The following is a 72,089-nucleotide window of genomic DNA, read 5'->3' as shown; positions in this document are numbered from 1 at the left end:
AACCCCTCTACCTCAACCTGGGAATCTGCCAGAAACGTAACCAGCACCCTGGCCCCTGCCAGCACCCTGAACCCTGCCAGACGCAACCACCTACCTACCACAAGATCAGACTTCTCCCAACAGATCCCAGGACCATCCAGCCGCAACCGCCGACAGAGGAAGCGAGGGAACTGCAGCGGTCTGCAGGTGAGACTGAAGCAATGTGGTTTCAAGACCCCTCTCCCCGGCATACCCCTGGCAAATGTCCATGCGAACAAAAACAAGCTGGATGAACTTAACGCTAAACTTACCTCTCAGAGGGAAGTAAGAGACTGCTGTGTGCTCTGTTTCACAGAGACATGGCTCACCCCTGCCTCACCGGACTGTGCCACACAACCTGAAGTTTTCTCAATTCATTGGGCAGACCGCACCGCGTCATCAGGCAAAGCAAAGGGTGGAGGGGTTTGCCTCCTCATCAACTTCTCCTGGTGCTTGGATGCAGCGACCCTGGCGACCTACTGCTCCCTGGACCTGGAATGCCATGAAGTATTCTGACCGTGAAGTGTCGCTCATACTATCTTCCATGTGAGTTCACTTCAGCCATTATCACAGCGGTCTACATCCCACCACAAGCAGAAGTGAGGAAGGCGCTGGCCGAACTGTTATAAACAACTACGAAACAGAACATCCAGAGGCCTTGTTCATCGTATCCGGAGACTTCAACAAGGCCAACCTCAAGAGAGTACTGCCACAATTCCACCAGCACATCTCCTGTCCCAACAGGGGCGACAACACTCTTGACCACTGCTACTCAAAAACCAAGGGTGCCTACCATTCCATCCCCCGACCGCACTTTGGGTAATCAGATCATAAGATGGTGCTCCTTCTCCCGGCATACAAGCAGAAACTCAAGCGGGAGAATCCAGCTAAGAAGATTGTGCACTGCTGGTCCGAGGAAACAGAAGAGCACCTATGTGACTACTTAGAGACAGTGGATTGGTCCATATTTAAGAACACAGCGACCAACTTAAATGAGTATGCCACCTCTGTCACAGACTTCATCAGCAAATGTGTGGACGACTGCATGCCGAACAAAGCAGTACGTACGTTCCCCAACCGGAAACCATGGGCGGGATTCTCTCAGCCTGGGGCCGGGCCGTAGAATCCCCGTGACCGGCACGAATCGCGCCACTCCGCCCCGACGGCGGAACGCGATTCTCAGCAGAGCATCGGCACCATTGTTACCAGCCCGTTTTTTACGGCGAACAGCGATTCTCCCCAGGCCGATGGGCCGAGTTCCCAGGCCTTTACGGCCGTTTTTACGGCAGCAAACACACCTGCTTGCTGCCGTTGTAAAAACGGCCGCAATTGGCACGGCAGTACCACGGCCGTGCCAAGGGGGGCATGGGCCCGCGATCGGTGGGCACCGATCGCGGGCAGTGCGTCCATAACGGACGCACACTTTCTCCCTCCGCCGCCCCGCAGGATCAGTCCGCGGGGCGGCCGAGGGAGATGACGGCCCCGCGCATGCGCGTGTTGGAGCCATCCAATCCGCGCATGCGCGGCTGACATCATCGTGCGTGTCAGCCGGCGTGACGCTTGGCGCGCGGACTTAGCGACAGTCGCTAAGGCCGCGATGCCGTGCTTCACGGGGCCCCGCTGCTAGCCCCGCCCGGGGGGGGGAGAATCGGGTCCCGGGAGGGGGCGCGGAGGCTGCCGTGAAACACGGCCAGTTTCACGGCAGCCTTTACGACTCGCCGCATTTGCGCAGGATCATAGAAGCGCACTCCATGGCTCAATCGCGAGATTGACTCCCTACTGAAGGACAGGTCTGAGGCGTTCAAGTCAGATGACTCTGACCTATACAAGAAATCCAGGTACGACCTCCGCAGAGCCATCAGAGATACCAAGAGAGAATATCAAACCAAGCTAAAGTCACAGACAGACTCTTGGCGGTTGTGGCAAGGATTAAACAACATAACGGGCTACAAAGCGAAGCCGAGCAGCATCTCCGGCAGCAGCGCACTTGTCCCCGATGAACTCAATGCATTCTATGCTCGGTTCAAGCAGGAAACCAATAATTCGCTGTCGAGTGCCCCAGCCGTCCATAACTCACCCATACACACCATCACAGCTTCCAAAGTCAGATCGGCCTTCCTGAAAGTGAACCCTCGGAAGGCCACAGGCCCGGATGGGATCCCTGGTCGTGCACTCAGAGTCCGTGCGGACCAGCTGGCAGAGGTGTTTGCGGACATCTTGAACCTGTTCCTACCCCACTCCGAGGTCCCCACCTGCTTCAAGAAGACCACCATCATACCGGATCCAAAGAAGAACCAGGCAACGTGCCTCAATGTTGACGTCTGGTGGCCCTGATTTCAATCGTAATGAAGCGCTTCGAGAGGTTGGCCATGAACCGCATCACCTCCATATTCCCAGAACGGCTTGATCCACTGCAATTTGCATACCGCCGCAACCGGTCCACAGCAGGCCCCATTTCCCTGGCCCTACACTCATCCCTAGAGCATCTCGACAACAAAGACTCTTACATCAGACTCCTATTTATTGACTACAGCTCTGCCTTCAACACCATAATCCCAGCCAAGCTCATATCAAAACTCCAAAAGCTAGGACTTGCAACTGGATCCTCGACTTTCTGACCTACAGACCTCAATCAGCAAGAATAAACAACAACACCTCCTGCGCAATAGTCCTCAATACCGCGGCCCCGCAAGGCAGCATACTTAGCCCTATACTCAGTCCCTGTACACACAACTGCGTGGCAAAATTTGGTTCCAACTCCATCTACAAGTTTGCTGACGATACGACCATAGTGGGCTAGATCTCGAATCGCGACGAGTCAGAATGCAGGAGAGAGATAGAGAACCTAGTGGAGCGATGCAGTGACAACAATCTCTCCCTCAATGCCAGCAAAACTAAAGAGCTGGTCATTGACTTCAGGAAGCAAAGTACTCTACACACCTCTGTCAGCATCAACGGGGCTGAGGTGGAGATGGTTAGCAGTTTCAAATTCCTAGGGGTGCACATCTCCAAAAATCTCTCCTGGTCCATCCACGCCGATGCTACCACCAAGAAAGCACAACAGCACCTATGCTTCTTCAGGAAACTGAGGAAATTCAGCATGTCCACATTCACTCATACCAGCTTTTACAGATGCACATAGAAAGCATCCTATCTGGCTGCATTACAGCTTGGTATGGCAACTGCCCGACCCAGGACCGCAAGAAACATCAGAGAGTCGTGAACACAGCCCAATCCATCACATGAATCTGCCTCCCTCCATTGACTCCATCTACACTTGCAACTGGGATTGCCTAGGGAAAGCGGGCAGCATATTCAAAGACCCCTCCCACCCGGCTTACTCACTCTCCCAACTTCTTCCATTGGGCAGGAGATACAGAAGTCTGAGAACACGCACAAACAGACTCAAAAACAGCTTCTTCCCCACTGTTACCAGACTCCTAAACAACCCTCTTATGGACTGACCTCATTAACACTACACCCCTGTATGCTTCACCCGATGTCGGTGTTTATGTAGTTACATTGTGTACCTTGAGATGCCCTATTATGTATTTTCTTTTATTTCCTTTTCTTTTCATGCACTTAATGATCTGTTGAGCTGCTCGCAGAACAATACTTTTCACTTTACCTCAGTACACGTGACAATAAGCAAAATCCAATCCAATCTTTTAGTTGGACAAGGCATTTATCGGCTTGCCTGCATTTGTTGTACTCATCTGGGAAGAGAGCTTTGCATATAAATGATAGCTAGAATTCCAGATATTACAATGAAAAAGACGGTTTCGCAAATAAACATTTTATGATATTGTTTTATTAGTTGAATAGTAATTTAGTTTGGCTATTCCGTACATGCCTCATGTGACGTCTATGTCTCAAAATTTGTCTCTGCAATTTAATGATGCATTAGTGAGGTTAAAGTTAAAAAGATGACTGCCAGGCACAGTCCCAACAACTGCCTTTTGCCGGGTTTGTTGTCATCTCACCACTCTGAATATTAACAAGCCTATAAATAAATGTTCTTAGTTCAACATGCAGGCTTATCATTAATTGGCAGTAACAGAGAAACACTTCCCCATTTCAGTTCATCTCTTAAGCAACAATCTTGTGACCTATTCATATGGCATGCTGCATTCAGAGCATTAACTGACGCAGACCTGAGATCTGTGTGAAGCAACAAATCTGTTACAGTCCAAACAACTTAATAAATTGTACAAAAGAGAGACAATGGAATAGGTTTTATCTATACTATTGTAAAATTGAAGGAATATTTCTTTGGGATTCTTTCAGCTGACTGAAACATGATGTGGCGTTAATAACCGTGAACAGCTATCTCCCATGAAATAATCCCCACAAAAGCCCAAAGCAGTTTTGTCTAAAAGTATTGAGGTGCATATAATAAGTAGAGACATGAAACCATTGTTCAGTGAAATATCATCCAGTCACATTACCAACAAACAGCAATCTGATTTCAGTATTTAATTCTTCATTCACAAGAGTTTGAAGCAGTGCTTTATATATCTCTCTAATGCGCAGCTGTAGTCTAAATTGTTGAGATGTGAAAATCGGTGCAGGATCCTTCACTTCCCCGAAATAAACTGTGAATGATTATTGAGTGTAAGCTGGGGGTCCCATGTTTTTGAAAATGAATTAATTAAAAAGAAACTTGAATGTTACAAACGTTCCTATAGTTCCAGATTCATTTTGTAAATCATGGAAGTATTTTTAAGTCATAAGAGACCTGACATAACTTGGCTCAACAACTGACAAGTCAGCAAATGGAGAATTTAGTCTTTGAAAGAGCTGGGCAAAGAGCTTTGAAAGACTCAAACAGCCAATCACTATTCTTTGATACTACGGACTGAATTTTGATGGCCTATTGATGATGAGCAGGAAACTGGGTGAGCTGGCAAAATGGTGGGAGGAGGCATCAAGAGGGGAGTCCCATGCATTCCAACCCTGTCTGGAAAATTGACAACTGGGCCGCCAACTGCGATACTTAAGTGGCCCATTCAAGGCCATTTTCCATTTTACTGGGCATTTTGTCTCAGTTGGGAGTACCGGTTGCCAGCAGGGAATGTAGTCTAAAAGATTAATAACTATTATGCTTATTGTTAACATACACCATCAGTGATGGCAGATCAAGTGTGACCAACGCTCAGGGAAATGGTTCTGGAAGGAGCCTTATGCTTCTCTACCCCCGTACACAGTTATAAATCATTGATAAATGTTTGAAAATTCCAAGTGGTCTTGTTTCCAGCAAGTTAACACATTCATAGATTGTTGCATAGAATTTACAGTGCAGAAGGAGGCCATTTGGCCCATCGAGTCCGCACCAGCCCTTGGAAAGAGCACCCCACTTAAGTTCACACCTCCACCGTATCCCCGTAACCCTGGAACTCACTAACCCTGCCCAACCGTTTTAGGCACTGAGGGCAATTTATCATGGCCAATCCACCTAACCTTCATATCTTTGGACTGTGGGAGGAAACCGGAGCACCCGGAGGAAGTCCACGCAGACACAGGGAGAATGTGCAGACTCTGCAGAGACAGTGACCCAAGCCGGGAATTGAAGCTGGGACCCTGGAGTGGTGAAGCAACTGTGCTAGCCACTGTGCTACCGTGCTGCCAATGTCCCTACATGCTGGAAATGTTAATGATGATAATTCAGGGGAGACTCCGAGTGAAACCTGACATCCTCCCACGCGGTTCTGGTCGGGGGAGCCCTCTTTTATGGACACTCCATGGCCCATGAAGACCCCTGGCAGGAATAGCTGTCATCACAGCAACAGCACCATTGGTGCTCCACAGTACTGCCAGGCCCCAGCTTTCCCTACCTTACTCACCATTATGGTCCCCTCTCCTTGGAGCTGCAGCCTCAGCCCTGGCCACCGCTGGTAGTGGCTCTGACGTTACTGGACTGTTAGCACTTATTTGAATGGCCTCCATGGTGCTGGCCTCTTAAATTAGCCACCGCCAACAATGTCTCACCCCAGATCCCACCACCTTTCGAAATGAGGTTGCCGTCTGCATTTGCCTCTGCTGAGAAGACTCGTGGCAGAATTCAACTCTATGACTCCTTGTATTTCTCTTGAATTGTAAAAAAAAGTGAAGGGTCTCCTGAGACGTGAGTGTGAACTGCGGTTTTACACCTGCAAGAGCAACTTGTTGCTCTTATAGACTAGGAATCAGAAAACTCTTAGACCTACCTCTTCAGTGGAAATGGAGTAAATTGCGGTCAGTTGTGCCTTTTGCTCCTCAACCTGCCAAAGTAGGTATTGTGCAAGGGAATGGACAGGTGTCTACACCAGACTGGAGTAGGTACCTCACAAATTGGTGAGAAGTAACTCGGCAGGTGGCTGCATAAAAAACTGAGCAGCTGATGGGCAAGGAATTGTTCTGCAATGTGCCCAGCATAGTTTCCTGCAGCAATATGTTCTAGTTGCAGCAAGGGACAGGCAATAGTAGATTTAGTTATGAGTAATGAGCAAAATTTAATTAACAGCCTAACTGTGTGTGAACATTTACTAAATAGTGATCACAACACAAGGCAGCACAGTAGCGCAGTGGTTAGCACTGGTGCCTCACATTGTGGCGGCATGTGGCACAGTGGTTAGTACTGGGACTGTGGCTCTGAAGACCAACGTTTGAATCCCGGCCCTGGGTCACTGTCCATGTGGAGTTTGCACATTCTCCCTGTGTCTGTGTGGGTTTCACTCTCGTAACCCAATGATGTGCAGGGGTTAGGTGGATTGGCCACGCTAAATTGTCACTTAATCGGAAAAAAAAATAATTGGGTACTCTAAATTTTAAAAAAAAGCACTGCTGCCTCACAGCACAGAGGTCCCAGGTTTGATCCCAGCTCTGGGTCACTGTCCATATGGAGTTTGCACATTCTCCCCGTCTTTGTGTGGGTTTCTCCCCACAACCCAAAGATATACAGGGTAGGTGGATTGGCCACACTAAATTGCCCCTTAATTAGAAAAAAATAATTGGGTGCTCTAAAATGTATTAAAAAAATTAAAACAAAATAATGATCACAACATGATTGAATTCAGGGTAGCGTTTGAAAGTGAAATGCACGATTCAGAATGTTAGCCTTGGATAAGGCTGGCTTTAATGGAATGAGACAGAGACTGTCCACGATAAACTGGGAAGATCTGTTAATGGGTCAAACGACTGAAGACCAGTGGAGGATATTTAAAGAAACATTTAACAAGATACAGAGCCTCCTGTCCCCCGAGAGGAAATGTTTCCATTTCACAAAAAAAACAGCCATGACAACTAAAGAGGTTAGGGACGGCATAAAACTAAAAGAAAGGGCTTCCAAAAATACAAGGCAAAGCACAGATCCAGACGAATGGGATAGATACGAAGATGAGAAAATGTTCACAAAGCAGCTTATAAAAGCTACTAAAAGAGATTATGAACGGAAACTTGAAAGGGACATCACAATCAATGAGAAGAAATTTTATACTTATACAAATGGAAAACAGGTGGTCAACAGCAATTTTAGGCCACTAAAATCTGTAAATGGAGATATTGTCAGTAATAATGGGGAAATGGCAGACATGTTGAACAATTACTTTTCCTCAGTATTTACAGTTGAAAAGGAGTATAACTTGCCAGACGTCCCAAAAACATTAACAGTCAATAAAGGACAGGGACTTCATACAATTAACATAAGAACAGCATCACTAAGAAAGAATGAGTGGAACTAAAGAGTGCAAACCCCAGGACCTGATGCTTTCCACCAAGGGTGTTAAAGGAAGTAGGGGAGCACATTGTAGATGCCCTAACTCGAATCTTTCAGAGTTCCCTCGATTCGGCTGTTGTCCCTCTGGATTGGAAAATTACACGTGTCACTCCACTTTTTAAGAAGGGTGAAAGGGGGAAACTCGGGAACTACAGACCAGTGACTCTAACATCTGAGGTGGAAAATTGCTGGAGTCTATAATCAGCGATGGGGTAGCTGAACACCTCAAAAAATCTTGGTCGATCGAGGAGAGCCAGCATGGATTCGTGAAGGGAAGGTCATGCCTGACTAACCTTATTGAATTTTTTGAAGAGGTGACCTGGGATCAGAGGCCCAGGCATAGCCTTGAGTATCAGAAAGAAGATAATGGTAATACAATTGCACCTAATCAAAATGCAACCCTTCATTTACTTCATCAAAACTTCAATCTACATTCTCAAAGCTGACAACCACAAATGGCGAGCTTCCATCTGCCATCCTAACTCATGACCTCTTTCTTTTCGATCCTTATTAGCAGCCAAAAGGTTGCACTGGAAGATATCTCAGAGGAGGTCAATGAAGAAGTTTTAACAAGGCAGGTCACCACCACCTTCTCAAGGGCATTTAGGGATAGGCAGTAAATACTGGCCTTGACAGCTATACCCATATCCCATGAACAAGTTTTGAAAAAATGTTCTGAAGGGTGCATTGCCACATGCTCCATCTCTCCCAGATGCCAGTTCAGACATTGTTATTCTGTATGGGTTAGATAGTAAGCCAGAAGGGTTTTCCCTGGTGGAGCACCCATCGCCAGTGAGCATCTGCAAATACTGCTGGCAGAGATAACCCAGGAGACTGATTACCAGTGGGCATGGTCCTCTCCTAGCTCTGCTGGGAAGGGCGGAAATGACATTGTCAGGTCACAAAAAGGAAATTGCAATTCTTTCACTAGCATGCCATGAGGTATTGAAAGGCCTGCCAAAGGATTTCAAAATTCTGGTTCAAAGTGTGAAGGAGTTCGCCCCTAACCTGTGTGCTGTCCACTTATATGATGTCAGCACTTTACGTTCTGAAGAATGTGTTCATCTCTAACAATGCAACAGCTAGACTCTCCCAAAGAGAATCAGTATCACCAGCCTTTTTTGCAGCATTGGCCAAAGTTCATGCTGCAACCTAGCAGATTCGGTATTAACACCTGTCCTTCATCTTGGATGGCTGTCCAACCAGAGACTTTCAAGGAGTCACTCTTCTTCTGCAGTCTGCTCTCCCATAGATTAATGAAAGTGATGTATCCCAGGCCTGCAGGCATGGCCGAGCTGTATTGGGAGTGGTGTGTGCAGACCTCAATCAGGATTGCAGAATAGTGTTCCTGCACATCAACAGCATACACATATAGCGTGACCAAGGTACATATGTTCAGCGTTATTTCCCTGCTTTTGTAATGCTCATTCCAGATCCAAGTTTACAATGTGATTCCACAGTATAGTTTCCACAGCGTGGATTTAGCATTATGGAAGAGTTTTATGGGCTTACTTGTTTGGGTACACTAGATATCTCACCTTGAAATCTCCAATTCATTAAATTTATCAGTTTACAACAACATGATAAACCATACTTTGTTCTTTTATATACTGGTTTATGCTGAAACTCAAAGGTGACAAAGGTGTCTGTCCAAAGGAGTTTCATCGCATACATCAGTAAATTCTGGAGTTGGTCCTTTAGTGACCATTATAAGAAAAAAGAGAATTCACTTTGGAAACATTAAGTACAATTATTAAGGATAACGGTGAAAAAAGTGCACAAAATTTGTAGAAACAGGACAATACAATTTAACAGTATAATAGCTTATTATACTACAGCTAAAATATAAACCAGGCGTGTAAGCTGGCCTAGGTTTTTGAGTTTATTTTACGATGATTTAGTGTGTGCGCTTAACTTGGTCATTTTTATTAACATGTGAACAGAAAATAAGCCATGTTGATGCTATTAACATTTAAAAAAATAAATGTAAAGTACCCAATTCTTTTTTTTCCCCAATTAAGGGGCAATTTAGCGTGGCCATTCCACCTACCCTGCACATCTTTGGGTTGTGGGGGTGAGACCCACGCAGACACGGGAAGAATGTGCAGATTCCACATGGACAGTGACCTGGGGCTGGGATCGAACCCGGGTCCTTGGCGCCTGAGGCAGCAGTGCTAACCATTGCACCACCGTACCACCTGCTGTTAACCTTTTACAACAAAATAACCCCAAATCACATTTAAGACTATGTACACAATTAGCTAGAGCCCATGGCGTTTACCTTCATGGTGTTATTGACAAATTATTGACGAATTAGCCATTTTCAACAATTTGGCCAAGATGGGTTTACAACATCTTTCGAGTTATGGTTAAAATGGTTACGGGAACCAGTTTAATGTCCATCAAGTGTGGAAGAAGTGACTTGGATCTTCAGGGATAATTGAGTGCTCCCCTGCCAGTGTGAAGGACGTTTCCAACAAATGTCAGGGGCACTGAGTGTTGGGTGCGGTTAGTTCTTAGACTGGTTTGCTGAAGGCTTCCCTGCCCATCAAAATCTCAGGAGGGTGTAGAGCTTCTTGGAGGCAGTGATGGTTTCTCTGTTGGCATGAGGATTTGAAGTTTAGGTTCCACTTGTCTTGGATTGATCACCTATTGAAAGCATGGTGTTGGTACAGTTTCATTGCTAAATAATCTTTTCCTACAATCCTCCTCTATTAGTTAGTTGATTCGCTTTCGTTCATTATTTAGCCAGCAGTTGATAAGTTTTACATTGATGTTTAATATTTACTTATAATCAATGAACTTCAATACTATTTACTAATTTGGTGTATTAGTCTTTATCTGATGGTTGTATCTCTATCAAACTCAAATCGTTTAAAAGGGCAATTTGGGCTCCAGAATTAGGCCTTGCTAAACTTAAACAAGTCTGATTCATCAAAGCACCCTTATTAAAACTAACAAGAGGCTATACTAAAGTATATACAAACCAGATATGTGTACAGAAAATGTAAGTATATCATTGGCTTCTAATATCTTGTACTTGAGTTTTTGTTGGATGTTGTAGTATTGAAGCCACTTCTCCCAAAGAACAAAGGCTCTTCCTATTATCATGCTAACCAGATCTGTGAAAATGAGGAAGCTCTGTGGCTGTAAGACAAATAGAAATATTTTGTTTGATGTTGGACAATATTACATAATATTTCCATAACAATTAGATGTGAATTGTCATAACAGGAACTCCAGGCGACCATCAGGGGACAACAACAACAGACAGTTTATTTAGAGGCAAAAAACTTTGTGTTGGGAGCACTGGTTGGGCTTCTCCCCTGGGAGTTCACAGAGTCCCTACAATGCAGAAGGAGGCCATTCAGGCCGTTGAGTCTGCACCTACCCTTCGAAAGGTCACCCTACCGAGGCCCAATCTCCCTGTCCTATTCCTGCAACCCCTCCATAAGGGGCAATTTAGCATGTCCAATCCACCTGTGCGTCTTTGGACTGTGGGAGAAAACTGGAGCACCCGGAGGAAACCCACAGGGACACAGGCAGAATGTACAAACCCCACGCAGGCAGTCACCTGAGGTCGGAATCGAACCCAGGTCCATGGCACTGTGAAGCAGCAGTGCTAACCACTGTGCCACTGTGTCGTCCCTAGTTGTCTTGCTTGGGCTGGTGTCTTCAATTTCCTCTCTGGGTACTGGTAGCTCTTTGGCTCTGCTCCTTCTTGCCCAGTGACCAAAGATACTTGACTCATGATGGCTTTTTCAGCCACTTTGAGCCCCTGATCGGTACTAACCATGGGTAGGTTGGATATTGAAGAGGCTACCACCTCTAATGAAGGCTCTCTTCTTCTTAAATGAACCAAATGCTTCCACAGAATCTTATCTTGGGCAGCGCCGGCCCTAGGGTTGCTGGCGCCCCGGGCAAGCTGAACTTCGGCGCCCTTGGGGGGGCGGGGCCGAGGGGGAGGCGGGGGGGCGGACCCGAGAGGGGGGGGCGGGGTGGGGGTGGACCCGAGGGGGGGGCGGGCCGGGGCGGACTCCTGGGTCCGTACCTTATATGATACTGGGCCTGCCTTGGCTCCAACAAATCCCGAGACCCAGCTAGGTCCATTTCTAAAGTTCCTTCTGAAAACTGGGTCATTTATTGTAAATGCTCTCCTTGCCCTCGATGAATCATGGTTCCTTTTTTGGAGATGCTGTCGGGATTCCACTTTTCCCACCAAATCAGTCTCAGTCGTTTCCGCAAACGACGGCGCATCAGCAGCTCCACTGGGGCAACTTCCATCATGGAAGCCAGCGAAGGTTTCCTCATTCCGGCTTTGAAGGTTTGCACAGCGCATTCCGCCAACCGGTTTGACTATGAGTGGTACGGTGTCGCTTTTATGTGCCTGATCCCATTGACAGTCCTAAACCGCTGGAATTCCATACTGGTAAACGTGGTGCCATTGTCCAAAATTAGGATCTCGGGTATACCATAGACATAAAAACACTGGCGCAACTGTGTAGTGGCCGTGAAAGATGTAGTGAACTTCATTAGGTACGCACCCATCCATTTTGAGTGGATGTCTACCAACAAAAGGAACATGGGCCCCATGAAGGGCCCCACAAGAGTTGACATGCACCTTCACCCAAAGCCTACCAAGCCATTCCCAGGGGTGCAGAGATATGGCAGCGGGAAGGTTCCACTGTTCTTTACACTAGTCGCAATGCTCAACGATGCTAGTAATGTCCATGTTGATGCCGGGCCATGAGCCATAGCTCCGTGCCACCATCTTCATTTTAACCATGCCCGGGTGGTCTTTATGCAACTCCTCCAATAACAGCTGTCTACCAGTACCTGGAAAGACGATACGTGAACCACAGGAGCACATCGTCCTCCTAACTCAACCCAGTCTCCTTATCAAATAAAGCTTTAACATTTCTGAAACAGGACAAGGGAAACCATTGTTCAAAATCATATGCTGGATATTTGACAGGATAGGGTCTTTTTTGTGCCCACAATCTGATTTGTCTTGTGGTCACCGGTAATTTCTCCAGGAAGCTTAATAAGTTAGCACAACTTACTCAGGCACCAATGGGGATGTGGAGCTTATGGGTAAGGGAAGATTGGTCAAGGTACCGGCGTGACATATCTGCACCCCGGCCGATGCTCTGAGATATATTCATAGGCTGACAGTAGCAAAACCCAGTGTTGTATTCGGGCAGAGGCAATAGGGCGAATTGTCTTATCCTCCTTGAATAATCCTAACAAGGGTTTGTATCCATCACCAATGTGAAATGCCATCCATTGATGTATTGGTGGAATTTCTTAATGCTGAACATGCCTTCTAATATCCTTTTTCTGCCTTAGAGAGGGTTCAGGATACTTAAGCGATGGGCCTGTCTGTTCCATTGGGCAATCGATGAGAAAGAGTGGTTACTATCCCATATGGAGATGTGTCGCAGGCAAGGACAAGTTCTATTTGAAGGTCAAAATGGACTGGAAACGCTGCTTCATTTAATTGAAGGCCTCCTCCTGATCTGCTTTCCAAAACCATTTGAAATGAATGAAATGAAATGAAATTGCTTACTGTCATAAGTAGGCTTCAAATGAAGTTACTGTGAAAAGCCCCTAGTCGCCATATTCTGCCGCCTGTTCGGGGAGGCTGGTATGGGAATTGAACCATGCTGCTGGCCTGCCCTGGTCTGCTTTAAAAGCCAACTCTTTATCCCAGTGTGCTAAATCAGCCCCATTTCTGGTTCTTCTTCAATGGTGCTAACATGGTGGCCAGATTCTGAAGGAATCTACCGTAATAGTTAATCATCCCCAAGAAGGACTTAAACTCCGCAGTGTTTTTTGGGGTGGGCACTTCACTGATGTCTTTTATCTTCTCCTCCACTGGATGCAACCCTTTTGCGTCGATCCTGTAGCCCAAATAGATCAGCCCGTTCACATGGAACGTACACTTTTCTCTTTTCAAGTACACACCAGTGTTCGAGAATCCTTTTAGCACTTCTTCCAAGTTGGTTAAGTATTCCTCTTCTGTGGAACTGGTGACCAGGACATTAGATAGATAAATAGCAACTCTGAGTAATCCCTGCAACAAATTTTCCATGGTGCACTGGAAAATTGTGCACGCTGACCATGTCGAATGGTAACCGAGTATACTCATACAATCCTTTGTGCGTGTTGATGGTAATGTACTCTCGAGATGCCTCATCTAACTCCAGTTGTGAGTAAGCATGGCTCATACACAGCTTGGTGAATGTTAAACCCCCAGCGGGTTTAGCATAGATCCTCAATCTTAGGTATGGGAACTGAGGCAATTTGGTTGCTAGATTGACTGTAATTTTAAAGTCCCCGCAAATTCAGACCATCTTATCTGGTACGATGTGTGCAGCCCACTCCGCAAACTGTACCATTCTAAGATTGGCTGGGTCTCTAAGGCGCTGATGCTCTGCTTCCACTTTTTCTAACATGGAATAAGGGACTGGTCTGACCCTATAAAATCTTGGTGTTGTCTAGGGTCTGCATATATTTTGGCTTGGAATTCCTTTATCTTCCCCAGTTCATCCCGGAAAACTCCAAAATACCTTCAGATAACTTTGTACAGGTCCCCCTCACCCTGTTTGAATATTTCTACCCAATTCAATTTTATGTGTTAGAGACAGTTGCACCCCATTAAGATTGAACCCTGTCACTTACGATGAAAATTGGGAGCCAGGCTGACTGCTGCCTGTACGCTACTGAAGCCACCACTGTCCTCTTGATTTTTAGTGCCACTCATGTATAAGTGGTTACCTGGGCCACAGTGTTCTTCAACCTCAGTGGCTGTACTCCATTTGCAAGTAATGATAAACATGTTTCCCTGTAACAGTCACTTACTGTGAACAGCTGCCAGTCTCCCTTCTTGGGCCGGGCAAGCTCTACTTGTCTCTGCATCTATGCCTCACATTACCTCTTTTACTGTACTAGAAACACTTGACCTCTCGGACCCTGTGTCCGTCTGCGGCGTGGCTTTCCCTGCAACGAAAACACTCGTTGAAACTTGCCGTCTATTCAAGGCGGGGCTCCTACCCCAGTCCCCACCGTGGTGAATCTTCGCCAATCTGTGCCATTAGCTTCATTCCTGGTTCTCCACCTTGCTCCACCTGGTGCCATTCCTGGGTGCCTTTCTCAGTCCACTCAATGGATAAAACTAATTCCATCGGCTTTTTTAAGTCTAGCTCCGGTTCTGGCAACAATTTCTTCTGAATAGTCATGTTATTCACCCCACACATGTCGCGTAACATATCCTTCTGGGAGGCCCCAAATTTACAATATTCCGCCAACTTCCTCAAGCCAGCCATTAAAACTGCAACAGATTCACCTGGGGCCCTCCCCATTGAATTAAACTTATACTGGTGAAGGATGATAGAGGGTGATAATAACCTCCAACTAATTTCACAAGGTACTTAAATAATTTAGAATCAGGGACATGTTTCTTAACACTGTAGGTCTGGTTGCCACACAGGCCATGAGCAAAATAATTTTTTGCCTTCCGTCCCCTTCTATGCCGTTTGCTCTGTAAAAGTGATGCATGCGTTCCACATATTGCATCCAATCTTCCTCATCCGCATTGAAAAGCTCAAGCTTGCTAAAAAGCGGCATGATGGTGCTCCTTCCACTGGGCACTGAAAACACTCGGTACCGGGCCTAGAAAAACTACTGTGCTCATCCCACAATTAGGTCCTTCTACCTCGTCCCCATTGTAATAACAGGAACTCCAGGTGACCATCAGCCGATAACAGCAACGGGCAGTTTATTTACGGTCAAAAACTATTTGCAGGGACTTCCGGTTGCGGCAATGAGTGAGTGAGCCGCACATTCGGGGGCTCTCACTCCGGTGGGACTTAAGGACCTGGTTCCCCAGTATAGCAGGTCAATGGAGCGGTGAAAGGATGGCCACGGAGGTGCGGAGGAGTGGGCACCACTGTATGGAACCGCGGGAGAGTAGGAAGCAATGGAATCGGGAGAGGAAGGGACAAAGGCAAAGGTGCAGGGGAAGCTGACCCGGGAGCCAAGATGGAGGACTTACAGACCTCGGACCCAGCAATCCAGCAAGCGCTGGAAAACATGCTGCAGGTTATTAAAAGCAGCTTTGAGTCATTGAAGCGGGATAACTTGGACCCACTTCAGAAGGCAGTGGATCAGCTGAACCAGAGACTGGATGCCCAGGACGAAAAAGTTAAGGAGATGGGAGAGGCGGTGGAGGAGCAGGTGGATGCGCAGACGATTGCGGCGCTAGAAGTCGACGGGTTGAAGGGGAGGCAGAGAAGACTGCTGGACAGAGTAGAGGAGTTGGAAAGTAGAGCCCGCAGACAAAATCTGAGGATCATTGAGGGGACTGAGGGAGCTGATGCCATAGCGTTTGTGGCGGACCTGTTGATGCAGCTGATGGGGGCTGAAGCCTTTCCGCGATCGCCGGAGCTGGAGGGGGCATAAAGAGTGCAGGCGAGACAGGTGCGTCCGAGGTGTCCTCCCCGTCCGATGGTGATTAGGTTCCGCAGGTTTGTGGAAAAGGACCTAAGCCAGGAGTTGGCGAGGCGGCGAGCAGCCTTTAAACAAACTAAGGAGGTGTTATTCAAAAAGCACATGAAGTTTGGTCTGCTCTTCCCGGCCCGTCTTTGTGTTACGCATAAGGGTCAACACCACTACTTCTCCGAGCCCGAAGAAGCTAGGGTCCGAGAACTGCCATTTGAAGGGATGCCGATTGTGCCTGGACTGTTGGTCGACTGTTTACTGTTTTTCGTGTGAGCAGTTTTTGCCTGGGGGGGGGAGGTGTGGGTCTCGTATGGTCTTTTTTCTGTTTTTGTTACTTTTATTTTCTTTTTCTGGGTCTTTCTGCTGTGGTGGGTACCTTTTGTTGGGCTCGCTGAGTGCACTGGAGCCGGTATTGCAACAAAGGGGTGGCCGGTCCGCAATGGGGATTAAAGATGTGGGTTGGGGGCTTTCGTTATATTTATGCTTATAGTTTGCTAGGTTTGCTTCGGGTGGGTGTTGTATGGGTACTGAGGTATTGTGGGGTTATTTTATTAATGCTGGGAAAGGGACGTGGGTTAATGTGGTGATAACCACTGAAGATATGCATACTTGCAGTAGGGGGATGTATGGCTGTATCTGTAATACAGGTTCCTCCGTTAAGCCCCTGCCGGCTAGCTCCACCCACAGGGAGCTTGTGTATAAATATGCGTGTGAGTCACTCAGACTCTAGTCTTCAGTTGAAGCCGGAGGAATAGCATCACACAGCAATAAAGCCTCGATTGAACTTGTCTCTCGTCTTTGACTGCAATTGTTAGCGCCACAATTTATTGCTGTGTGATTTTCCGTACACCATGGACATCAGAATCAAGCCTGACCATCTGCAGCTGGATCCGCAGTCGCCTCACGCCAGGAAAGACGTTGTTCACTGGCTTGCTGTTTTCGAGGCCTACATCTCTTCAGCGGACCCTCCCCCGATGGAGGCTCAGAAAAAGCAATTCCTGTACTCGAGACTTAGCTCCAGTGTCTTTCTGCTAATTCGAGATGCGACTGACTACACCCGAGCTATGGAGCTGCTCAAGGAGAACTATGTACAGTCAACGAACACCCTGTTTGCGAGGCATCAACTCTCTACTCGCGTCCAGCAGCCGGGTGAGTCGATTGAGGACTTCAGGAGGGCCCTTATACCTCTGGTACGAGACTGCGATTGCTGAGCCCTCACAGCCTCGGAACACTCTGACTTACTCATGCGCGATACCTTTGTCACAGGCATTGCATCGGACCCCATCCGGCAACGACTGCTGGAAGGGGCCGCCCTCGACCTCGCGGCCACAAAGACTCTGGCGCTTTCCATGAAGGCCGCCTCCCGTAGTGCGCGAACTTACTCCGCTTGCCACTCGGCCCACCCGTCCTATCCTTCGTGGACCCCGCAAACAGCCCCCCAGGCCCATCCGTCCTACCCCTTGTGGACCCTGCAACCGCCCCCCCCCCCCAGCAGCTGCCCCGCGCACTACGCCTGCGCTGCTCGCCGCACCGCACTCCCTGGGAGTCCCCACTGTTACTTCTGCGGTTAGCAGAAGCACCCCCGCCAATGCTGCCCGGCCCGCTCCGCGACCTGCAAAGCTTGTGGCAAGAAAGGCCACTTTGCAGCGGTGTGTCAGTCCCGGACGGTTGCCGCTATCGCACCCCCGTTCCTCTCGCCTCATCTGATCGTACAATGGGCCCTGCCGTCCGCTGCCCCCGAACCCACGTGCGATCAGTGGGTGCCGCCATCTTTCGCCGCCCCCGCCACGTCCGCTCCATGGGCGCCGCCATCTTCATCCCCCACCGCCATGTGCGTTCCATGGGTACCGCCATTTTTTCCCGACACCACAACGTACGCTCCATGGGAGCCACCATTTTGTCCGCCGCCATCTTCTCCCACACAGGTACTCCAGACGTCGCCATTTTGTCCTAACCCCGGGACGGGGTCATGGGACACAGGTCGCTACCACTCCTCGTCGGACTCATCTGACTCGACTGCTGATCACCCGCTACTCGCCTCCGTTACGCTCGACCAGTCGCGTCCTCGCAACCTGGCACCCTCTTCCACATCGGTGCTGCTCAACGGCCACGTGACCTCCTGCCTCATCGACTCCGGGAGCACTGAGAGCTTCGTCCACCCGGACACGGTAAGGCGCTATTCCCTTGCGGTCCATCCCGCCAACCGACAGATCTCTCTCGCCTCCGGTTCCCATTCTGTCCCGATCTGGTGTTTCTGCCTGGTTAAACTTACTGTACAGGGTGTGGAATTTGACTGTTTCCATCTGTACATTCTCCCCAACCTCTGCGCGTCACTCTTACTAGGCCTGGTTTTCCAGTGCAATCTCCAGAGCCTCACCCTCAAATTCTGCGTACAACTACCTCCCCTCACCGTTGGCGGCCTCACGACCCTCAAGGTTGAGCCTCCCTCACTCTTTGCCAATCTGACTGCAGATTGCAAGCCCATCGCCTGCAGGAGCAGATGGTACAGCACCCAGGGCAAGGCCTTCATCAAGTCCGAAGTCCAGCGGATGCTTCGGGAGGGTATCATCGAGGCCAGCAACAGCCCTTGGAGAGCCCAGGTGGTAGTGGTTAAGACCGGGGAGAAGCACAGGATGGCCGTGGACTACAGTCAGCCAATCAACCGGTACACGCAGCTCGACGCGTACCCCCTTCCCCGCATTTCTGATGTGGTCAATTAGATTGCACAGTACCGGGTCTTCTCTACTATTGACCTGCAATCCGCCTACCACCAGCTCCCCATCCGTAAATCGGACCGTCCCTACACTGCCTTCGAGGCAGACGGTTGTCTGTACCAATTTCTTAGGGTTCCCTTCGGCGTCACGAATGGAGTCTCTGTATTTCAACGAGAAATGGACCGAATGGTTGACTGGTACGGACTGCAGGCCACCTTCCCGTACCTCGACAATGTCACCATCTGCGGCCATGACCAGCAGGGCCATGACGCTAACCTTTCTAAATTCTTCCACACCGCATCTCTCCTTAATCTCACGTACAACAAGGAGAAGTACGTGTTCCGCACAGACCGCTTAGCCATCCTCGGCTACGTAGTCCAAAACGGACTACTGGGGCCAGACCCCGACCGCATGCGCCCCCTCATGGAGCTTCCACTCCCCCACTGCCCCAAGGCCCTCAAACGCTGCCTTGGTTTCTTTTCTTATTACGCCCAGTGGGTCCCACAATACGCGGACAAGGCCTGCCCACTTATCCAGTCCACACATTTTCCCCCCTCGGCCGAGGCACAACAGGCCTTCACCCGCATTCGATCTGACATAGCCAAGGCCGGGATGCACGCAGTAGACGAGACACTGCCTGTCCAAGTAGAAAGCGACGCTTCAGATGTCGCACTTGCCGCCACGCTGAATCAGGCAGGCAGACCCATGGCATTCTTTTCACGCACCCTCCACGCCTCTGAAATTCAACATTCCTCTGTTGAAAAGGAGGCCCAGGCAATCGTTGAAGCGGTGCGTCACTGGAGGCATTACCTGGCCGACAGGAGATTCACTCTCCTCACTGACCAACGGTCGGTAGACTTCATGTTCAACAACACGCAGCGGGGCAAGATCAAGAATGACAAAATCTTGTAATACAGGTTCCTCCGGTAAGCCACTGCCGGCTAGCTCCGCCCACAGGGAGCTTGTGTATAAATATGCGTGTGAGTCACTCAGACTCTAGTCTTCAGTAGAAGCCGGAGGAATAGCATCACACAGCAATAAAGCCTCGATTGAACTTGTCTCTCGTCTTTGACTGCAATTGTTAGCGCCACAGTTAACACTTTTCTGTGTACGCGGCGGGAACTGTATTGTACCTGGAGCAGCCTCGCGGGGCTGTTTGAGTTTTACATTTTGTTTGACCTTCCTGTGTTAGTGAGATTGCTCCAGTGGATCAGGAGGGGGGGATGGCGTGCTGGGGAGTGGGGATGAGGTCGGGGAAACAATGGGAATGGGACAAGTGGGCACTGGAGTGATGAGTCACTGGGCTAGCAGATTGGCTAGTCAAGGGAGTCAGGTGGGGGGAGAGAATACAGCCAATGGATGGCTGGGGTGGGGCTACCGGGGATGTTGCTGGGAGGCGAGGGGGGGGGGGTTATTCTGCTGACGTAGGGATCTGAAGTAGGTAATGGAAAGGAGGTCGAGGGTGGAGGCGACCAAGAAGTGAGCCAAGAATGGCGCGGCGCACGGGCCGTGGGGATGGAGGTGGCCAAGAGGCGAGCGAAGAATGACGCGGCGCTTGGGCCAGGTGCGGGCCCAAGAAAGGTTATGGTTGACCGGCTTGGGGGGTGGGTGGGTTGTGCCCCCCAACCAGGCTGATCACCTGGAATGTCAGGGGACTAAATGGGCCAGTTAAAAGGGCGCGTGTGTTCGGGCATTTGCGAGCTCTGAAGGCGGACGTAATTATGTTGCAGGAGACAGCGCCGGCTCTAGGGTTGCTGGCGCCCCGGGCAAGCTGAACTTGGGGGGGGGGGGCCGAGGGGGGGGGGCGGGGCCGGGGGGGGCCGAGGGGGGGGGGGGCGAGGGGGGGTGAGGGGGGGGGGGGCCGAGGGGGGGGGTGGGGCGGAGGGGGGGCGGGGCCGAGGGGGGGGCCGAGGGGGGGGGGGCCGAGGGGGTGGGGGCGGCGGGGCCGAGGGGAGACGGCGGCGGGACCGAGGGGAGACGGCGGCGGGGCCGAGGGGGGGGGCGGCGGGGCCGAGGGGAGACGGCGGCGGGGCCGAGGGGAGACGGCGGCGGGGCCGAGGGGAGACGGCGGCGGGGCCGAGGGGGGGGCCGAGGGGGGGCCGAGGGGCGGGCGGGGGCCGAGGGGGGGCGGGGCTGAGGGGGGGCGAGGCCAAGGGGGGGCGCGGCCGAGGAGGGGGGCGGGTTAAGGGGGGGCGGACCCGAGGGGGGGGCGGGTGGGGCGGACCCGAGGGGGGGGCGGACACGCGGGGGGGCGGACGCGGGGGGCGGACCCGAAGGGGGGGCGGACACGCGGGGGGCGGACCCGAGGGCGGGGCGGGGGGGCGGACCCGAGGGGGGGCGGACACGCGGGGGGGCGGACGCGGGGGGCGGACCCGAAGGGGGGGCGGACCCGAGGGCGGGGCGGGGGGGCGGACCCGAGGTTAGGCGGGGGGGGACTGATCGGGGGGACGGACCGAGCTGGGGGGCCGCCCTGGGGGCGGGCGGCCACCGCGCATGCGCTGGTTGGCACCGGCCCAACTGCGCATGCGCGGGACCCGAGTCTCTGGCGCCCCCGAGCACATGGCGCCCCGGGCGACTGCCCGAGTTGCCGGTGCCTTGAGCCGGCCCTGGCAGGAGACACATCTGAAAGTGTCTGACCAGACTAGGCTAAGGAAGGGCTGGATTAGCCAGGTCTTCCACTCGGACTTGGATTCTAAGTCCAGGGGGGTAGCAATTATGATCAATAAGCGGGTTCAATTTGAGGCGGAAGGCGTAGTCGCAGACAGGGGGGGCAGATTCCTGATGGTAAGGGGCAAACTGGAGGGGAGAAGAGTGGTGCTGGTAAACATATATGCTCCGAACTGGGACGATGTGGACTTTATCAAAAGAGTGCTGGGGATGATCCCGGACCTGGACTCACGTAGGTTGATAATGGACTTTAATACGGTCCTTGACCCGTGGCTGGACCGGACGTGTCCCAGAATGGGTAGACTCCCAGCAATGGCAAGGGAGCTAAAAGGGTTCATGGAGCAAATGGGGGCAGTGGACCGATGGAGAGCCAGACAGCCGACGGGAAGGGGCTACTCGTTTTACTCACATGTTCATAAAGTATATTCTAGGATTGATTTCTTTATCTTGAGCAAGGACTGTGTAGGGGAGGTAAAGAATACGGAATATTCGGCAATCACTATCTCGGACCATGCCCCGCACTGGGTGGACCTGCAGGTCGGGGGTGGGGGGTGGGGGGGGGGGGGGGGGGGGGAGGAATTACCAATGCCCACAATGGAGGTTAGATGTAGGATTGTTGTCGGAGGAGGGGATATGTGAGAGACTTCGGAAGTGTATGCAAAATTACTTGCAGGTGAACGATACGGGGGAGGTTTCAGCAGCAACCCTGTGGGGGGTGCTGAAGGCAGTAGTGAGGGGGGAGCTGATCTCAATTCGGGCTCACAGGGTCAGAGCGGACAGAGCAGAAATGGACAGATTGGTCAGGGAAATGTATCGGATAGACAAGGAGCATGCGGGGTCCCCGGGGAGGATCTACTCAGGGAGAGACGAAGATTACAGGCGGAACTGGGGGTGCTATCCATGAGTAGGGCCGTGGAACAACTTATGAAGGCGAAGGGAGTGGTGTATGAGCATGGGGAGAAGGCCAGCAGATTGCTGGCGCAGCAACTCAGGAAGAGGGAGGCGGCCAGGGAAATAAGTAGAGTGATTGATGGGGAGGGGAGCAGAGTGGAGGACCCGGCAGGACTGAATAAGGCAGTGGTGGGCAAACTTTTCTGTGCAAGGGCCACATTCAGAAATTCACAATTTTAAAGGGCCGCATAGTATATTAAGTAAAATAATTAATATTTAAAATAGCCAAAATAAAAGGTTTTTAAAGAAAATAAAAACAATTAATTTTTATTAATTAATATTTTAAAGTAGAAACTTCACATGAAACACATGTTGTGCCGAGCAATGATCACCCTACTCAAGTCAACGTATCCACCCTATACCAGTAACCCAACAGCCCCCTCCCCCCCTCCACCATTAACCTTAATATTTAAAAAAAAAACATTTAAAAAAAAAAACATTTGTTTTAATGACTTGATCTTGGTGGGCCGCATAAAGACCTTTGGCGGGCCGCATGCGGCCCGCGGGCCGTAGTTTGCCCACCCCTGGAATAAGGTATTTTGGGACTTCTATAATAGGCTGCATACTTCAGAACCCCCGGAAGAACCGGAGGAGATGAAAAGGTTCCTGGACGGGCTAACATTCCCAAAAGTAGGCGGGGGACTAGTGGACGGGCTGGGGGCCACGATTAGAGTGGAGGAGATATTGGGGGGCCTAAAAGCCATTCAGTCGGGGAAAGCCCCGGGGCTAGATGGATACCCAGTAAAGTTTTACAAGAAGTTCTCGGAGATAGTGGGACCGGCCTTTACTAGGGTTTTTAATGAGGCAAGGGACAGAGAGACTCTGCCGCCGCCGATGTCACAAGCCACTATCTCGCTGATACTGAAGCGGGACAAGGACCTGGAATCCTGCGGGTCATACAGGCCAATCTCCCTGATCAATGTGGATGCCAAGCTCCCGGCAAAGGTCCTGCCGATTAGAATTGAGGACTGCGTACCGGAGGTGATTGGGGACGATCAGACAGGGTTTGTGAAAGGCAGGCAGCTGATAGCTAACTTGAGAAGATTGCTTAATGTGATCATGATGCCCCCGACGGGCAAGCAGGTGGAGGTAGTGGTTGCAGTGGACGCTGACAAGGCCTTTGATCGGGTGGAGTGGGGCTATCTGTGGGAGGTGCTCGGACGGTTTGGGTTCGGGGAGGGACTGGTAAATTGGGTCAGACTATTGTACCAGGCCCCAAAAGCTAGCGTTAGGATGAACAGGATAATGTCAGATTATTTCAGACTACATTGCGGAACCAGACAGGGATGCCCACTCTCCCCATTGCTGTTTGCGCTGGCCATAGAGCCATTGGCGATTGCGTTGAGACCTGCAAAGGGAAGGAAGGGAATGACCAGGGGCGGGGTGGAACATAGGGTCTCTCTCTATGCGGGCTCACTGGCTGGGATGGAAAATATACTGGAAACACTGAGGAAGTTCGGCTGGTTTTCAGGGTACAAATTAAATATGGCCAAGAGTGAGATGTTTGTGGTGCAGGCAAGGGGCCAAGAGAATAGATTGAAGGAGCTGCCATTTAGGCTGGTTGGGGAAAGTTTCCGGTACTTGGGGATACAGGTGGCATGAGACTGGGGCAGGTTGCACAAGTTAAATTTGACCAGGGTGGTGGAACAAATGAAAAGGGAGTTTCGGAGATGGGATGCACTCCCGCTGTCACTGGCGGGGAGGGTGCAGACTGTAAAGATGACAATCCTCCCAAGATTCCTGTTCATCTTCCAGTGCCTCCCGATCTTTATCCCACAGTCCTTCAAAGGACTGGCAAAATCATCATGAGCTTTGTCTGGGCGGGAAAATCCCCGCGGGTGAAGAAGGCGATGCTTGAGAGGAGCTGCAGCGAGGGAGGGCTGGGAGTAGTTGATCAGACTCAGCATTGCCGAGTCTGATCAACTACTACTGGGCGGCTAACATAGCCATGATAAGGAAGTGGATAGTGGATACGGGGTCTATCTGGGAGCGGGTGGAGGCGGCTTCGTGCAGGGGCACCAGTTTGGCAGCCCTGGTCACGGCTCCCCTACCACTGTCGCCGGCCAGGTACTCCACCAGCCCGGTATTGGGGGAGGCCCTGTGGATAAGGGGCCAGTGGAGTAGGCATGTAGGGGAGGTGGGTGCATCTGTCTGGGCTCCAATATGTGATAACCATCGATTTGCCCCCCGGGAACATGGATGGGGGGTTTCGAACATGGCAGCGGGCGGGGATGAGGAGGATGGGCGATATGTTCCTGGAGGGGAGCTTTGCGAGTTTGAGGGGCTTGGAGGAGAAATTTGGGCTGGTAAGGGGAAATGACTTTAGGTACTTACAGATGCGGCACTTTGTCCACAGACAGGTCCCATCCTTCCCACGCCTCCCGTCAATAGGGATCCAAGACAGAATAGTCTCTAGAGGAGAAGGAGGAGAGGGTCAAGTCTCAGATATTTATAAGGTGCTCATGAAGGGGGAAGAGTTTGAGACGGAGGAACTGAAACTCAAATGGGAGGAGGAGCTTGGCGGGGAGATGGAGGACGGGCTGAGGGCAGAAGCCCTGAGTAGGGTAAACTCAACCGCAACATGTGCCAGGCTCGGCCTAATTCAATTTAAGGTCGTTCACCGGGCCCACATGAACGGTAGCTCGGATGAGCAAATTCTTTGGGGTAGAGGATAAGTGCGCTAGATGCGGGGGAGGACCAGCAAACCACGTTCTCATGTTTTGGGCATGCCCTAAGCTTAGGGGGTACTGGGAGGGATTTACGGTGATCATTTCCTGGGTGCTAAAAGCAAGGGTGGCGATGGGTCCAGGGGTGGCAATTTGTGGGGTTTCGGAAGGCCTGGGAGTCCAGGGCAAGAAAGAGGCCAATGTTCTGGCCTTTGCTTCCCTGATAGCCCGGCGACGAATACTGCTGGCATGGAGGGACTCAAAACCCCCGAAGACCGAGCTATGGCTTTCGGACATGTCAAGTTTTCTGGGTATGGAAAAATTAAGTTTGCCTGAGGGGATCTGTACTGGGGTTCGCCCGAAGGTGGCAACCATTCATCGACTTCTTCGCGGGAGAGTGAACGTCAGCAAGGGGGGTGGGTGGGGGGTGAGGGGGGAGATTAGAGTAGAGTAGGAGGGATAAATAGGCGGGTAGTGTCGATGGGAGGGGAGCGGGCTTGTGCAGTACGGTTCGATTGAAGTATTGATTTTACGTTCGTTGATGTTTGCACATTTTTGCCTTTTTTTTTGTTGTTATCTGTAACTGTTTACAATGCCGAAAAATACCTCAATAAAATTGTTTGATAAAAAAAAACTATTTGCAGCAAGTATAAAAGAACATTACAATTCCAGACAGCGAATCTGACTCTTCTCCTGGACTAGATCTGTTCTGCAGGTTTTAAAGGCTCCTAGCCTGCTGGAATCGCACACATTTTGTCCTGGTAGGTCAGGGCATCACATGGCCTCCGAGATTTGCCGAGGTCTCGGTTGGGGAGGTCACATGACTCCCAAATGATTGAATATTTGTTGGGTTACTTCAAAGAAATTTTCTATATAATATGGGAAATGAAAAATACACCTTGAACGTTACTGAAGGTCTGTCTTTGGAAAATTCACTTATAATAATATTGCCATATTAATTCAGATCACATTGATGTCAAATAGCTATAAATTCTGAATAGCTTGTGAGTGCTGAAGAATTCCTGTAAGCATTACATGTATTTCTTGTCACATTTTAGCTGTCACACAACGATTCTTGTACTTGGTGACAACAGAAGGAAATGGCGCCTTAATCTATTGGCCAGTATGCACCACCATGGTAATCAGCGGCTACAGAGGCTTGGCAACGTGTGGCAACAGAGAAAAGATTAACCTACAATGACATCTGATGGACAACCATTTGTTATACGGCACTTGGGACAGAAACTGCCTCTGATGTCTCTTAAGCCATCAGGAAAAGTGCACCGTAAGAAGCTATCCCATCCCCAGTGGATTTGATCTGCTGAATGTCCATCACTTTACACAGAGGGAAGAATGCAGGCAATGAATTAGCTGTCACACATCAACCATCATTATCTGTGACCTAAGGTTCAAATCCAGCATAAGCTGGTGATATGAAAGACTCCTCTGTCTATTGTTTTCAAGTGCATTACAAGAAATGAGTTAAGCAATCTCAACCCAGTTATTGCTAAAGGACACCTTCAGGTCAACTCAATTTCAGCAGTCAATATTCTTCTGGAAGCAGGTGGGGTCCAATTAAAATATTCAAGTGGTAGCAGCTGACATTTTCAGGAGCCCCAATGGCATTTTTAATCAGTGTTACCATCCCTACTTTGTCAATCTACCCACAAACGACAGGCAATAAATATCTGGAGGCAACCATTTGTGTGCTGTTTAAAGGTAGCTCAGCTGCATCTATTTAAATGCTGCAACAGTTCAGGTGGCATTTTGTTGGTCATGTAAAGCAGCTCCTTATACAATCTTAAAATACTTGGAGAATCATCAAAAATCTTATGGGATTTCTGACATTTCACATTTTCCATATGGAGATCCTTCTGGATAGCAGAGGGGTGGAAGTGTAGCAGGAAAGCAGCAGAAGCTACACCGAGGCCACCAGATAGAGCGTGACAATCTCACAGGAATTCTTATCCTCCCAACAGGAACTAGAATTTCAGAACAGTCCATAAAGCTACTTTATGGGCGGCAGTCACAGGATGTGTCACCTTCTGCAACAAGACATGCAACCAAATGCCACGGCCAGCAATGCTGCAGTCCAGTCATTGCAATCATGACCTTCCTAGGTTGCAACAGAGGATGTCAACAACATTCAGCCTGCAATTCATGTTTACACTAAATCGGTGATCTCTTCCACGTAATATAATATTTATAATATTCCGGATTGGAGAACATGAAACAACAGGGTAGGGTTTTGGGATTGCTGGCTTCTCTGGGATCCAAGGCTCAATCACTGTATTCTTTGATCAGAATATTACAGCCCTCCCCGCTCGGGATTCTCCCATGGTAGGGTCAGCAAGTCATTGAAATCTCATTTCACCTTACTGGGCCTAGAAGACCCATCAGCGAGAAGGGCTGGAAAATTCCTGCCATTGTTCCATGTGATGGATGGAATCCCAGCTTCTAACACAGTCCTTTACTCAAAACTTCTGTGTCATCAGAGGTCACATGACTCTGGCAAGCCACATTGCACAACAGGCTTCTACGCACAAGGGCATTTCTCCACACATGCATGTTCCCTTGAAGGCTCCATCAGATGAACCCATTACTTCATGAATTACAATGACTTCTACTCAAATTATATGCAACTGTTGTGTGATCACTAGCTGTTGCCAGTAAGTTGATACTTACTTTCCTGACAGATAGTGGGATTCTATAATATTGCAGCAATCCTTTAATCCCCCTCACTTTTAGCCTTTCCACAGAACATGAGAGCCTGGCGGTTGGGGACAAAAGCCACCCACTGTAAACATGGCTCATGACTCCTCCCATTGGTGATGATGTACACTAATATAAGATTCATGTCTCAGAAATAATCCTCATCAAGCTGACCATTGAATTCCGCAAGCAATGGATCTACAACCTGGCTCCAGAGGCTTCCTCCAGGCTAGTCCAGGCTCTGTAAAGTAGCAGTGGCTGAATGCTGCTCTGCAACGGTGAGAACATACATCCCCAGCAATGATGCTCTTCAACATGGATGAAGGATATAATATTGAGGATGGTGGGGAGGAGGAGGCCTCTAACACGTGCCTGCAGCCAGAGCTCTTCGACAGAACCTCATTGAAGAGCGCTTCACCTGCACTATCCCTGCTCTTCTTTATTATAAGTTATATTCAATATCTGTCCCTGTCCTTCCACCCACCAATAAATTACATTTTCCCAAAGATAAACATTGATATTCATGATGTTTGATATTTCAGGATCACCAGTTAATGTGCTGCGCACAAATATTCTCAAGATAATTTACATTTTCCAAATTTATACAATATGTGTAATTATTCCTTAAGTGTGAACCTTTAGTGCAAACCTTAAGTGATTTCTGTGGTGATATGCATCACTGTAAATACACAAGGGGTTAATGTAAATACATGTAGACTAGCTAGACACTAGAGGGAGCACCAGAGACATGACGCACAGGCACTCAACCAATAGGTCAGTAAGATAGGACACGACCAATAGGCATTCACGATACACACAGAGGTGACACTACCACAGGAGGGCATTACACCAACCCATATATAAAGGACACAGCACACATGATCTTCCTCTTTCCAGTGGAGACACTCAGTGAGTACAGACACAGGGTTGATTCAATAACACTCCCAGCACGTGGATTGTAGCAGACCGGTTAGTCAGTCTGAGTAGCTATAGAAGGATTAACAGTAGTGACGGACCCGAGTAGGAGAATTGTAAATAGTTCAATAAATGTGTTGAAGTTATCTCCACGTCAGAACCTTCCTTTGTCAGAGTGAACATCAAGGAAGCCGCTTATGCTACGCCAAGAGCATAACAAGACAATTTCTTAATTATTTTAATGATCCTACATGGTTCCTAATCATCCCCTCAACAATGGTTTGGCATGGGATTTGGAAGGCTGCCATGGCTCAGACAAATGAATTCTTGAGATGCTTATGGTCAGCAAGCTTTAGGTGCTTGGGCCTGAGAGGAGGCAGTTGCAGACTTCAGCCACTTGGAAACTGGTGAGGCTGCAGATTGTGCTCATCTCGTCCTAAATGTCTTGGTCAGAATTTTATCCAAGAGACGTGAGCACATAATCTGGATTGTTATTTCAATGGAGTGCCTAGGGAATGCTGCATCGTTGCTGGTTTCTACTTTCGGATGAACATTGAATCAAGGCCCCATCTGCCCTCTTAGGTGTGTCATAATATCCATTCATGTATATAATGAGATGCAGATAGGCAGTGATTGACACACAGGATAACCAATGAACACACAACACAGAGCAACCAATCACCAGACAGGACACCACCACTATAAAGCCCACAGGGCATTAAGACTCCTGTTCTCTCGGGACCCAGATACTGAGACAGTCAGAGTGCACAAGTTAGTGGGCACTACTGCCATGTGGTAGCTAGTAAGTCTGGTTGAGCCAGTCAGAGGTCATCAGTAGGATTAGTAGAGTGTCAACCCACAGCTGAACATGTACAGCAGTCCATAGTTAAATAAAACAGTGTTAGATTATCTCCGGTGTCAGACGTTTATTTCTAGCTTGCCTGCATCCAGTTGCAGTCAACGTCGAACCAGCCAAGGTGGACATGGACAATCCTAAGCAGCACTCTAGGGAAAGATCTGCCAATCAACATCAGGGAAACTGGTTATCTGGTCATTCATTTAATTACTCTTGTGAAACCTGGCATAATATAAAACTGACTACCCCATTGCCTTGCACTGCAACAGTCAGAAGAACTTTATCGCCTGTGAAACACTTTGTGATGTCTTATGAATGTGAAAGGGGTCACCAAAATGAGAATTATTTCTTTACTCTTTCTATTGGTCTGCCATGTTGTGAGATTATCACTAGGATCACGAAAATGAATGATTCTAAGGTTTTCCCAACATCTGAATACTGTTGACACTGGCACGGCTTTCAAAAATGAAACTTACATTATAATGGTTTAATAATCAATGAAGAACTAAATATAAATATTCATAATATTGTATTCAATTATGGAACACAATTATCTGGAGAGATTAAAACTACCCTAAATGATAGAAGAGGATTGTTAATGTTTTTCCTGTTTTCAAAAGTCTTCACTAAAACACGTTTATGTTTTATCAACAAATTAATACTTTATCCTATGGTGACCTCCATTCATGAGGACTCTCAGAATAAGATTTTATTTTCACATTTGCCAGGAGCCAGGACCGCCAGGAGATTGCATCAAATCAGGAGAATGTTTCATCTGGTTGGGTTGGAGGTGCAGAACAAAGGAGCACAGTCTCAGGGGTAGGCGATTTAAGACCGAGTGAGGCATTTCTCAAGGGGTGGCCTTTGCTGCAGGAAAGGGTCTCTATGGGCCACAGACAATGGTTAGTCTTTGGGATATCCTACCCCAAAGAGTTGTGGGGGCACAGTCAATTAGTATTTTCAAAGCAGAGGTTCATAGATTTCTGGATACCAATGACGTCAAGGGATATGGGGATAGTGCCAGAAGATGGTATTGAGGTAAAAGGTCAACCATGATCTAGTTAAATGACGGAGCAAGCTCAAGAGGCAAAATGGTCTTCTCTTGTTCCTATGTTCTTTCAGACAGTTGCCATTGCTGGGATTGCAACCTTCTGGGGTATCATTATGGATTCTGCCCTGGAACCAAGGTAAGTGGAATCAGGTTGTCGAGTCCATTCAGAAAAGCACTGACATCAGAGGGGCGGGCTTGTTAGTGAAGGATTGGAGGCATTTCTAAAGGGGTGGCCTTTGCTGCAGGAAAGGGTCTCTATGGGCCACACGGCCACAGGGTGCCCAACAGGAGTGTCCCCCCCCCCCCCCCCACCCGCAACCAAGCCCATTTCTACGGGGCAATCTTTTCACTTGCCTAGAAAGCACCTTGAGTAGCCTTTAATTGGCCACTTAAAGGCCTCAGGTGGCCTTTGAGTGGGCAGGCCACGTTCGGACTTCCCAACCACAGTGAATTGCTTGGCATTGGAAGGGCAATGGGCACTCCAAACAGTTCTTTTAATCCCAATTCCAAGGTGCCCCCCCCCCCCCCCCCACCAATGTAAGGGTGCTGAGTGTGTGACAGCAGTGAGCATGTGACTGAATGTGCTACTTGTGTGTGTGGGAACATGAGAGGTGAATAGGTTCAGCTTTGGTATTGGACAAAGGGTTAATAATGACTTAATGGAATCACAGAAATAAGTTGCATATCAGCAAGAGATGTAGGCAAGAACATCGGGCAGAACCAAATCTGCATAGGATCCTGTCAGACTTCACTTAGTTGTAACTGGAATGTTGGAAATGGAAGAAGGGGAACTGGCAAACCTGCTGAGCGATCGGATAATGGGTGCTTCACAGAGACCATTAGCCATCAGGGTCGCCTTATATCTCCAGTGAAAATAACTGTGTATGCAGTGCAAAAACATCTTTGTGTTGGGATAATTGTGTGTGCGTGTGCGTGATTCTGCACTCACTTTGTCTTTGTTAACATTAGGCATGCTCTGTAGACTCCATGCTCTGAAGAAATAAAGACCTTTGCTTAAAAAGAAAAGAACTGAGTATATGGCAATTCCAATTTTCCACAAAGCATTGTAAAGGGTAGTCAACTGTCATCTGTGTGAAGAATGGCAGTGCAGATGATAAGTGAATCCTGCTCTTCCTGGCTCACAACGTACCTCACAATTTTATTTTTTCTTTCAGGAAGGCTTCACTAAATGGATATATCTCGAATTGGCATACTAATTTTAAAGAGCTGTATTAATTAGGCAATATCCAAGAAATGGGCTCGCACTTTCATTTCTGATGATTTAAATATAATTCAGTTAATATAAAACCAGAGCAATCACCTGTATTTAAAACTCTCACTGCTTCCTGTCCATCTTCTCTATTATCTTCTGACTATAATGAGCTAACTGCCTCACAGTTCCTTTTAATTAGAAAAAGAAGTGACTAACAAATGATGAAGCTAAGTATAAGATAAATTATTCACGTCCATGGATGTCTGGCCAATTAAATAGATGTGTTAAGCGTAACATAATGGATTTTAATGGTGATAACTTTGCAATAAATTAGATTGGAATGGAAAACCTTAACTGTGTATGTAAAATGAATGATCTTACTATAAATGAAAATGTGCGACCATGCAACACTGATCTCATTGGACATGAATGACCTCTGGTGAGAAGTGGAGAGGAATGTTTGACTAAAAAACCTCAGAATGTCCCACCTGACTCAGTTCTTTTTGATGTTATCAACAAGATCAATCACGTGCTGAGTGTATTGCATGCACTTAATTATAAGTTACAGATGATTCAAACATTTTACGCACCTTACCGGTGATCCATTTAGAATTATCATGTGGATTTTTAACATCTATGTTCAGAAGCCAATTGATCCCGGAGAGGACAGGAACATAGAACATAGAACAGTACAGCACAGAACAGGCCCTTCGGCCCTCAATGTTGTGCCGAGCCATGATCACCCTACTTAAACCCACATATCCAACCTATACCCGTAACCCAACAACCCCCCCCTTAACCTTACATTTATTAGGACACTACGGGCAATTTAGCATGGCCAATCCACCTAACCCGCACATCTTTGGACTGTGGGAGGAAACCGGAGCACCCGGAGGAAACCCACGCACACAGGGGGAGGACGTGCAGACTCCACACAGACAGTGACCCAGCCGGGAATCGAACCTGGGACCCTGGAGCTGTGAAGCATTTATGCTAACCACCATGCTACCCTGCTGCCCCAAGGAAAGAGGTACTTAAATCTTGGGAAATCGGATACAAAGGCATATCTTGAATTGTAAGCCTTAAATCTTGAACCAAAAAAAGTTTGACAGGGGCTGGTGGTGTCAGTGGGTGTGGGGTGTGGCTAAGGTGGAGTTTCTGGCAGAAATTCTGGAAATGCTGGTTTTACTGAATGCTGTGAAATTTTGACAAGGTCCCCACCTGGAAGATAGCCTAATTGACAGGTCTGGCTTCCAGTTGGGCAGGATATATCCTGGAACAGGCTGCTGCTGTAGGTACGTCGTTCACAGGTTCTAGTGGGAGTGAAGAGCCAGGGTTCAATCTTGCAATATTGTATGGTTGGGATGGATGGGCAGAGGCTGATATGGGAGATACTTTGCAGGGCTGGAGGGAAGCACTTCCCCAAAGGTGTGCACATCTCCCTTCAGCCCCTGTGTTTCCCAAAGCCTGGAAATCATGGTGAGCAGTTGGAGAGGTGGTGGCATAGTGGTACTGTCACTGGACTAGTACACCAGAAACCCAGGGTAATGTTCTGGGGACCCAGGTTCAAATCCCATCACTGCAGATGGTGAAATTTGAATTCAATAAAAATCTGGAACTAAAAGTCTAATGATGACCATGAAGCCATTGTTGGTTGTTGTAAAAACCCATCTGGTTCACTAATGTCCTTTAGGGGAGGAAGTCTGCCATCCTTACCTGGTCTGACCTACATGTGACTCCAGACTCACAGCAATGTGGTTGACTCTTAACTGACCCCTCAAGGGCAATTAGGGACGGACAATAATTGCTGGCCCAGCCAGCAACGCCCACATCCCATGAGCGAATAAAAAAAAGGTAATTAAACCTACAAAATGGACCTTACAAATGGATAATAATAGGTTAAGAGAGTGTGTCAAAATGTGGCGGATGGAGTTTAACTTGTGTGAGGTCATGCATTTTGGTTGGTAAAATGGCAGCTTACTATCTAAGTGGGGAGGGACTCATCTAAATGGGTGCTCCATTGCAGAGGGATCTCGTTCATGAGTCACAAACTAGCATCTAGGTACAGCAGATATTAAAGAATTTGAATGGAATGTTGGCATTTATAGCGAAAGGAATAAAGTAAGGTAAGGAGGTGTTGTGGCAACTGCACCTGGAATATTGTGCACAGTTTTGGTTCCCTTATTTGAGAAAAGAAGTAGGGGCATTTGAGGCACTTCAGAGGACGTTTACTAGATTGATTTCAGAGATGAGGAGTTTGCCGTATGTAGAGAGATTGAATAGTTTAGAGTTTAGAAAAATGAAAGGAGATCAATTTGAGGTATGAAAGATGATAAAAGGTATGGATAAAGTAGACGTGGAATGGATGCTTCCTGTTGTGGGGCATTGTAGAACAAGAGGCCATAGTCTTAGGATAAGAGGTAGCTCATTTAAAATGGAGTTGAGGAGAAACTACTTCTCCCAAAGGGTTGTGAATCTGTCAAAATTGCTAACCCAGAATGCGGTGGATGCTGGGAATGTGAGCAAATTTAAGGAGGAGATAGACAGATTTTTAATTTGTAATGGGTTGAAGGATTATGGAGAATGGGCAGGACAGTGGAGTTAAGGCCAAGATGAGATCAGCCATGATCAAATGGTGGAGCAGACATGATGAGCCAAATGGTCTAATTCTGCTCCCATAACTTAAGCATTTGTAAATCAGAGGCTCATTTAAATATTTAATAGGCCAATCTGTGGGAGCAGGAAAGCTGCTCATCCCTTGTCCTGCATCTGTTAAAACCCAAAATAGGCTGGTATAGATGTAAAAACAGAAAATGCTGGATGAAAGTAGGTCTGGCGGCATCTGCAGATAGAGAAACAGAGTACAGATAGTTTGAATTTTTAACATCTCAGCCATTTCTAACTCACACAGTTTGCAGGTTATTTAAGTTGAACTGTGACTACAGAAGTAGAAGAACAAGTTCAAAATGGAAAAAATTAATAAGTTGCGACGAAACGCATGTTTACCTTTTTTCCCCCTGAAGAAAGTAGTGTACGTGGAGAAGATCCCAGCAAGAAGTGGCAACAAGTTACCAGTTTAACATCCTTTAAAAAGAGTTGGATGGCTGCACATCTGTTTAGCAGTGAGACTACAGGTAGTTCCATGAAAATAATGGTATCGCTGGCACTGTCTTTCTCAATTTAAGCAATATGAAGCATTCAAATGCATTTTTATTTAAGAGTTGTGTTTGCTTTGCAGGATTAATGTTATTGAGCTCCACTTGAATACCTTTATCAGGGAAATATCATAGTTATTTCAGTGGATTATTATCCTTTATTGAAATATGACATTTAAATAAAGGATATTTGATTGATAACGTTACCTATATATCAGGGAAACTCAATTACTGTAATAGTATCCTGCATGGTTACACTCTGTCTAATTAAATTCACTGCATACATTTCTCCTTTGATTCAATAGAGTAATGTTTTTACCGAGTGGAATTTGTCTCATTGATTACGGATGACAGAAAAATTCCAATCTTAATTCTGTACTTGGTTTTCTTAATCATCATCCCAATTTAACCAATCCCTCATTCTCACCAGTTTGCGGGATGCAGTGATTAATCATCTTGGTGTCTTCCTGGAAGCTATCAAAGCTGCTTCTTACCTGGGGCATACAGGAAGGAGTATTCTTCGTGGTTAGCTCTCTAATCTTCCATGGATAACCCAGTCTAAATGAGAGAAATTCCTTCTCCATGAAAAATATCAGTTTAAATGCCAGTCAGGACTGGGATTTTTTTGTCTCATAGTCAGACAGAAATCCAGTGAACAGTTGCTTTCCAACCTCCAATGCATTGTTCTCACATCAATACAAGTTCAAATTTTAAAAAAATTACTAAAGGTCATCGACCTGAAACATTGGGCTGAATTTTCCCAACTAATCTTTTTCTTGGATGTGGGTCCTTATTTGGGTCAGCAACCCGATCTTTTGGGTAGCGGGCCTTTCCCTTGCTCTTTGCTGAAGCAAACCAATTAAGAGCCTGTTCCAATGTTTCCTAAACAATTCTGGAGTGCAGGTGGAATGATGAAGCCAGACTGAGGAAGAATTTGTAATTAATCAGACCACAACATCCTTCAGAGAAGCTAACCAGCACCTAAGTATTTCAGACTGCAGCAGCCGCAGGCATGGTGAGAGCTGGGAAGCTGGTTGCTGGGTCCCCTACTCTTACCTCCCACCCAAGGGAGTTGAGGATCTGCAGTGAGGGGCGATCTAATGGCAGGAGGCAGAGGCCAGCTTATTCAACAAAGCAGGTTGAAGAAGTGGACAAGAGCAGTGTGCCCCCTCAAAGCTGAAGACCAGGAAGATCCAGGACCTCAGCAAGTTTTGACAGGGTTGGTGGTGTGATGTGTGAACTACCAAGTCCCATACTCTGGTTTTGTACCGTGTATCTCAGTTCAACACACCTTACAGCTCAACTCATTCCTCCCTCTGAAGGCATCTCACATCCTCATTTTAACAGCCAACCCCATGGAGAAAACAGGTTGCTGCTGTTGGTCCAGTTGGAGTACTTTGCACTAGAAAGTTCCCTGCCTATGGCCCTCAGCAGAAGCGGGACAGTGTGGCTGCATAAACTATCCCACGCCACTCTAAAGGGTGGCAGCATGGCAGTGCAGACGAGGATGGGTGAAATATCGGTCAGGTGAAATGCTTTACTAGCAGTTAGCACTTAACTGTCAAGCAATGATAAGTCTACGACAGGACTGAGTTGCAAAGCAACCTCCCAGCCTTGCTTTTTCTGCAGTTCTTCACTGTAACTGCTCAAAGCCTTCTCAGCTTGTCACGTACGTTGAGACAGTACCTCACTTTATCCAACCTGCCGGGTTGGGGGCACAGTATCAGACTGCTCCCGTCTTGGCAAAGAGGAGTTCAACGGGGAACATCCCTCTTAATTGCCTCCAAAATTACTTCAATTGCCTTTCTGTTCAACGGCATGAATGCAGCGATATTGAGGTTTATATGGGTGAGTAAACCCCCGAGAGTAAAGAGGGCACTCCTGGAATGGACCCGCGAAGAAGGGGGCTTGGCTCTCCTGAGTTTTATTAACTATTACTGGGCTGCCAACATATCGATGGTCAGGAAGTGGGTAGGGGGGGAGGGGTCGGTCTGGGAGCGGATGGAGGCAGCATCCTGCAAAGGTACGAGTCTGGAGGCTTTACTGACGGCGCGCCCCTGCCGTTCTCGCCGGCTCGGAACTCTACACGTCCGGTGGTGTTGGCAGCCCTGAGGGTGTGGGGGCAATGGAGGCAGCATATGAGATTGGAGGGGGCATCAGTGTGGTCACCAATCTCTGACAATCACCAGTTTATCCCGGGGGGGCTGGCTAGGGGCTTTAAGATATGGCAGCGGGCAGGGATTGAGAGGTTTGGGGATATATTCATCCAGGAGGGCTTTCCGACCTTGGAGACATTAGAGGACGAGTTTGATTTGCCAGGTGGGAATGGGTTTCGGTATCTTCAAGTGCGGGACTTTGTACGGAGGCAGGTTCGAAGCTTTCCTCGCCTCCCCCTGTGGGGACTACAAGATAAAGTGCTATCAAAAACAGGGGTTGGAGGTGGGAAGGTTTCGGACATATACAGGGAATTGTTAGAGTGGGAAGGGGCCCCTGTCAGAGAGGAGAAGAGGAAAAGGGAAGAGGATCTAGGAGGGGAGCTGGAAACTGAACTGTGGGAAAAAGTCTTGAAAAGGGTAAATTCATCCTCGTCCTGTTCTAAACTTAGCTTGATTCAGTTCAAGGTAGTACACAGGGCCCTAATGACGGTAGCCAGGGTGAATAGGTTCTTCAAGGAGGTGGAGGACAGATGTGGACGGTGTGGGGGTAGCCCGGCCAACCACGTTCATATGTTTTGGGCATGTCCAAAACTGAGGGAATTTTGGCAGGGATTTGCGGATGTTATGTCAGAAGTCCTGGAAGGTAGGGTAGCTCCGAGTCCAGAATTGGCAATATTTGGGTTGTCGGAGGATATGGGGGCAAAGGGGGGAGGGAGGCCGATATCCTGGCCTTCTCCCTGGTGACCCGGAGACGGATGTTGCTGAGATGGAGGGACTCGGAGCCCCTAAAGTTAGGAGTGTGAGGCAGCGATATGGTAGTTTCTCAGTCTGGAGAAAATCAATTTAGCTCTGAGTGGATCAATACAGGGATTCGTCCGGAGATGGCGGCCGTTCATCGATTTCTTCTACAAAAATTGAATGTCAGCAATAAGGGGCGGAACTGGAAAATGGTGGGGTGTGGGAAGGAAAACAGGAGGCATGGCAATGTTAAATAAGGACAGGGGACTCAGTATATGGGTAATTGGGGACAGGGCGGGAGAAGTGGTGGACGTGGTTTATTATTTTTAGTTCTTTTAGGGGGTATTTTGTGCGTCGACCCGCGCGGTCATTTTAGAAATGTCACCATGTTAAATTGTGAAAATTACAAATGCTTCAATAAAATATTTTCTAAAAAAAAGGCCCTCTGATTGAAGGCATGGGATATCAAATAGAAGAAGAACAAATTGTAAAATATTAAATATCTGCAATTTTATTGAATTTGATGATGTGAATTAAATATTCTTTACTTTGCTTGTCAGTGTTACATTAAACCAGATCAGAAATAGTTTGCCCAAATATCCAACACAAGTCCTCTCTACTGAATAAGAGTGCTTTATGTTTAATTCCATCGTTGCATTTTATTTCTCAAGATCCTTTTAAGATTGTTTTTTTTTTAGCCAGTAGCACTTGCTCTTCTCCATCTGCAATATAAGTCTCACATCGCATCCATTCTTAAAGCACAGGACTATAATCTTCATGCATTTGCTTGAGTGATTTAGGGTGCTACATTATAAAACCTTTACTAAGAGGATCTGGATATAGCTGTATCTCTCTCTGTGTAAAGAGAAGCTGTGTTACATTGAGGAAATACTGGCAGCAGCACTGTTGAGATGCTGGTCAATTCCTGTCTGTGCCCAGGTTGCTGTCTCATTTACTTTAAATCTTTCGACAGCCACCGCTAGTGTGGTGACAAAATGTCACCAAGAATGCCGCTTTTCAGGTGTTGTAAACCTCTGGTGATTCCAATAATGAGAGATCAACTCACTGATCAACAATGTAGTATATGCTAGGAGTATCATTGTGCTGAAATATTCCAGCCTCGTGGGAGCAGTCTTAGAGGCAGGGGGGCTAGAATCATAGTATGGTGCATGTTGCGGTTTTTCCCCAGCATATTCCCACTTCTGGGATATGTGTCCAGTTCGATCTCTCGCCCAAAGCCACTGTGAATAATGTCAAGATTGGCAGGTGGAGAAGGAGCTAAACACTGATCCTAGGCATAAGGTAATTGGTCAGGGTGGAAGCAGGAGTATAATAGGATCTGATACTGCCAGGGGACGAGGGAGGCAAGGTCATAGCCAGGGAGGTGCTAAGATTCTTGATCTTCCTGGCTGCCAAGGAACCCTTCCAAAAATAGATTTTCCTCTGCCTTTTCTGGTCATGCTACAGCCTTGTGTCAGCTTTCGCTGAAGACTATAGTGCTCCCAAGATCCGAATTTAAAACCATGTTGCGGCTCTGATTACAGCAGCATGTCAATTTAGGCCCCTGCCTTCCTGTGATAAGCAGACTCCATGATACATAGAATCTCACTAGTTAAAATGGCAGAAGATTGAATTGAGTCATTTTAATCCTACAGTTGCATCAATCCCAGCTGGCAGACTGGTTTAGAAATTGAGAATTTTATCTGTTGAACCATTTTTCTTGCCATCTATAGTCCTTGAAAAGTTCCTTCTTGAGTACAACACACCTATCTCTCTGTGAATGCTTTGTTCCAAAACTAGACAAAGAATTTTTCCCTTCGCAAGGTACAATCAGTTGTGCAGAACAACAGTACGATGATCAGTCAAAGGATAAAGCCATTGGCAGTGTAAACTGTACACATTTACCTATACTGCTTACACCCTCACTATACCATTGCTGCTGTCCTACAGAACTGGTTGCCCTATGTCCAATTGAGAACATTTTAAAATTTGAGCACAAGATTTTTCTTAACAACAAATATTCTCAGATCACTGATTTGAAGCACTATTAATGGAGATTCTTATCTCCATTCTCCTCTGCTCTGGGGGACCTGTTTGGGGGGGGGGGGGGGGGGGGGGGGGGGGGGGGGAGGAGCTGTTTGCAGAGTTGGGAGAGCTAAAGCAGCAGTTCCAACAACTGAGGGGGATTGGGTTTTGATATCTGCACCTCATTAGGAAGGAGTTGGTTACATTTCCAAAGTTGCCACCCCCAGTGCTGCAAGATAAAAATTTTGTGTGAGGACATGATCGGGGAGGGAAGGACCTCGGACATGCATGGGGAGTTGATGGAGACAGGGCAGTCTTAGGCGGAAGATATAAAGTGGAAATGGGAAGAGGAGCTGCGGGGTGTTGCAGAGACTGGGCTATGGAGTTGAAGTCCTGTGGAGTGTAAACGCATTCTCCTCATGTGCGAGACTGAGTCTCATCTAGTTCGAAGTGGTGTATGTAGTGATCTCTGTATATGAATATACATGATCAATGTATATAAATGTAGTACAGTCATTTCGTCACTAGTGTCTCACTATCAGATTGTATAAGAAAGACTTTCCCGCTCTTTCTGGGAGAGTGTGCTTCAGGAGAGTGAACAGACAGGACATAGATTAGCAAGAGAGAGAGAAGTTATAAGTGATTCCATTATTACATTGTATAATTAGTTATTTATCTTTACTGTATTTTATTTCTTTTACTAGTTAAGTATTAAGTACAAAGAACTATCAGAATATTATTTATATTACTCCTTAAATTAGTTCATCCTTAAAAGAAGGCTATTGTTTATTTCATCAACTTGGCTGGTGCAAAAAGTAATATATACAGTGCATAGGGTGCACATGATGTGTCAAGGAGAGTCGGTTCTTTCCAAGAGTAGAGGATCGATGCGAGCAGTGTGCAAGGGGATTGGCGAATTATGTCCACATGTTTTGGGCGTGCCCAAAGTTGGAAGAGTTTTGGGGGGCCTTTGCAGGAACATTGCTGAAGGTGCTGGGGCTGAAGGTGGCTCCGAGTCCATGGCTGGCAGTATTTGGAGTCCAGGAGTACAGTTAGGTGAAGAGGCTGGTGTGTTGGGCTTTGCCTCCCTGATAGCCTGGTGGCAGAATTCGGAACTGCCTAAAGCGATGGTGTGGGTGAGCAAGGTTTTATTAGTTAGAAAACTGGGCTATGATGGTTTGGGTGTCTGGAGTGTTATTTGGGCAGGTTGTTTACTGATGTTATGTCTCTTTTTTTCTGCATAAAATTAAACAAGTCTCAAATAAAAATATTTTTAAAAAGAATGTACCAGCCAAGGGTCTTCTGATGTTGGTCCTCCTATCTTCAAATGTCATCACCGTGGTGCCGGAGAAGACAGTACCTGTCCCAGTGGACAGTTGATCACTTTTGCCAATCCTGCAAGAGCTGGCACCACATGGGAAGGGAGAGCACCCACTGCCAGTGGCGCTTAATGCCACAGCCAGTCTGAACTTCTGTGTCAGCAGTTCATTTCAGGGCAGCACCGGTGCAAAGTGTGGCATCTCCCAGTTAGCCACACACCAATGCATTAGGGAGCTGACAGATGTCCTCTATGAGAGGGCCCAAATGTATATAAACTTGGACCTGATCCAGGTGAGCCAAGATGCCAGGGCCATGGGCTTCACTTGTTTAACTGGTATAACCCAAGTGCAGGGTTTGATAGACTGTACCCACGTGGTCTCCATGGCACCATTTGGCACAATTTATGAAGTGCTATCATTCTCTCAACGTCCAGATTGTCTGTGACCACACAATGAGACTCATGCAGGTGTGTGCCCGCTTCTGGGAAGCGTCCATGTCAGTGACGTCTTGGGGTTCTCCAGATCCCAGATGTCTTTGAGGGACCACAATGTCTGGAGGGATGGCTCCTCTGGGACAAGGGGTACCCAATAAGGTGGTGGCTGATGAAGCCAGTGCAGAGGCCACAAACTGAGGTGGAGACTTGCTACAATGAGGCTCATACTTCAACGCGCAGGCTGGTGGAGCAGGGGATTCGACAGTTGAATACGTGGTTCTCGTGCCTGGTCCGGTTGGAGGATGCCCTCCAGTATAGCCCCATAACATTATTGTGGCAGTTGCGCTCCCATGGTGCTGCAGAGGGGAGACTACCTGAACCTGAAGGCAATGGAGAATGGCCACGTCTCCTCAGATGAGGAGGGAGGCGAGGGGAAACCGTAGAAGAGGAGGAGGAAGGACCTCATGTCATGGCCAAAGCCCGCTTAGGCCATTAGGCCATGGATGCCCTCATAGCCTCTCGGTTTGGGGCTGAGCAGGACTAGGGGTGAGGAAATCTCCATGTGAGGGGACTGCTATCTCAGCCCGATTCCATGGGCAGGGTGCCATAGGCATTGGTCTGACTTTGCAGGAAAATAATGGCGACTTGCATTGAGCACAGAGCGATGCTTCTCTCATCCTCAGAGATATGCCTGACTCCTGCCTGACAGAGAGCTGTCCTGCCAAGGATTGGACTTATCATGGGGTTCAGAAACGTGGGATATGTTCTCACTTGCTTCCACCCCCGTCAATGTCAGAGGTCCTGGTGTGTTCCTCCAACTAACCTCCGGGGTGGGCAGCATGTGGCATCCTAATCGCTGGAGAAGAGTGGCTACTATGAGGGGGCCCAGGGGGTGGGGTGGAGTGGATGTTGGCATGGGGGGTTGACTTGCAGCAGTGCATCTTTAATGAGTCATCAGTGTTGAAGGTGGGAGAGACATAGAGGTGCTACTCTCACACAAGTGCGTCAAGTGTGCAGGGGGATTTGCGGATCTTGGACCCATGAAATTACAGGGTGGATGGTCTAGTGGTGAACAAAGAGAAATTTATTACAAGTGCTATATTACAATGGTGCCCTTTTTTAATTAGCACTTTTGATCACCTTTGCCTACTGGGTTACACAGTTTCCTACCCTTCCTCAGCCTCACACTATTTCTAGGTGTATGCCCAAGATCCACAGCTGAGGTAGAGGTGGCCTGCTGCTTTCCATGCTCTGTTGCCTGAGGTGACTTTGACAGGTGTCCCCTGCGGGGTCTGGATTTTGAGGGTCCGAGCATACCTTTGAGCTACACTGTTGCCCTCCTCCGTGAGCGGAGCAGGAAGTGTGCCGCTCACGGAGGGGGGGGGGGGGGGGGGGGAAGGGCGGTGTCAGGTGGGTTGGGCACCACCGGGTGTGTGGAGGGCATGCCCCTGCCAATTTTCTTCCCTTTGTGTGTCCATGGAATAGAAGGTCAGCTGGAGTGAGATCCCGAAACCCCACCATTCTCTGGGGCTGATGCACGTGGATTCCCACCAGTGCAGCGCCATGCGGTTGAAGCCCTCAGCCATGGAGGTTGTGGTCAAATATCCAATGGTCTGAAAAACTAGGCCAGATACAGAATTCGACTAACTAAATCAAACAGCAGCCAGCAGCTTGAACAGCCAGGTCTGATGGGAATTCAGATAGGCCTAATAAACACAGACAACTAGGGCAAGTCTGGACTTGTCCTGGAAGCTGGGACCAGAGGTAATCGACCTTGACCAAATAAGAACATGTTTTGTGTATTGGCCAGTATCGACCAGACTCACAGTCACCTCAGCTCCAGTATCGGCCAAACTCAATGGTACCTTAGTTACTATATATAGAAAGGGCTATGTGCCCTCTGTGAACCCAGGGATGGAGTCCGAGAGGGCTCTTAGGGTCTTCTATATCTGGAATTGGCAATCCCATTGGGTGCTGCGAGTCGTCCTCCCAGTTACCTCATTGGTTGGAAGCCAGAGAACTTTTCAGAAGAGTACTAGAAAAAATAGTGAAGGAGTATTTGAAGATGCACCTGAAAGCCACCCCAGTGAAGATTTCACCCCCATTGAAGGGCGCCAAGGTCTCCAATGTGGATGCCACCCTTGCAGAATTGGACTCGATGCGCCTGAGTGGCAGCACCATCCCCTTAGACAGAAAGCGATTGAACTCCTCCAGTCCGTCTTGCAGTCTGAGGAGGGATGCTGTCATCACTTCCTGACTCTTGCAACTCTGTCTTTGCAGTTCCATCATCTCTGGGACAATGGGACCCAGGGGCATATCATCAGCCTGTGGCTCAGCAAACTCCTGGGCTCAGGCATCCCTCCTGGAGAACTGGGTCCCTGGGGTGTCCTGTCTCAGGAGTCTGGTTAGGGCCCCTCAGTAAAACACGGAGATGGCTTCAGTGCTGCCATCACCCTCACAAGGATCTGGAACAAGTGCAAGGGGAGATTTTCCTCGTGATCGCACTGATTAAGTTTCCCTGGGGCAAGAGAATCAATGGAAGTGCTCCTGGAGTGCGCCGTGATTCTTGTGAGGAGAGGAACTTTTTAAAAAGTGGCGTAAGGTTCTATGAACAATACCGGCGACTCCGTTGGTAGGTTTCACCCTGGCTTTCTTGTTGAAATAGAAACTTTGCCGTTTTTTTGGTAAGATTCTGCCCTACAATTCTGCTGCATATGATCAGGAAAAGTTTCCGTTTTGGGCCCTGATGCATATCAGTAAAGCTTATCAGAACATTGTGTGCCCACCACCCTGTGATTTACTACCCATTAATGTTAATATCTGGAACATCAGTGACAAGGGGTTAGTTTACCAAAACATATTTGCCTTGTGTACTGAGAGTGCAAAACTGAAATATTTCACAACCATCTGGTACTACAAAATAACTCCCAACAATTTTCAAGAAACACATTTTAGGATCACAAGAGGAGTTGGGTACAAAGTGAGTTAAAAACGAAACTGTTACAGGAAGAGTTACAGTAGGCTAGAAGTTTTACCACAGTTTCAGCACTGAATAATTTAGAATTGAGAATTGTTGATAGCTACCAGCCCACTCTTTGGAGACAGTTTAACGGGTTGGAATCACACAGTACACTATTAAAAACCAATGTGTGAATGCAGTCGTTACGAATGTCACACAGCATAATTTCCAAAATTCCAATGGACCTGTAAGAAAATGATACCGCATTAAAAATCTCCATTCAAATCTAGTGTGAGGTTGAACAGTTTACTGATGGAAATTTTTCCGACCAACAATAAAACCTCTCACAATTTGGACCCATTTTTTCAAAGTATATTTTCGGGGCAGGTGTGCCTTCTGCCAAAAATACATCAGATGTGTCAGATTTTTTAAAAAAGCTCCCTCCACACAGGAAATCAGTTAACACTTCTATAAAAAGACTGGTTTAATCTAAGTTACCAAAATAACTGAAGGAGAAATGGTGAGGCAAACATAAATTGATGATTATTATGTGTTTAAATTTAATAAACTGTCATTCCAGTTCCTGCATTTTAATCTTTATTCCTAATAAAAATCACTGAAGAAACATCTTCATGATTGAAAACTGATTTTACTGGTGCATCATCTTTACACTATATTCGCAGAGTCAAATCACACTGCTATGCTTGCCTTTGAATTAAACCTTGAACAAGAGACACTTGTAATTAGATATGCAATTTACAATGTATATAAACCCAATTAATGGCTTCACATTAAAAAAAATGTTGTCTACGTAGATTTATATTCTTGTTTTCCACCACCTTCAAAATAATGATGTCAATTCCTAATCATCTATAACAGCTCCAGGATATTGTTGTAGAATTTCTTCAGGATACTTTCCTGGGCCTAGTCATCTTCAACTGCCTCATCAATATACTTTCCTCAAATATAAGGTCAGAAGAGGGGATGATTGTTGATGATTGCACACTTTTCAGCATCATTTATGACTCCTCAGCCAATGAAACTGCCATATCGCATGTAACAAGACCTGGGCTAATTTCAGGCTTGGGTTGCTAAGTAACAAGTAACATTTGCGCCATGCCAGTTACCATCCCCAACAAGAAAGAGAGTTGAACTTCTGCCAAGACTTTCAGCAGGATTATCATCACTAAATCACAACAACATCCCAACAACATTGACCAGAAACCTAACTGGATGAGCAAAATAATTATTGTGCCTACAAAAGCAGATCAGAGGCTGGGTATTCTGCATCGAGTAGCTCAATTAATTTCCCCTGGAGCCTTTCCACCATGTATAAGTTAGGAATTTGATGGAATAATCTTCACTTGCCTGGATAGTGCAGCTCGAACTACACTGAAGAAGCTTGATACCATCCAGGAAAGAACAACCCACTTGTTGGCGCCCATCCTAAAGATTTACTCCCTCCACCATCAATATACTGTGGCTATAGTCTGCACCATCTACTGGACACATGACAGGTACTTGCCAAGGTTTCTTCAACAGAGTCTTCCAGAACACATAGAGTCACCGCCACTTAAAAGTTGTTCTCAAAATCATGCACCAGACTTACTTTCAAATATATTACTGTCCCTTCATGCGCCAAAATCTTAGAATTCCCTCTGGGTGTATCAACACTATGTGAGTAGCTCAATAAAATGTTTCACTACTACCTCCTCCGGGGCACCGAGAGATATGCAAGAGATTCCAGCAGCACCCACATCCCATGAATGAATTTTTAAGAAGCATTATTTTCTGGTAACAAACACTGCCTGCTGCTCAATATCTGTAATTATCCTACAATCATTTAACAGTACACTAAAACAATGCAACATTTGGCTGTTACTATATTGCATGGTTGTCATCTGTTGTTCAGTGGGTAGCAATCTCACCTCTGAGTCAGGTTGTTGGTTTAAATCCCACACCAGAGACCCGAGCCCAAAATCTAGGCTGACACACCAATGCGATACAGGGGTGTTGGTGGTGGTGGAGGTGGTGGGGGGGGGGGGGGGGGGAGGAGGGGGAGTCCTGCAATAGCAGGTGACAGGACAAAATCTCATCGTCAAAGTTCTTGCAATGTGCCGGGTACACGTTATCGTGAGCACGCTAACCAGAGAACAACTTGGCTGGGTCAACTGCATGGTTTGTATGGATGATTCCCCCACCCCAAAGGCAGCTTTCTGAACCCAACTGAACACAGCCTGTAAGTTGGACCCCATTACACCGGAACGAAGCACCCTGGTCATATCCAATCTCAACATTCGAAGAGAACAGAGTCAGGTCCCTACGGCAAGCACACCACAAAGCTATGGTTCCTCACCCACCATGCCAACAATGACTTCATAAATAATATTTGCAATTGGAGCTACAAATAAGACAAAATGAGCCTAAGATTATAGTAATAAAGTTACTGGTCAGAGTTAACAATACAAAAATACAATCATTGCCAGCTAATTAAACTAAACATTTAAAACTTAAAGCACTACTGCTCAATAAACTATGAAAAGTTTGCGTGGAAGTAAAGACAATTATCATCTAAAATCTTCATGTGAAGTTATCTTGTGATGTTCGAGAACAGCAAATGGATCAAAATAAAAAGCACTACATTTTTTTTATAGAGTGAACATAGTCGTACATTGTCAGGAAGAGGCTGAGTGGTTGAGAGGCTGTTTCATCGACTAGTCCTCAACTGTTTTAAGTGCCTCTCAGTCATCAACAATGCTTCTTAGGAGACACTGGGCAGAATTTCACCCCCAACTCCCCAGGATGGGCAACAGAGAGAGGTAAGGGGTGATTTGAAAGTTCACAAATTTGAAACCCGTCCCAATCTGTCTTTTAAGTCGAGGGAAACCTGGCAGCTGAAGGGAGAAGGAGCTGGTTAAGATCTTGCCAGCTTTTCCTCTGGGCCAAGGGGGAACAAAATATTTTGGCCTTAGTGACAAGCTAACCTGTTTCCCTTCCTGCAATCCACCATAACCCAATGATCGCACAGCTTTGTGATGAAAATTCCTTCCCCCACAGTACAATGTCCACTCCCTGTTGTACTATACGCATCCTCCTTCTCAGTTACCCTTGGCCCACGATCTTCTCCCCATTCTTCCCTCACCTCTACGCCACCCGTTCCAACTCACAATGACATTTTAAAATTTGCTTGTAATTACATTAACAAAAAATAGAATATGGGTAGCTTAGTTCAATTTAGATAGAGAAGTTAAAACAAGTTTTTTTTTAAAAATCTAGGCCAAATATATTTTTAGGCTCTGTTACAAATTTCCAAGCTTCCTTTTATCAAGACACACCTCCAGAAATGGTTCCTCATTTACAGCTAGTTTTCCAAAAATATATCACTGTAGCTCACAGCTCTTAACAAGTTTGGTGCTGAGAACAACAGCACTCATGAACGTCTCCCTGCATCCTTAAATACCCTGCATATGTTTTCCGAATGGTCATTATAAGATGCTTTTACAATGAACACATCTGTAGTTTGAATCCTATAAGAACAGTGTCTGAGTGTTGGCTCTCCACATTTACATTGCGAAAGCCCTTACCCAAATGTAAGAATCAGAAGAGTTCATTTTCATTCTATCCTCGGAAAGTAGCATTCTGAAAACTAACAAAGGTTATAGAATCAGACTGAGCAACATCCAGACCTCAGCAGTGATGCTTTGCCTGGCAAAGGGTACTTAATGTACTGCACAGAGATAAAGGCTGCCAGCATTGAAGATTAACTGACGTTAATCAAATGAGTTAAATGTTTGTTCTAAAGAATAGAAATAAAAATTTCCAGGCTCTATACCAGAGAAACAAGATTAATTCAAAAGTCTGTGCAAGAACATCAAGGGTGCTAAATTGAGCCTACAGGAGATTGAGGACTGACTTACCTGAAGCTAATAACTTCTCAAAAATTATTTAGAATTAAAATTGATGGCACTAAAATCAGAATAGTTAGAAAAGCAGAAAGAATACTGGGCGGTATTTGGCCTATATCCTGAATGACAAAGGTGATGGAGACTCTAATAGACCATTATGGAAGTTGATCAGGGATAGCAGAAATCCTATAGCTGATTGATAAAGAAATTTGACAATTTATTGAAGTGTAAAATGTAACTTACTTTGATTTGCAAAATATATTGGGTTGGATTCTCCCAAAATGGGGCTATGTCGCCACGCCGGCGTAAAAAAGCAAGCGTTGCACTCCTGAGTTTCTCAGGAAAAAAAACCCGATTCACTTACCTTCAGGGGACTAGCAGGGACCCAGAGTGCTTCACGCAACTTTAGCTGCGGATACGGGCCTCCGCACTTCCGGTTCCGAGTCCACGTATGCGCACGGCGGCGGCTATGCCGAGTACCATGGCAGACCCGGACCGCAGAGGCAGCTCCGTAATGTACGTCCCACCAATCAGCTGTTCTCCCCTGCATCAGACCAGTCCGATCTGTGCCCCGGCCACTCATAAGGCCACCCTGGTGCCCGATCCCCCCGCAGCCGCCACGTGAGACTCCTGACCGGCCATACTGTTAGTTCCACACCATCGGGAAGTCGGCCAGTCGGGAGCGGAGTATTGCTGGGCCGGTCTCTGCCAATGGCCCCCCAACTGCGCGGCGTAATTCGCGGACGTGCAGATATTCGGGACCTAGAGAATCGCCGGCGCGTTGCTGGGCCCGATTCCATTGGGACAGTTGATTCTCTGCCCCTGCGCCAAACGCGATTTTGGCGCGGGGCTGCGGAGAATCCAGCCCATTATGTCCCTTAAGCGTTAATCAATAACTAATTACCATTTTACAGTTGTGTTTAACAAAATGGTAGAAACAGATCAAGGTTGGGAGAAAAGTTGGTAAGTTCCTCAAATGATTTAGTGGTTATGATACATGATTAACTCACGTCGGTTTAATCTATTCTGGGCAGGGTGCTAAATTCATGTTTCATGTTGAATCATATGCCAATGCTCCCAGTTCTTCGGCAGCGGGCATCACTGAGGTCACTGATGTCATGAATGGCCTTTTCTACTTAAATGAAGCCTGCATCTTATAAAATGGAAGTGCATTAAGCCTGCAAGAAGCAGTAGGAGTCATTTCAAAACTGAATCTAACCGACCCGGCAAGACCGTGACTGGTATCTAACGTCAATTAGGGCCAGTAGTGATTCCCTACGGGCTTCATGGTATCCCACCAGCTGATTCACCTGGACCATACCCTGCAGATCCTTGCTAAAGAGGAGGAGCCGCACATAAACCATTCCCTCCGAGCAAACTCCAAACAGCACGCAGCAATGCCACCACAGAGACCAGCTCCACGTTTCAGAGATGCTGACTTTGCCTAACTGTTGGATACTGTGGAGTTGTGATGGAACACCCTGTTCCCCTGAGGGGGTTGGAGGGTCATCCCCTAGAGTCAACCAGTCATCTTAGGGTTGCCCTCAAAGACAGCGGGGTTTCCGAGTGTCCGAGGATGTAGCTGTTGTGCACACTCCTTGGGACGCGTGCACAATGTGAATGATCCAGAGGTGGTGGTAGCATACGAGTTGAACATTTAAGGAATGGAACCCCTTCCCATTAATGAAGGGTACTCCCTGTTCCACAGATACGTGCAAGGCAACATATATTTGGGGTGCTGGACAATATCACTCGCCTGCGACTTGGCATGTGTACCTGTGGGATTCCACTCAAGAGCTGTGTAGTGCTCTTGTAACTAACAATGCCAATTCTCTGGTAGCAATAGCCTTCAACTGTGCTGCCAAAGGCTATTCATGGTCAGCAGAAGGTAAGATGACCTTCACCATTTTACTATCGACAGGGCTCTGCCCAGGTGGTATGTGGGAGGGCAGACAGGTGGGGGGTGAAATTTCCCCTGTTATGGGTATCCACAATTTGGAGGGTGGCCTGTGGGGCCGCGGCGCTGAGCCCCCCACACCTCCCCAGCCCATGGACAACCGATGGTGGCCAACCCCCCCGACCAGGCCCATCCCCTCGGTGGCTCCCCCTCCCACCCCAACCACTGGGGCAGCAGTTCCAAATCCCCTGGGCTGCATGTCCAATTTTGAAGATGGCTACTCACCTCCTTCGATCCCCTCAGCAGCCATTTCACACGCTTCCTGCTTTAAATAGGTGTGCCAAAGGGTGCCCGCATGACCTCCCACTGGGGAGCCATTAGTTCAAGGAGGCCATTAGATAGGACGTCCATCCCGTTAATGATACGAAAATTGCCCTCAATTGGTGTCAATTGGAATCTTGTCACATCTCGGCAATTCTGTTTTAAATCTGCCACTCCTTAACCTAAAACAATGGCCTCTCATTCTGGAATGTCCAACCAGCGGAAACATCCACTAATCATCCACCCCGTCAACTCCCTTTAGCATCTTATGTACCTCAATTAGACCTCCCTCCATTCTTCTAAATCCAGCGAGTATAGGCCGAACCTGCTCACCTCTCTTCATAAGGCAAATTCTTCATCCCTGAAATCAATCCAGTGAACCTTCTCTGAACCTCCTCCAATGCATTTACATCCTTCCTCATGTAATGGGACCAAAACTGTGAATAATACTCCACATGCAGTCTCACCAATGGCCTATACAGTAACGTACTTTTAGACTCTATTCCATTAGTAATTAATGCCAAAATTCCATTTGCCTTTCTTATTCCTTGCTGCACCTGCATACTAACTTTCTGTGATTCATGCACAAGGACATCGAGATCCCTCTGCACCAAAACATTCTGAAATTTCTCTCCGTTTAAACAATAAGGTGCCTTTTCATTCCTCCGACCAAAATGGATAACCTCACACTCATGCACGTTAAATTCCATCTGCCATGTTTTGGCCCACTCACCTATCCCCACTGTCTGCTTTCTGTTGGCTAGCCAAACCTCTATACAAGCTAACATATTACCCCTAATCCTGTGGGATCTTACTTTGTGTATTAACCTTTTGTGTGGTACCTTATCAAATGCCTTCTAGAAGTCCAGATACTACATTTACAGGATTCAAATTAGCCACTTTGCTTGTTACATCTTCAAATAACTCCAGCAAATTAGTCAAACACGATTTAGCCTTTGTAAATTCTTGCTGACTCTGATGGTTTGCGTTTTGACATTACAAATACCCCGTTAATAATGGATTCCAACAGTTTTCCAACAACAGACATTAAACTAACTGGTCTATAGTTACTTACCTTCTGCCTATCTCAATTTTTGAACAGGGCATGCTGTTGAAAACTCACTAATATTCTTAGAATTCCTCCTATACCAAAAAGGGCCGACATTATAAATGATGAACAGGGATTCTCACTCCCCGACTCATATGCAGGCTTCGGTGGGTGCTATTCAGGTCAAACTATGTTTTCAAGTTATCCCACGGTATAACCCATACCTTCACAGAATATTTCATCTACTTACCACTTAGTAGCATCGATCCTGGGTCCCGCATTGCTAAGTAAGTAAAGTAGACTTTGGAATAACCACTGTTTCAGGTTAAAACGTTTAAGTTATTTTATTATTATATTTTCTCTTTTAAAAGCTGCAATCACTGTCTTTACAGAAAGGTAAAAAAATCTTGCTTCTGGATCCTTCTGGTTGGTTGAAGGTACCTTCAGGCCCACCTTGACAATCAGTCTTCTTTAAAGTCTGCTCTTCTTTAGATGCATTCGCTGGTGAGCTCGGTTGCTATGTTCTATCTTTCCCATGTACCGAGCTGTGAGAGCTGGCTCTGCTGACTGTCTCTGAGCTGACTCTGCCTCCTCTTTAAATTCTGGTCTTCCTTAGATGTATTAGCTATTTTAGCTCGGCAACTTGGCTCAGTCCCTTTCCCATGACTGAGCTGACTGTAAGATGACTCTGCTTGCTTCTCTTGTTCCTTCTCTGCCTTTCCCTCTCTCTCTCTCTCTCTCTGGCTCTGGTCTCTGGGTTTATATTCTCTTTCTTACAGTTATTAAGTTTTTATTACTTTATTGTAAAGTAATTTTTATTTCACTTGGATTGAAAAAGGTTCCATTAATCAAAAATTTTCTAACACGACTAAGTCTTCATTTTGACATGACCTCACCTCTCAGGTCTTTGATTACATTGTTTCCTTTGTGATGTTCAAAATGCTTTGATTTCAAGAGGTGTGAATTTTGGTTCCTATCATTCCTATAGTTTTATTTTCCAATTGTGTCCCCAGCTCATAATTTTGATTTTGATTTTGGCTTTAAATTATGTTTCTTGTAGACTGATAGTCTCCAATTTTCTTTAATTTACTTGGTGTTAGCAGAATTTCACATGTACAATTGTCACCAAATTCAACTGAACCTCATCCTTTCCTTTCCAGCTGCTTACTAAGATAGTTACTTTAAATGAAGGTGTGAGCCATTGCATTTAGCTTCATACAAAAATCCTGCTTTGTTTGTTTGGGAGAAGGAATCTGCATTTTATAATCCTGCTCTTTGCAGCTGCTGTGAACCCTTTGTGGGATCTTGCCCTGTATCCTCTCATGTTTCTCTCAGACCAGATATTGCTAGACTTGCCATGTTTCAAACGAAATATATTTCCATATTTTTAATTACACCCCATCTTGACATTTGAAACATAGCTATATCATTTGGTCAATTATCCTCCCATCTAATTGTACTGACTAACATATATCCTCGATCTTTCTCATTTGTATGTACATGTTGTGATTTTAAATCGTGCACCGAAATCAATTCATAAATGTATCCATATCACAGACCAGTGTCGATAAGAGTCTTTTTTCGTTCTTTCCTCAAGTCCAATTACCGTGAACCATAGCTGCAGCCGCTCAGGAAGGTAAGACAATAGCTATATCCGTATGTTCCACTACCTCCATAGTATTTTACTTCCTGGGGTAGCAGCACCATAGAAGCTTCCTCATGTCCCTTAGAAACAGCACACAACTCAGTCCATCAGTAACTAAAAAGGTCTTTTGTCCATCACTGGCTGTCTAGTGTCCCATTTTTCCGTCATCCAAATTGCTTTCCGTTTCTTATTGGAATGGTAAATTATGACATCAAGCACCGCCCACTGATTCCCTCGCTTCATTAATTTAAAAGGTTCAATTGATCCTGCTTCTATCATTAGCTTCCACAATAATGTCTAACATTTTCCTGAACCATGTATGTCTGCCAGCCCCTGCTGTACATGAGAGAATATCTTTCTGACAAATTTCCACCAAATCCCTTTTGTCTGTTATCATTTCCATTACAACATGAAAGTGTATATTTTCCATTACAACATTTGCAACATAATATACCAACAGTATTCGCAAAACCACATTGCACTGTCACTTTTTCCAAATAAATTCTCCCTATTGTTAAATACACAGTAAAAAAAATTAAGTCTTATCTTATATTACTCATTACCTAACCACACAAATAGACAGTGTGTTACAACTTTACATATTTGCAACTGTTATCACAATTTCAACATGAAAAATAAAGTACAATATCGACACATCCCTTCGTGGCTTTGGGACCAATAGTCATTACATACTAATTATGGCGTGTAAACAACATCAATATTATTCGTGATGTTCTATGCAGTTAAATCAAGAAAACACATTAAACTACCACTATTCCCCCCCACCGTTTTAAAACATTCACACAGTTTAGAAATGCTGAGCAAGTTCTTGAACGGCACACATACCCCCATTATCATACATACATAACAGCCCCGAACAATTTACATGACGTTTCTTCCTTAATAACAATTACATCTCGTCAATGCAATATTGTTTGCTGCATTGGTAACAATTTTCCCGCTGTGGCATCAAGCTACAAAAATTCTTAAACTATTTTCATTTATCATGTTGGGGTTCCTCGTCAGTCGCTGCTGTCTGCCGAGACCCTTAATAACTCCACTGCGTAGTGCATACCCCATGGAGACCACAGATAATCCATCAGCTGATGTCCAGTTAGAGATGTCTGACCGGAGGTTTCACTGTTCAGTAATAATTTGATGTTTTGATTTGTTTCTAACCCGTAAAGTTTTCCTCCGGGCTCTGTCTTTTAATTCACTCAAATATGTAGCCAATTATATCATTAGTTTTCCTCCAGTACTGTTTAAAACATTCTTCTCTCTGGAGTGTAGTTCTCTTCCTTCTTGTGAACTGGTTTGTCTGTTATTTATTTTTTCCATCTGAAAAATCAAATGAACAGGTCAAAGGTGGAGAGGGCCCTATTCTTTAATTTGTACTTTCTATTTTCATTTGGATATTCCAGAAGTGCCCTCTCCAGGACATCTGGATTTCTTTTGCTCACTCAATGATCCAATCTGGTCGAAACCTTACCCTGATACATTCCTGATATTGCTACTGCATTTACTTTAATTACTTTATTTTGATTACGACTGGATTTTTATGAAGGTAAGTTCCAAACATGACATTTTAACTTTATCATCTGTCCAATCAATGCTGCTAACGAGTTTCACTTCACTGTCTTCCCTCCAATCGGGTCATATGTTTAATTGCGATACAATTTCCTTTGCTCCACACACCATGCTTCTCTAATTCAACTGTATGTTTACCCAGATTCTGAATGATCTTATCTTTACATTTTACAGCTTCACTGATTATTAGTTGGTAGCTTCACACAAACTTCCTCTGTAGTATTAATTGTTTTTAATATCTTAATTTTCCCTGCATCAATTTTTAAAAATCTTTTCCTGCCATCGGATTCTCATTTCCTGATACTACAAGTAATTCTCCTAATCTAATTTCCGGTCCAATATCTTTATTCTCCAAAGCTCCTTCTTCAATGCATTTAACATTCTAATCATCATGATTTTTGCTCGTGACATTTTGTGATCATCGGGCACTAGGACCCTGCGGAGCTATGCAGTGTCAATTTCAACACATCAGTTTCAAAGTAATTACCTGCAAGCAGTTTTGACTGCTGCCGAGTAAAAACTCTTTATCTGTTTATTCTGAGACCAATTTAGTTCTGAACATACTGATTTACTACCTCATAATACTGATCACATTTCTGCCTCCCGTTTATAACTTCTAATTGATGTGAAACTCGGCTTTGCAAAATACAACATTAAAAAAAATACAAACACCAAAGGAAATTCACAAATCCTTATGAAACATACACACACTCATTCATCCACTCAGATCTTGGATCTCTACTTTGTAGGGCTTCACAAATCCTTATTAAACACATACACATTTATCCACTGCGATCTTGGACCTCTATTCTGTAGGGTTCTAGTTACTCTTAACAAAAATTAAGACCCCTCCGTGCTGATACGTTTCTCTTATGCAGGAGTTTTTTTGCCTCTGTTAAACTTTTCCACTCTTGTTTCATTGCTTCAACTCTCTTGACCGTGTTTCAGAGCAAGAGGATTATTCTAATTGCCATTTTTCGGAATTCTAAGTTCTGTTCCAGTTGCAATCTGAAATTAAGGATAAGTACCCTTTCTGGGCCCCATCCAAAGCTAAGTAAGGCACTATCTTCCCGTTTTAGTTAAGGGTCGATTGGTTATTGGTCTCTACAGATTCTAGGCATCCCTAGTCCTCTAGGATTTTCCCTCACAATCTGCTTTACTCTAAGGATGATTTATTTTTGGCCTCCTTTTACCAGTAATGGATGCAAGATTTTTAGTGCTGTCACCAAGATGTCTTGCAGAATTTTCTCAGGGCCAGCATCTTCTAGTCTGCTGATTTTCACATCCAACCTGAGTTTCAGTCCCCTCGATCCACAGAATATCCTTACAAACGTCAATCACACATGAAATTCCAGACTAAACTCGGCAGGTAAAGTCTGACTCACACATAGACCAGAAACTTCTAATATTCTAGCCTTTGTGCCGGTTAGAAACTTCTAATATTTCAACCGTTTCTTGGGAACTAGAAACTTCTAATATTCTAGCCCCCACTCTAGTTCCCATTCTGCTCAGCTAGAAACTTCTAATATTCCAGCCTCGCTTTACCTAGAAACTTCTAATATTCCAGGCCTCCACCATGGGTGCCATGGAGAAAGCAAAACAACCAACTGGGCATAATTAACACAGTTCTAATTAAACGTTGGGCGCCATGTTGTTGAAAACTCACCACTATTCTTAGAATTCCCCCTATACCAAAAAGGGCCGACATTCTAAATGGTGAACAGGGATTCTCACTCCCCGACTCCTATGCAAGCTTCGGTGGGTGCATCGATCTGGGTTCCGCATTGCTAAGTAAGTAAAGTAGACTTTGTAATAACCACTGTTTCAGGTTAAAACGTTTAAGTTATTTTGTCATTATATTTTCTCTTTAAAAGCTGCAATCGCTGTCTTTACAGAAAGGTAAAAAAATCTTGCTTCTGGATCCTTCTGGTTGGTTGAAGGGACCTTGACAATGAATCTTCTTTAAAGTCTGGTCTTCTTCAGATGTATTCGCTGGTGAGCTCGGTTGCTGTGTCCTATCTTTCCCATGTACCGAACTGTAAAAGTTGGCTCTGCTGACTGTCTCTGAGCTGACTCTGAGCTGACTGCCTCCTTTTTAAATTCTGGTCTTCCTTAGATGTATTAGCTGTTTTAGCTCAGCTACTTGGCTCAGTCCCTTTCCCATGACCGAGCTGACTGTAAGCTGACTCTGCTTGCTTCTTGTTCCTTCTCTGCCTTTCCCTCTCTCTCTCCCTCTCTCTCCCCCTCTGATTCTGGTAGTTCCTGCTCTGGTCTCTGGGTTTATATTCTCTTTCTAACAGTTGTTAAGTTTTTATGACTTTATTGTAAAGTAACTTTTATTTCACTTGGAGTGAAAAAGGTACCTTTAATCAAAATTTTTGTAACACGACTAAGTATTCATTTTGACATGACCTCACCTCTCAGGTCTTTGATTACATTGTTTCCTTTGTGATGTTCAAAATGCTTTGATTTCAAGAGGTGTGAATTTTGGTTCCTGTCATTTCTATTGTTTTATTTTCCAATTGTGTCTCCAGCTCATAATTTTGACTTTGATTTTGGCTTTAAATTATGTTTCTCGTAGACTGATAGTCTCCAATTTTCTTTAATTTACTTGGTGTTAGCAGAATTTCACACCTAGAATTGTCACCAAATTCAACTGAACCTCACCCTTTCCTTTCCAGCTGCTTAGTAAGATTGTTACTTTCAATGAAGGTGTGAGCCATTGTATTTATAGGAATCCTGTTTTGTTTGTTTGGGAGAAGGAATCTGCATTTTATAATCCTGCTCTTTGCAGCTGCTGTTAACCCTTTGTGGGATCTTGCCCTGTATTCTCTCATGTTTCTGTCAGACCAGATATTGCCAGACTTCCATGTTTCAACTGACATATCTTTCCATATTTTCAATTACAGGCATTACATTAGCCTTTTCCAATCCACTGCAAGCACGCTGACTCCCCGTCTCATCTCTGAATGAGGTTACGTGCTTCATTCCTTTGTCGCCTTGCCTCTAGAGGGGGTTTCAGGGCTTGGCTTTAGGGTGCACTGAATCGCAGTCCTATGGCTTTAGGGTGCACTGAATCACAGTCCTATGAATGAAACATTCGCACTGAGAAGGCCTAACTGTCTGGCGGACATGTAGGGCCAGTGAAAACAATTGTATCCTGATGGACGTAACCACCACACCACTGGGAGGAGGGTTAAAGATTCTGATGTGTTATGGTGATGAGTAACAATAAGGTTTATATCACTGACATATCCAAATGTTACTAGCGACAACGTCCCCCAACTACTAGTGCCTAACTTCACCCGTGCCCAGGCTGTGCTTCTACAATTTCTTAGACTTGCGTAATGTGATATCTGTGATATCAGAATGGGGATACTGGGTTACGGGGATGGAAGGAGGTGTGGGCTTAAGTAGGGTGCTCTTTCCAAGGGCCGGTGCAGACCCGATGGGCCAAATGGCTTCCTTCTGAACTGTAAATTCTATGAAATCTGTAACTCATGCAGCTGAGGGGAAAATGCGTCCTGAGACATGGCACCAAGGTGGGGAGCAGCTGAGTCCAGGGGTCAGCAGACATCCGATTGCCTGATCCCTGGAGTGTTCCTGCCTCCACCAGATGTGCATCAGACGCAGTGTGGTGCTCACCAGATAGTGACCCAGAAGCTTGCCTGCTAAGGTCGCCCACTGAGGGGTACGTCTCTGTAATGGTGAATAGTGCGGGTGATAGCTGTGACGCTTCTTCGCTGTGCTCCTCTGACATCTCCAAGATCACATGGGGGGAAGGTGATGGGACCCTGTTGGTAGACAGGTTAGGCTCTTTGGGTGATACTCCTGCAAGGCAAGTAAGGTGGTATTGGTACATGGTCTGGTCAAGGGGTTGGAATATATGAGAGTGGTCATTTGGGTGAACATTCAGTGGCTCCTCACTTTGCTCTCACAGGCACACCTTGCTCTCAGCACAGCGCAGGTACACCTCACTCTCAGCGCAGGTACACCTCACTCTCAGCGCAGGTTCACCTCACTCTCAGAGCAGGCACACCTCACTCTCAGCACAGGCACACCTCACTCTCAGCGCAGGTACACCTCACTCTCAGCGCAGGTACACCTCACTCTCAGCGTAGGTACACCTCACTCTCAGCGCAGGCACACCTCACTCTCAGCGCAGCGCAGGTACACCTCACTCTCAGCGCAGGTTCACCTCACTCTCAGCGCAGGTACACCTCACTCTCAGCGCAGCGCAGGCACACCTCACTCTCAGCGCAGGTACACCTCACTCTCAGCGCAGCGCAGGCACACCTCACTCTCAGCGCAGGTACACCTCACTCTCAGCGCAGGTTCACCTCACTCTCAGCGAAGGCACACCTCACTCTCAGCGCAGCGCAGGTACACCTCACTCTCAGCGCAGGTTCACCTCACTCTCAGCGCAGGTACACCTCACTCTCAGCGCAGGTACACCTCACTCTCAGCGCAGGTACACCTCACTCTCAGCGCAGCGCAGGCACACCTCACTCTCAGCGCAGGTTCACCTCACTCTCAGCGCAGGTACACCTCACTCTCAGCGCAGGTACACCTCACTCTCAGCACAGCGCAGGCACACCTCACTCTCAGCACAGCGCAGGCACACCGCACTCTCAGCACAGCGCAGGCACACCGCACTCTCAGCACAGCGCAGGCACACCGCACTCTCAGCACAGCGCAGGCACACCTCACTCTCAGCACAGCGCTGGCACACCCCCCTCTCAGCGCAGCTCTGGCATACCTCACTCTCAGCACAGCGCAGGCACACCTCACTCTCAGCACAGCGCAGGCACACCGCACTCTCAGCGCAGATACACCTCACTCTCAGCACAGCGTGACCTCACTCTCAGCACAGCGCTGGCACACCCCCCTCTCAGCGCAGCTCTGGCATACCTCACTCTCAGCGCAGCGCAGGCACACCGCACTCTCAGCACAGCGCAGGCACACCGCACTCTCAGCACAGCGCAGGCACACCGCACTCTCAGCACAGCGCAGGCACACCGCACTCTCAGCGCAGATACACCTCACTCTCAGCACAGCGTGACCTCACTCTCAGCGCAGGCACACCTCACTCTCAGCACAGCGCAGGCACACCTCACTCCCAGCGCAGGCACACCATGCTCTCAGCGCAGAGCAGGCACACCTCTCTCTCAGCTCAGCGCAGGCAGACCTTGCTCTCAGTACAGCGGAGGCCCACCTCGCTCTCAGCGCAGGCCCACCTCGCTCTTAGCGCAGTGCTGACACACCTAACTCTCAGTGCAGCGCAGGCACACCACGCTCTCAGCGCAGGCACACCTCGCTCTTAATGCAGCGCAGGCACACCTCACTCCCAGCGCATGCCCACCTCGCTCTCAGTGCAGCGCAGGCCCACCTTGCTCTCAGCGCAGGCACACATCACTCTCAGCACAGGAACACCTCGCTCTTAATGCAGCGCAGGCACACCTCACTCCCAGCACAGGCACACCTCGCTCTCACTCCCAGCACAGGCACACCTTGCCCTCACTCCCAGCACAGGCACACCTTATCCTCACTCCCAGCACAGGCACACCTTGCCCTCACTCCCAGCACAGGCACACCTTGCCCTCACTCCCAGCACAGGCACACCTTGCCCTCACTCCCAGCACAGGCACACCTTGCCCTCACTCCCAGCACAGGCACACCTTGCTCTCACTCTCAGCACAGGCACACCTTGCTCTCAGTCCAGCCCAGGCGCACCTCACTCCCAGCACAGGCACACCTCGCTCTCACTCTCAGCACAGGCACACCTTGCCCTCACTCCCAGCACAGGCACACCTTGCTCTTAATCCAGCACAGGCACACCTCGCTCTCAGTCCAGCGCCGGCACACCTCGCTCTCAGTCCAGCGCCGGCACACCTCACTCTCAGCGCAGGCACACCTCACTCTCAGCGCAGGCACACCTCACTCTCAGTGACGTTGTGGGCAAGCTTCTCCTGCAAGAACACAAATAGGGATTGTGTGAGCTTGCCGTCTGGCGGGTTGGATGTTGATAATACCTGGCATCTATGGACATTGCACTTAAACAGGAAGGCGTTCCAAGATGAGTGCCAGGGGGTTTGATGAAGCTTATGGAGGTCGGGTTCTGGAGCCCTACGAGAAGGCAGCATGTTAGATCAAGGTGACATTCCGAGGGGTGACGGCAAGGTGGTGTGCAGACAGGATACAGGGAGAACTTATCTTGGTTGACCGGAGTAGGTCATTCATCGTCTTGCTGTACCCCGCCCTTCCCCCTCCCCCATTCTCTTGGTCAGGCTGCTGGTACTGACCAGTGCCAAGGCTGTCTCTCAAGCAGGATTTGTATCTTACTGGACAGTCTCCTGCCAACATGAGAGTACTTTGTTGGCCGTCATTCCTCCACAGCATCCAACATATTGGTGGTGGGGGGGGGAGGGGGGGCCTCCATGAATCAAGGAGCAAATTTCCACACTGTGATCCTCCTTGTTTGAGTCAGATCAAGTGTCGTGGAGCAATTCAAATGTAGTGCCCTCTTCGTTGAAGTGCTCGGCTGACCTATTGGGCGGGTGAATCAAACGCTTTGTGCCTTAGGTGCTGGGGGAGGGGCAGGGGGAGGGGGGGGGACCTTTTTTTCCCCCACATGCCTCAAAATTGTAGTCCGAATCACGCCAACGGGAATCACCTTGGTTTTTGTGCCGCAATTGACACTTTGCCATTTGTTCAGACAATTCTGCCCTGGTATATTCTGCCCTGGTATATTCTGCCCTGGTATATTCAAAAATGTTTGTAATTGATTTATTTTTTGGTACTATAGTACCAAAAAATAAATCAATTACAAACATTTCTGAATATACCATCTGGGGAAGCTGATTCTGAACTATCCGGGAAAGATACTCATAAAACAAATGCGGCCATTGACATGAGCAGTGTTGTGCAGTCACTGGCTAAAACATGCAGAGATCAAACTGGTCAACTAAAAGTCCCCAAGAGATTGTTTCAGGCACTGTGAAAGTATTCCTAGTACAGGGTCTGAGTATTTCTGAATGGATTTTCAAGACAATAATTATGGTTTTTCACCATTGTTTGACCCTTTTTCCCACTAGAAGTGATGGAACAATCAAGCACCCAATGAGTGAAAGAGTAGATCTGAGTTCAGGAGTCTACCAGAAGCATTTGTGCAAACAATTGCTGCTGAGAACAATCAGGGCATGACAAAAAATGATAGAGCCGATGATCGGTTCTGGAGTGAACAAGGTAACTATAAATATATTTCACTTCGCAGCACTGAGGCATATGTAGACAGTAATCTTTCTGCAAGCCTACTTATTCAGAGTCTGCATGATTAAGAACGGTCATCAACTATGTGGACTATTTTCCCATTTAAGAGAACGACGATAATACTATCAAGATGTCACATCATTACTTGATGAAACCAAAAGCTAACAGGAGATTAGCTTTCTTCAAAGTTAATTCTGTCATATGCCAATTTTGACTTCATGATTATAATCTGGATGGATCTTAAATTGTATGTCACAGCAGGCTAGCAATGGGAAAACAATCTTGATTTTAGGCTACCACAATTTTAGCATGCAAATAAATTTATCAAGCTACTGTAGCCTACCAAAGGCTTAAATTGTGAATATAGTTAGATTGCTTCACCAAGATAAAAGCTGGAGTGAATTGGATCCAGTATGTGCAATAATTTGACACACATTATTATTTTGTGATTTCCAGTGCTGGTCGAGGGATCATTGTGTTTCGCATGGAAAATACTGGCAAAATTCTGTATATTTTTGATTGCCTGTCAGATGTAGCAACCATGTGTATTTTGTGCTGTCAGTTAGTGTTTCAGCCCAATGTCCATTGTTCGCATTTCATAACAAAATTCTATCCCATTCAAGCAGCTCACATTTTTCTATTTAGATCTCCCTTATCAGACCTCATTATGGTTTTGATTATAAGAACATAAGAACTAGGAGCAGGAGTAGGCCATCTGGCCCCTCGAGCCTGCTCCACCATTCAGTGAGATCATGGCTGATCTTTTGTGGACTCAGCTCCACTTTCTCACCCGAACATCAAAACCCTTAATCCCTTTATTCTTCAAAAAACTATCTATCTTTATCTTAAAAAGATTTAATGAAGGAGCCTCAGCTACTTCACTGGGCAAGGCATTCCACAGATTCACAACCCTTTGGGTGAAGACGTTCCTCCTAAACTCAGTCCTAAAACTACTTCCCCTTATTTTGAGGCTATGCCCCCTAGTTCTGCTGTCACCCGCCAGTGGAAACAACCTGCCCACATCTATCCTATCTATTCCCTTCATAATTTTATATGTTTCTATAAGATCACCCCTAATCCTTCTAAATTCCAACGAGTACAGTCCCAGTCTACTCAACCTTTCCTCATAATCCAACCCCTTCAGATCTGGGATTAACCTAGTGAATCTCCTCTGCACACCCTCCAGCGCCAGTACATCCTTTCTCAGGTAAAGAGACCAAAACTGAACACAATACTCCAGGTGTGGCCTCACTAACACCTTGTACAATTGCAGCATAACCTCCCTAGTCTTAAAATCCATCCCTCGAGCAATGAAGGACAAAATTCCATTTGCCTTCTTAATCACCTGTTGCACCTGTAAACCAATTTTTTGCGGTTCATGCACACCCAGGTCTCTCTGCACAGCAGCATGTTTTAATATTTTATAATTTAAATAATAATCCCTTTTGCTGTTATTCCTACCAAAATGGATAACCTTACATTTGTCAACATTGTATTCTACCTGCCAGACCCTAGCCCATTCACTTAACCTATCCAAATCCCTCTGCAGACTTCCGGTATCCTCTGCACTTTTTACTTTACCACTCATCTCAGTGTCGTCTGCAAACTTGGACACATTGCACTTGGTCCACAACTCCAAATCATCTGTCTAAATTGTGAACAATTGTGGGCCCAACACTGATCCCTGAGGGACACCACTCGCTACTGATTGCCAACCAGAGAAACACCCATTAATCCCACTTTTTGCTTTCTATTAATTAACCAATCCTCTATCCATGCTACTACTTTACCCTTAATTCCGTGCATCTTTATCTTATGCAGCAACCTTTTGTGTGGCACCTTGTCAAATGCTTTCTGGAAATCCAGATATACCACATCCATTGGCTTGCCGTTATCTACTGCACTGGTCATGTCCTCAAAAAATTCCCCTAAATTAGTTAGGCACGACCTGCCCTTTATGAACCCATGCTGCGTCTGCCCAATGGGACAATTTCCATCCAGATGCCTTGCTACCTCTGCTGAGCACTCTGAAAAATCACTTGGAAGGTTCGCCACTATTCCTCACCATAACGTCTTTGCTCCCAGTCCACCTTAGCTAGCTCTTCTCTCATCTATTGTAATCTCCTTTGTTTAAGCACAAAACACTAGTGTTTGATTTTACCTTCTCACCCTCCATCTGTATTCTAAATTCCAACATATTGTGGTCGCTCCTTCCGAGAGGATCCCTAACAATGAGATCATGAATCAATCCTGTCTCATTACACAGGATCAGATCTAGGACTGCTTGTTCCCTCGTAGGTTCCATTACATACTGTTCTGGGAAACTATCGCGGATACATTCTATAAAATCCTCCTCAAGGCTGCCATGACCGACCTGGTTAAACCAATCGACATGTCGATTAAAGTCCCCCATGATAACTGCTGTACCATTTCTACATGCATCAGTTATTTCTTTATTTATTGCCTGCCCCACCATAATGTTACTACTTGGTGGTCTATAGACTACTCCTATCAATGACTTTTTCACCTTACTATTCCTGATTTCCACGCAAATGTATTCAACCTTATCCTCCATAGCACCGATGTCATCCCTTACTATTGCCCGGATGTCATCCTTAAATAACAGAGCTGCAGCACCTCACTTACCATCCACTCTGTCCTTCCGAATAGTTTGATACCCTTGGACATTTAACTCCCAGTTGTGACCATCCTTTAACCATGTTTCAGTAATGGCCACTAAATCATAGTCATTCACGATGATTCACGCCATCAACTCATTTACCTTATTCCGAATACTACGAGCATTCAGGTAAAGTACACTTATATATCCTAAGCTTTTATACCTCTGTTTTGAATCTTAACACCTTGATCAGTAATCTCTCCTAAGCTATTTTTCCTCTTAAATTTTCTCCTAATTTCCCTTGTCGTTGAACCCATATCTTCATGTAACAACCTGCCGTGTTGCTTTCCATTTATGTTTTGACTTCTCGTTTTATTCCTTTTAGTATTACTGGGCCTATTCACTGAGCTCCCCTCAGTCACTGTACCTTGTACTGTCGCCCTTTTTGACTATATCTTCTCTGCCTCACACTTTGCTCCTTACTGCCTTTCGTTTATGTCCCTGCTTTACTATCTTCCGACTTCCTGCATCGGTTCCTATCCTCCTGCCACATTATCAGAACGGAATTTTCCATTATGCTATTTGCTGGGGTGGGCATGAAAAATAGCGGGCGGGATTCTCCATTGGCTGACGCCGAAATCATGGAGAATAGGTTCCAATACCAAAATCGTGGTGGGTGGCGATTTGACGCCAAATCACAATACTCCGTCACCTCGACAGCGGCATTAATGTGGTCTGGAACACACATACAGTAAACACGGATGGCATGTCACTAGCAGCTTCATCCCGCACCTCACCCTCCGCCATACCACAACCCCCAATTAGAGAATGCAATCAAGATCTGCCATACAAGTGAGCTGGCTGCACAGCAGATTAGTACACTTAACCTGCAACATTTTGGCACCAATCGGGCAGCAGATGCCAGCGCTAAAAGCACTGTGACGCAGTCAAAAAAGAAACGTGGTGCGGGATTCTCCCGTACCCGGCGGGGCGGAGAATCCTCCGCACCTTCAGGGGCTAGGCTGGCGTGGAGAGCGTTTGGCGCCACGCCAGCCGGGGCCGAAGGGACTTCGCCGGCTAGCGCGGGTCCGCGCCGCTGACGTCATCCCCATGCATGCGTGGGGGGAGGCAGGTTCACCTACGCATCGGCCATCGCAGAGGCTGACACGGCCGGCACGTAGGAAAAGAGTGCCCCCACGGCACAGGCCTGCCCGCGTGGGTGTCCATTTTGTGATGCAGTCAAAAAGGAACCTTGTCTCAGTGTGGGCGGCCATTTTGAACGTACCGTGACGCAGTCGAAAAAGAAACGTGGTCTCAGAGTGAGCGGCCGGCCGGATCCGCGATTTTGTGCCAGCAATGTGAAAATCAACATTTTCCACGATGATGATCTGCACTTGGAAAGACCTGTTACAAGTGTGGCAGAATGGGTCACTTCACCAGGTGATGTCCCTCACGTCCAAAGATGATCAAACAGCGCCAATTAGTGTGGATAATGAGATATGCGCCGACAACCTGGATGCTGTGAACATGATTTCGACGAAGGACACAGATAGTCCAACCTGCCAAAGCGGCAAATATTTCCTCACCATTTGCAACAACAGTGATGCGTATATGAAGACCATAGACGACAGATGGACAATTCCATTGATGTTTAATGCATGCTAATCAAATGCTAATCACGGGCCAATCTGATCACTTTGTCAGCATTGAAACAACTGAAAATCAATCCGAAATGGTCCGAAGAACAGGGCTACTGAAGGACGATAATGATCATCAAATCATAACTTTAGGAGCATGTGAGCTTGCAATAACTGTCAAGGACAAAACGTGCATGATCACATTTTTCATAGTAGAGATAGAGCGCGAATCACTTATAAGAGTGGAAGCATGTGAAGAGCTTGGGTTTGTTAAGCAGGTGTGCTCTGCAGAAAGCATAGCACTCCGCTAACATGCATCCGTGGAATCCATCATAAAGGACTTTCCAGAGGCATTTCAAGGCTTTGGCACTCTGCTTTTTACGTACCGCATCCAGTTGAAAGGGAATGCGAAGCCAGGCATGCACACGCCGAGATGTGTACCTGCTCCGCTGAAGGACAAACTGAAGGCCAGGTTACACAGGATGACGACTCTCGGAGTCATCCGGCGTATCGAGGAACCTATCGAATCGGTTAACTCTATGGTGTGTGTTAAAAAGAAGAACGGCAACTTGAAGATATGAATGACCCCAAAGACTTGAACTCTAACATCAAAAGAGAGCATTACCCAATTCCGAAGAGGGAAGAAATAACTTGCGAGAAGGCTGGAGTGACGTTGGACGACAGCAAGTTGGAGATATCACAAGGCTTCTGGCAGCTGAAGCTGGACTAAGCGAGCACCAGGCTGTGTATGTTTAACACACCCTTTGGGCACTACTGTTCCTGAGAATGCCTTTCGGCATAATTTCGGCATCTGAAATCTTCCATCGTGCCATGGAGCACATAGTTGAGAGGTTACCAGGTGTCCCTGTTTATGCCGATGATATCATAATCTGGGGGTCCACACGCAAGGAGCAGGATGAAAGGCGTCTCAGAGTCCGACAGCGGGTAAAATAAATGGCCTCAAGCTCAATAAAACAAAATGTCAAATCGGGGTAGCTACCATCACCTTTTTAGGGGACAGGCTCTCGGCACAAGATGAGCAACCAGATAATGGAAAGATAAAGGCCATTCTGACAATGCCACGCCACACAGCCAAAATAGCCATTTTACGCATACTAGAGATGATCAAATTTGTTGGCAAGTTTATTCCGAACCTGGCCTCCAAAACGTCTGAACTGCGATACTCAATAAAAAAGGACGTAGTGTTTCAATGGTCTCCCAAACATGAGCAGGAGTGGCAAGCATTGTGGCAGTCTTCGCGTTCTTTGACCTGGCGAGAAAGACAAAACCTTTGACCGATGTGTCCCTGGATGGCCTAGGAGTGGTATTACTGCAGCAGGGTGCAGATGACAGCTGGCAGCCGGTGGCATATGCGTCCAGAGCGATGTCCGAAACAGAGCGCAGGTATGCGAAGGTTGAAAAAAAATGCCTTGGGTTAGTCACGGGTTTGGAAAAATTCCATGATTATGTGTATGTGCTTCCAAAGTTTCTGGTGGAGATGGACCACAGGCCACTTGTGTCCATTATGCAGAAGAATTTGTGCCAAATGTCCTTGAGAATCCAGCGCATGATGATGCAGCACCAGCACTATGATTTTGACCTCATCTATACGCCAGGCAAGCACCTTACAGTCGCTGACACGCTTTCTCAAGCCACGAACATCAAAGAGGTACACCTGGTTATGTCGATGTTCAACGACATGTCATTCTCGTTGCTGCGTCGCTTCCGGTCTCCGATGAGAAGTCGTGCCGAATAAAGGCAGAAACAACTACGGACGTTGTCCTACAAAAGGTAATCAAATGTCTCCGAGAGGGATGGATCAGAAATTGGCTAGTTGAAAGAAGACAGAGAGTGGTAGTTGATGGGAAATGTTCAGAATGGAGTTCAGTTACGAGTGGCGTACCACAAGGATCTGTTCTGGGGCCGTTGCTGTTTGTCATTTTTATAAATGACCTAGAGGAGGGCGCAGAAGGATGGGTGAGTAAATTTGCAGATGACACTAAAGTCGGTGGAGTTGTAGACAGTGCAGAAGGATGTTGCAGGTTACAGAGGGACATAGATAAGCTGCAGAGCTGGGCTGAGAGGTGGCAAATGGAGTTTAATGTGGAGAAGTGTGAGGTGATTCACTTTGGAAAGAATAACAGAAATGCGGAATATTTGGCTAATGGTAAAATTCTTGGTAGTGTGGATGAGCAGAGGGATCTCGGTGTCCATGTACATAGATCCCTGAAAGTTGCCACCCAGGTTGATAGGGTTGTGAAGAAGGCCTATGGTGTGTTGGCCTTTATTGGTAGAGGGATTGAGTTCCGGAGCCATGAGGTCATGTTGCAGTTGTACAAAACTCTAGTACGGCCGCATTTGGAGTATTGCGTACAGTTCTGGTCGCCTCATTATAGGAAGGACGTGGAAGCTTTGGAACGGGTGCAGAGGAGATTTACCAGGATGTTGCCTGGTATGGAGGGAAAATCTTATGAGGAAAGGCTGATGGACTTGAGGTTGTTTTCGTTAGAGAGAAGAAGGTTAAGAGGTGACTTAATAGAGGCATACAAAATGATCAGAGGGTTAGATAGGGTGGACAGCGAGAGCCTTCTCCCGCGGATGGAGGTGGCTAGCACGAGGGGACATAGCCTTAAATTGAGGGGTAATAGATATAGGACAGAGGTCAGAGGTGGGTTTTTTACGCAAAGAGTGGTGAGGCCGTGGAATGCCCTACCTGCAACAGTAGTGAACACGCCAACATTGAGGGCATTTAAAAATTTATTGGATAAGCATATGGATGATAAGGGCATAGTGTAGGTTAGATGGCCTTTAGATTTTTCCATGTCAGTGCAACATCGAGGGCCGAAGGGCCTGTACTGCGCTGTATCGTTCTATGTTCTATGTTCTATGTCAGAAATTCCACTGCAAGCAAAGCAAAGAGCTGATGTACGGTGGTGAAATCACAGCAAGCCAGTGGCAGAAGGTGGGCATGGATCTTTTCCACTTCAATGGGAAAGACTACCTTTTAGTTATTGACAACTTCTCAAACTATCCGGAGATAGCATCGTTGGCGAACCTGGCCATTGATAGCCAGGATGACATCTATCTGGTGCTTCTGAGCTACTGGTTGGTACCACTTGTCAATGGGCTGTCACCAGCACAGCTGCTAATGAATAGACAGCTGCGAGCAACGCTGCCTTCCATTGCAACTCACCCCGTGGATCGAGGACTGGAGTGGAATCTGCTTTTTCAAAAGAGGAGGCAGAAAGGGTTCTACGATAGATTGAATAAAAAAGGAGCAGGAGTAGGCAATTCAGCCCTTCGAGCCTGCTCCGCCATTTAATACGATCATGGTTGATCTCATCTTGGCCTCAACTCCACGTTCCTGCTCATTCTCCATATGGGGGCCTCACGGTAGCATGGTGGTTAGCATCAATGCTTCACAGCTCCAGGGTCCCAGGTTCGAGTCCCGGCTGGGTCACTGTCTGTGTGGAGTCTGCACGTCCTCCCCGTGTGTGCGTGGGTGTCCTCCGGGTGCTCCGGTTTCCTCCCACAGCCCAAAGATGTGCGGGTTAGGTGGATTGGCCATGCTAAATTGCCCGTAGTGTAAGGTTAATGGGTTAAGGGTATACGGGTTATGTGGGTTTAAGTAGGGTGATCATTGTTCGGCACAACATCGAGGGCTGAAGGGCCTGTTCTGTGCTGTACTGTTCTATGTTCTATGTTCTAACCCCCCAACCCATTACTAATTAAAAATCTCTCTGCCTCGTCAAATTTATCCAATGTCCTGGCATCCACTACACTCTGGTCAATGAATTCCACAGATTGACGACCCCACTATACACGCCCAAAACGGGACTGATTTTTGGACATTAAACTGCGCCCTATTACTTGAAGCAATATGTTCTGGAACCAACCAGAGCAGGCTATTCTAGATTTAGTATTGTGTAACGAGGAGGGATTAATTACTGACTTCATGGTGAAAGATATTCTCGGGACTGTGTTTTTTTTTAAACCTAAGCAAGGAATGCTGTCAGTGCAGAAAGAGATCTGGGCACCATATTTAAACGCCGCACTGATTCCTTGACTGTCGCTTGGGGACCACGCCGCAGCCTCCTGACCCTCACACTGTCCTAAATTATCTCTTAAGGGGTCTGCAAATTCCCCTCACCCCACCTCATAAGGACAGGGCACCCACGGGCCCGATCCCTGGTACAGGCAATCTGGCTCTCGGGCACCTTGGCAGTGACAGGGTGGCATTTCCAGGGTGCCTGGATGGCAGTGCCAAGCTGCCCAAGTGTCAGCATGACTGCCAGGATACCACCCTGCCCAGAGCCCGACAACCCGGAAGCCTCCTGTGGCTTGAGAGACGGCCCAGGTGCCATTACACTTGGTCCATATTTGTGTGGACCATTGCTAAGCGGAACCATGGTGAGGTCTCCCAGGCAGGTCCGTTAGTTCCTGGGCCTCTGGAGAATCGGGTGCTGACACATTTAACTCACATACATATGCTAACCTGGATCTTGCCCAAGATCACAATGTCTCACGATATCTCTTTAGACCTTGTTAGGTATTCCGAGTGTCACAAATCTTATGAGAGGCCTGTCGTGAGATTTAATGGCCTCGTCGAGTCACTGAGCCCAGCGCGATGAGGCTGTTCGATTTTGCCCGCAATCTCCAAGGCACTCATTCAACTCGCCCTCAAGACTACCATTGGCAATTTGATGAATCCAGTCCATATGCATCTTAAAATCAGCCATGATATGGTGTTATACTTGTAATGATTTCTGGATGCCATTACAATATTGCAGGGGCAGGATTCTCTGTTGGCGGGATTCTCCGTTCTATTGGTTGTGCACCCATGCCCATGGGTTTCCCAGCGGTGTGAGGTGGCCACAATGTGAAATCCCATTGTCAGGTGACCGGGACGGAAAATCCCGTGGACGGTGAGGACGCACCGCCGAGGAACATATGGCTGGCGGGTCGGAGAATCGCGCAGCATTGGTCCTTATGAAAGGATGCAAATTAGCTGAATAGTATTCATTTAGTGTTTAAAAATGGGATTTCATACAGTCAAATAAGTCCATCAGAATAGTGCTTTGAAATAATAAGTACAGTGCTATGATATTGGGCTCGAATGGCTAGAGAAGGAAATAACCTCTATACTTGTGGTATTGAAAGGAATATTTCTTTACGTCAATGACTCCTTCACAATAAATGCATGCATCAGTAGAACATTAAGGGTTGGAATTATTGCCAAATATAAGATGTTAATTATTGTAATTGTGGTAGTGTATTATAGTTTTCATACAATATTAACTTGAATCCTATTATAGATCTTAAAGATAAGTATCTATGCTACTTCAGCCCACTCAAT

This window comes from Scyliorhinus canicula, chromosome 7 (genome assembly GCF_902713615.1).
Source record: "Scyliorhinus canicula chromosome 7, sScyCan1.1, whole genome shotgun sequence".
Classification (NCBI taxonomy): Eukaryota; Metazoa; Chordata; class Chondrichthyes; order Carcharhiniformes; family Scyliorhinidae; genus Scyliorhinus; species Scyliorhinus canicula.
The sequence above is the reverse complement of the archived record's forward strand: the minus strand, read 5'-3'. Positions refer to the sequence as shown.